Source organism: Chionomys nivalis, chromosome 2, assembly GCF_950005125.1.
Source record: "Chionomys nivalis chromosome 2, mChiNiv1.1, whole genome shotgun sequence".
NCBI classification, from domain to species: Eukaryota; Metazoa; Chordata; class Mammalia; order Rodentia; family Cricetidae; genus Chionomys; species Chionomys nivalis.
In genome coordinates this window covers 123,479,982-123,550,468 of record NC_080087.1, presented here as the reverse complement: position 1 = coordinate 123,550,468, position 70,487 = coordinate 123,479,982, and the positions used below count along the sequence as shown (strand labels likewise).

The window sequence follows — 70,487 nt, the reverse complement described above, 5'->3', positions numbered from 1 at the left end:
GTTGTTATTTTTTCTGCTGTGCAGTACTCCATTGTGTAAATGTACCACATTTTCCTTATCCATTCTTCAGTCGAGGGGCATTTAGGTTGTCTCCAGGTTCTGGATATGACAAACAATGCTGTTATGAACATAGGTGAACATATGTCCTTGTGGCACAATTGAGCATCCTTTGGATATATACCCAAAAGTGGTATTACTGGGTCTTGAGAAAGGTTGTTTCCTAATTTTCTCAAAAATCGCCACACTGACATCCAAAGGGGCTGTACCAGCTTACACTCCCACTAGCAATGCAGGAGTCTTCCATTTACCCCACAACCTTTCCAGCATAAGTTGTCATTAGTGTTTTTGATCTTGGCCATACTTTTTTTTTTAAATTTCTTTATTGATTGATTGATTGATTGATTGCCTCTTCCCCACCACCGCCTCCCATTTCCCTCCCCCTCTCCCGATCAAGTCTCCCTCCCTCGTCAGCCCAAAGAGCAATCAGGGTTCCCTGTCCTGTGGGAAGTCCAAGGACCACCCACCTCCATCCAGGTCTAGTAAGGTGAGCATCCAAACTGCCTAGGCTCCCACAAAGCCAGTACGTGCAGTGGGATCAAAAACCCATTGCCATTGTTCTTGAGTTCTCAGTAGTCCTCATTGTCCATTATGTTCAGCAAGTCCGGTTTTATCCCATGCTTTTTCAGACCCAGGCCAGCTGACCTTGGTGAGTTCCCGATAGAACATCCCCATTGTCTCAGTGTGTGGGTGCACCCCTCGCAGTCCTGAGAGACCCACATTGGAGCACCGGACTGAAATCTCAAGGTCCAAATCAGGAGCAGAAGGAGAGAGATCTTGGTCATACTTACAGGTGCAAGATGGAATCTCAGAGTTGTTTTGATTTGCATTTCTCTGATGGCTAAGAAAGTTGAACATTTCCTTAAGTGTCTTTCAGCCATTTTAGATTCCTCTGTTGAGAGTTCTCTGTTTAGGTCTGTATTCCATTTTTTTTATTGGAATATTTGTTCTTTTGGTGTCCAATTTCTTGAGCTCTTTGTATATTTTGGAGATCAGACCTCTGTCTGATGTGGGGTTAGTGAAGATATTTTCCCATTCTGTAGGCTGCCATTTGTCCTATTGACTGTGTCCTTTGCTTTACAGAAGCTTTTCAGTTTCAGGAGGTCCCATTTATTAATTGTTTCTCTCAGTGTCTGTGCTGCTGGGGTTATATTTAGGAAGTGGCCTCCTGTGCCAGTGTGTTCAAGTGTACTTCCCACTTTCTCTTCTATAAGGTTCAGTGTGGCTGGCTTTATGTTGAGGTCTTTGATCCATTTGGATTTGAGTTTTGTGCATGGTGATAGATATGGGCCTATTTTCATTTTTCTACATGTTGATATCCAGTTATGCCAGCACCACTTGTTAAATATGTTTTCTTTTTTCCATTTGATATTTTTTGCTTCTTTGTCAAAAATCAGGTGTTTGAAGGTGTGTGGATTAATATCCAGGTCTTTGATTTGGTTCCATTGGTCCTGCTGTCTGTTTTTATGCCAATACCAGGCTGTTTTCAGTACTGTAGCTCTGTAGTAGAGTTTGAAGTCAGGGATTGTGATGCCTCCAGAAGTTCCTTTATTGTACAAGATTGTTTTGGCTCTCCTGGGATTTTTGCTTTTCCATATGATGTTGAGTACTGTTCTTTCGAGGTCTGTAAGGAATTTTTCTGGGATTTTGATGGGCATTGCATTAAATCTGTAGATTGCTTTTAGTAAGATTGTCATTTTTACTATGTTAATTCTGCCTACCCAAGGGCATGGGAGATCTTTCCACTTTCTGATGTCTTCAATTTCTTTCTTGAAAGCTTTAAAGTTCTTGTCATACAGGTCTTGCACTTGTTTGGTTAGAGTTACTCCAAGATATTTTGTGTTATTTGTGGCTATTGTAAAGGGTGATGTTTCACTGATTTCGTTCTCAGTCCATTTATCATCTGTGTACAGGAGGGCTATTGATTTTTTTTGAGTTAATCTCGTATCCTGCTAACATTGCTGAAAGTGTTTATGAGTTGTAGAAGTTCTTTGGTAGAATTTTTGGGATCACTTATGTAAACTATCATGTCATCAGCACATAGCAAGAGTTGACTTCTTTTCTGATTTGTATCTTCTTGATCTCCCTTTGTTGTCTTATTGCTCTAGCTAGAGCCTCAAGAACTATATTGAATAGATATGGAGAGAGTGGACAACCTTGTCTTGTTCCTGATTTCCTTGGGATTTCTGGGAGTTTCTCTCCATTTAGTTTGATGTTGGCTGTCGGCTTGCTGCATATTGCCTTTATTTTATTTAGGTATGTTCCTTGTATCCCTGCTTTCTCCAAGACCTTTATCATGAAGGGATGATGTATTTTGTCGAAAACTCTTTTGGCATCTAATGAGATGATCATGTGGTTTTTATTTTTCAGTTTGTTTATATGGTGGATTACGTTGACAGATTTTAGTATGTTGAACCATCCCTACATCTGTGGATGAAGCCGACTTGATCATGGTGGATGATGGTTCTGATGTGAAAGAACCTGTGTCTTGTCCCCATGAGGCCCCTCCTTCCTGTGCCACATTCTTGTCACATGTCCTCTGGCTTGTGCAAAGCTAATACTTTCTGCTGTGCTTTCCCCTCCTTTTGTTCTGCATGCTTGACTTTTGTTGCCTATTATAATTGCTACTGAACAAATATAACATTATTCTTGTCAAAGCCTGCTGGTGGGCTGCAACTCAGACTGACAAGCCACCACTTGAATGTTGATGATTGGGAGTGAATTTATTTTTCTTCTCTAAATCTAAGGATGATCATTGATGGATAGTGATAGGGTCCAGCACAAACGGGCTAAGCACTTTGACATCCAGTGTTTGGAACTCACGCATCTATGAGGTACTGTTACTATGTGCATTTTCCAGAGGAAGCAAAGGAAACTATCAGCCTTTGCACGTGTCTGCTGAAGCTGCCGTGTATGCGGTAGGACTAGGAAGCAGCACCGGCCATCATGTCCTGGTAGTTGGACACTTCTTCACAAGATCACCCATACTTTTCTACTCAGTCATGTGTTCAGAACCCTGAATTTAGTACCCCTGGGCTAGATGACTAGATGACTCTCCCAGCCCTTCTTGGATGGCTGGCAGAGGTGACAACAGAGAAGCTGTGGATCAGAGAATTACAACCCTGCCAGGTCCTGAGGAATCTCAGAGTGGGGTGGAGGTTGCTGAAGCTGGCCTGCACTTTCTGACAGGGTGCTGAGGCCCCCATGCCCACAGGGCTAGAGGCCAAGCCTGGCAGAAACCCAAGCACTCTGGGCAATTAAGTCTATTTTGTTCCCCAAGGGTCTCTATGGGATTATGAGAAGCTACGTTGGCTGGACAAATATTTGCTATTGTTTCCTCGAGGTTCTCTTGAGTGGTATTGTGTGCTCCTGGTAAGAGAAGGGACCACATGCCCAGCTCCTGTCCACTAGTATGTGGTACCAGCAGGGCACATAGAAGCTGTCGGCATCACTTGCCCTGGCCATTTCCTTTTCCTTATCATCTGTCTTGGCCATTTCTCTGTTCATTTTTTCTCCTATTTGTTATCTATTTCTCGCATTTGAGATAAATCTCATAACATTCAATACCTTCCCAACCAATTAGTGCCACAGGCATGTGGATGAAGTATGGAGACTGTGGAGTGCCTATTGTATCAATTATGATGCATGCCATTGCCATTGGCCGGGCTCATTTAGTAAACAGACATTGAATAAATGAAGGACCAGACTTGGAGACCGTGGCCTGAAGCACCCAGCAGACACTCCTCTGGCCTGCCTAGCTCTGGAAGCTTTGTGAACAGATTCTGTCCTCAAATGTGTTTGTCTGCTTCCTTAGCAGCAGGCAGTAACTCCCTGCCCTGGATTGAAACAGAGAGCACAGACTTCAAAGACTTCCTGGATCATAAGCCACGACTGCCGTGGGACTCACAGGCCCTTTTCCTGCTCCTGCATTTCTGGGGTTCCCTGGCCCTCTGGCTTCTAGGTAATACTAGCCCACTGGGTAGACTATTGGGGAGCCTCCACAGGAAAGAAGCTACAGGAGACTCCTCCCCAATTCCTTTTTCTTCCTACTGTCTATGACAACAGATGGGACACCTTTGGGGCCCCAGCTTATTCCCAGCAACCCCAGCTTTTCTGCTGGATGGAGGGTGGCTGGATTCAACAACTCCAGCCAGGACAGGACATAAGTTAAATTTGAACTACAGATAAGCTACATATTTTTATTCATTAAAGTTTGATCATGGTAAGACAACATAACTTAATGTAAATTTGGCCACCTAACTACTTTGAGGAATAAAATTCTGTGGCATTTAATACATTTTGTCCTGCTTTTTTATTCTGTGTTGTCAGGCATTGCGCATGCTAAGTGAGCACTTTCCCGCCTGGTCAGTCCGTGTGTTCTGGAGATTGCTATGCAGCTGAGATTCCTACCCAGCCAGCTCACTCTTCATAAGCCCGCAGCCCCACTGGAAAGCCCCAGCTCTGCAGCTGTGGCCAAGAGGACGGACACTCTGCTAACACCTCTAATCCTTAATGTGAAGGCCAAATTCCTTCATATTAATCTCTGAATAAGAGATGTGGGGCCAGGGGTGCAGCTCAGTGGGAAAAGTGCTTATGTATTGGGTGGTGTGTGTGAAGAAGCCCTGGGATCGATACCCGGGGTTCTTGGACCCCTCCCTGCCAGAAGAGGCGTACAGGGCTGCGAGTGACTTCCCAGGCTGGACTTTGACTGAGGACTAATATAGACAATGGAAAGTATCCACTCTTCAATTCTGAGGCCAGGAATCAAAGCCCCAGTGCTGGCTCCCTGCCTGTCATCAGTCCTTAATCCTCCCTGTTCCAAAAAGCAGGCCAGGTGTCTCTTTTATTCTCAGGTGCAGTTCCCCTCCTCCCCAACTTTGCCCTGGGATTGGTTCCACATGTCAGTCCGCCGGTCTGGTCATAGGTCCCCTCCCCTCACGCCACCCCTCCCCTCCGCCCACCTGCTTTCCCTCCTCGCAACCCCTCCTCTCGCAGAGCCCTTCCTGTGGCACGTCTGGCACGTCCCCTACGTCTGGGGCTCTCCTGCCCCCTCCCTGCCCCTTTCAGACAAGACAAAGGAAAGAAAGCGGTGGCTCTTGCCACATTCAGTATTTTTATTAATGAATGCATGAACTAAAACAGCTGGCCCTGCAAACATTCCTGCTGAGCTGGGCCACATTAAGATGAGGCCGGGAGATGCTTGGCTTGTTGGGGGTAGGGCAAGAGTGGCGGCGGCGGGGATGAGGGAGCGGTAGAGCAGACTAACCCGTGTCCCGATACAGTGCTAGGGTAGATGGGTATCTTGTCTCCCTAAATCAACCAAACCAGGAACAGTGCAAGAGGCTGTCAGGAACCCTTAAGGCTGCTGACGAGGTGAGGCTAACGGTTCAGCTGGCAGAACCCAGACCAGAGAGTTCCTTTAAAAGCGGGAAACTCACAATTCCATTCTGTCCTCAGAGCCAGAATCTGATTTTACGAATTCGGGCCCCACCAGGTAAGTATGGAAGGGGAATATGCACACCTGCTGCTCGGCCAGTTCGACATTCCTGTACCGTTCCAAGCCCTACAATCTAAGCCATTTGTTTTAGCGCTGTATTTTACAAACACTGGGGCCTGTGATGAGTTAGGGGCAAGTCAGCCCTTCACCAGGAGTTCTTTTAAAAGCAGTGTTTTAGAACCCAGATCCTCCAGCTGGTTTGAAAAAAGACATGTCCTGAGGCCTGAGAAATGTCCTCTTTAAAATGGGTGTGATTGTGGCTCCTGTCTACACTGGAAGCTGCCAAGTCCCTGTACCAGGCACGGGGCATGTGGAGCAGCAGTTACCAATCGTGGATACTTCTCGATTCAAGTTGACTAAACCTCTGAGGTCACTGCTCACCGACTGCGGGCTGGCCTCCGCTGGACCTCACCTTATTAAGGAGGATTTCTGAGGACACAGCTTCTCTCCATAGTCCTTGTCTCTAGCACAGCAACGGATCTTATAGTTCCCTCCCTTGGCACAGTGGAGTGCACTGAGTTAGGGTGAAAGGGAGGCCATTGTTTGGAGTTGCGCTCCCAAATGAGGCTCCAACAGACCACATCCAATTAGAAACGAGTCACTTCTGCCCCACCCCCAAAAGTCAAGATTGGCAGCAGTCAATCAAAACGGCATAGTCCAGCTGAGTCAGCATAAGGAAGTCTAGGACTTTAACCTTATGAAGAGTCGCTTAGGGGCTTGGGGGCGTGTATCTCAGTGGCACAGTGTTTGGCTAGCCTTGTGCAAGGCCCTGAATTCAGTTCCTATAATTGCATATAAAATAATATTTTTAAAAGGTTAAAAAAAGAAGAAGAAGCAGGCTAGATGGCCTAGAAGGGCAGTGGAGGTGGGGGTGGCACCATGCCTGAGGGCAAATGCAAGAGCAGAACTGTATCATGGTGGGCCATCATGTGACCAGCCAAACAGTAAGGATGCAAGACCATCCAAATCTGAACCAGTACGCTTCACCAAAAGAGTCACTAGCTATCCTTTGTTTCATCCTAATGTTCTGTCCACATCATCAGCCCCGCAGAATGGGTTTCCCCTCATGTGTCTAAAGCCCCCACTTGGCAGGGGTCAGCACTCGGCAGGCTGGAAGTTGGGGTCCTGACCAACGCAACTCCCAGGCCGGGGGCTGGGGTGACGCTCCCAACTTAATATCACATTGACATACGAAAACTCCATTCACGAACAAAAAATGGGGAGTAAACCCCATCTGGAAACCCTATCTGGAAAAATGCCTACCCATCCCTGCAGCTCCTGCCTCCCTCTGATTTAGAAGCATCCTCAATTCCTTTCAAGCTTGCTTCTCACATGCTCACCAGAATTTTGGGTGGTGTGTCACTCCTGAGGAGCCTACACCCACCATTTCAATGTCTACTTTTTGCTCTGAAACAAACTTCCTTCCAATTCTTCGTCTCATCTCTGAGCCCTTTCTTGGATAGTACAGACATCTGAGAACACTGGGCAGACGTTTCCATCCATGCTTCCTGACTAGACACTTCCTCGGTGTTGACTGTCTGGCGACAAAAGACCAATCTGGATTTTGTTCCTCAGTGGGGCTTTCTTCAGATTCTTTCTCCTTAGACATCACTGTCCCTCTGTGCACTGTATCGGGTCCTTCCTTCCTGATGGAGGGGGGTCACTGGGGGCATGTCTTTGAGGCTTATAGACAGGCCCTGGCTCTGGTTCCATTTTCTCTTTTTCCTGTTCTATGAGAATGGGAGGAATCCCCACTACATGTTCCCAACATTGTAAACTTCATTATAACTCCCCTCCCACAAGATGGGCTGAAATTGGGAGCCAAAACAAATCCTTCCTTCCTGGGCTGAAAAGATGACTATCCGTTAAAAGCTCATACTGTTCTTGCAGAGGACCAGAGTTTAATTCCCAGCACCAATGATGCACAACTCCCAAACTGTAGGAGGAGGACCCGCTTGTTTGTTCTGGCAGCCCAGAACAGAAATAATCACATAGAAACTGTATTAATTAAATCACTGCTTGGCCCATTAGCTCTAGCTTCTTATTGGATAACTCTTACATCTCAATTTAACCCATTTCTATTCATCGGTATATCACCACGAGGTCATGGCCTACCAGCAAAGTTTCAGCACTCTATCTCCGGGGGTGGCGGCTCCATGGCGTCTCTTAGCCCCGTTCTTCTTTTTCCTAGCATTCATTTCCATCTTCCCCGCCTACCTAAGTTCTGCCCTATCAACAGGCCAAGGCAGTTTCTTTATTCATTAACTAAGAAAAGCAACATATAGACAGAAGGACCTCCCATACCACCAAACTCCTGTAACTTTAGCTCCAGGGGTATAACACCCTTTTCCAAACACACACACAGACACACACACACACACACACACCACATACACATTCACACACATACACACCAAACAACATAATTAAAGCAATCAAAACAAATCTTAGAAAAGAAAAAAAAAATCCTTACTTCCTTAAGCTGCTTCTGTTACTGCGACAAGAAAAGTAATATAAGTCATGTTGGTTCATTTGGCCAGCTAGGACCCATAACATGCTGACGTGGGAGCACACAGAATGTGTCCATGTCTCAAAGCAGAAGCAACAGCAACCTAACACCAGCAAAACCAGTAAGGGCTCAACGGTCTGCAACATAGGATGGCAAGGTTTATGAAGAAATTGTCTTTTTGTTTTGTTTTGTTTTTCAAGACAGGGTTTCTCTTTGTAACAGTCATGACTGTCCTGGGACTCACTCTGTAGACCAGGGTGGCCTTGAACTCACAGAGATCCACCTACCTTTACCCCCCTGAGTGCTGGGATTAAAGGTGTGCACCATCAGCACCTGGCATAAATTAATCTTTCGAGTGTCAGGGACACAGGGACATGCATGTATGTAGTCTCAATTTTTTGGAAGGCTGAGGCAAGAAGATCCATTGAGACCAGAAGTTTGAGATCAGCCTGAGCAACATAATGAGACCTAGTCTTAATAATTAATTAATTAATTTTAAAAACATCACCCTCTGACTGGGGAGATGGCTCAATAGTTACTGCTCTTCCAGAGGTCCTGAGTTCCTTTGTCTCCAGCCATGCTGCGTGGCTCACATGTGCCTGTCACTCCAGCTCCAAGGACCCGACACTCTCTTCTGGTCTCCAAAGGCCCCTGCATTCATATACATGCATCCCTTCTCCCCATTGTCCTGACTCATCTCAGGGCCACCCCACCTTCCCCTACGGGCCTGAGCCCTTTTGAGCTGCTTTATGGCATGCCCTTTCTCCTTAACCATCACCTCCCGGCTCAAACTCCTCCACTGGCTGGGTACCTACCCTACCTCTCCCTTTTAAGGTCCCTTCTCTGTTCACACGCTGACAGTTGTCTTCCTGCCGCCACACCAGTGGACCCTGTTGCCCCTAAACCTGCCCTGCTCTCCCCAGGGGACTCCTCAAACAGTTAACTCCTAGGTCTCTTGAACCTCGATGGACAGGACCTCACACGGTAATATTCCACACCCTCGGCTGCCAAGCTCTTGGGACACCATCTCTCTCCAGGCTCAAGTGGTCACCTACTCAGACACTTGGTCTGCCCAGCAGACAGGACCTTCGGGTTTTCCAGGATGCCGCAATGAAGTGCCTACCTGCTCCTCATTTTGGCACACTCATCTTTATCAATAACAAGTTTTCTTTTTTTTCCTAGATACCTCCCTTCTCATCTCCCCCAAGGAAGAGATGCCTGCCTTCTCCGGGATGACAGTTCATGGGATGCCTTTCCAGCCACACCTCTCACTAAATGTGGACACCTGGCTCTCCCCTTCCCCATGCCGCCCAGTGCCTGCAGGAAGTAGCCAGATTTGAGTCTACACTCTTTGTTTCCGAAGAGAGCCTAAGTGTTTGTTAAAATTACCATTCCAAAAAAAAAAAAAAGGGCGGGGGGGGCACAAGATGGCTCAGAGGTACATAAGTGCTTGCCTGACAAGCTTGCTGACCGAGTTCAATCCCTGGAGCTCATGGGAAGGTGGAAGGAGAGATCCGAGTCTGCAAAGTCGTCCTCTGGCCTCCACGCTCGTGCGATGGTACATGGACCCTCGCACGTAGAGTGCACACACAACACAATAAGCTCTTATCAGAAGTAGACGTAGTAGGAGATTTTTAAGATCACTGGAGAAACATCCTAAAAAGTAATTGAAGGAGCCCCACCCCTCCTGTCTCTTTTTGCCTTCTGAACACAAGGAGGTTTGTTTTGCTCCGCCACCTGAAGTCCTATCTCCCTACAGGCCCAAAACAATGGGACTAGTTGGTCAAGGACTAGACCACCCAGAATCACGAGCCCAAACAAGCCATTTTGCCTCATGAGTTAATTATATCAGGCATTTGCTATATGACGGAAAACTGGGAACACAACTCCCCCTTGAGTACAGAGTTGCCCATGTAGGAAATAGCCCAGGAGCAGCTTTGGATTGTGCGTCCTTGTGGCTCTCAGTCTGGGGCTTCTATACGAAGGACTTTTTTTAAAAAAAAAAAAAATTGAATGAATGAATGAATTGTTTACATACCAATCCCAGTTCCCTCTCCATCCTCTCCTCCTGCTTCCCCCTTCTCTCCACCCCATTTCCCATCTGCTCCTCAGAGAGATTAAGGCCTCCCCTGGGAAATCAATTAGGACTGCCCTGTCCCTTCCTTGAGATAGGACCAAGGTCCTCCCCTTGCCCCTCTCCCCTATGCCTAGGCTGAGCAAGGTATCTCAACTAACCGCTGGGCCAAGTTCCAGTGAAGAGAGAGACAAGCGATAACCTGGGGTCAAATCCATGATGGGGAATTTGAAAGAGCTGGCCCAAGCTAGTGGAAGATCCCTGACTCCTGACTGACAACTGGGGAACGCACAGGGTCAAACCAGGCCACTTGAATACAGGTGACAACGGTGTGGCTTGAGCAGTATATGGGGCCACTGGCAGTGGGACCAGGATCTAACGCTGTAGAGCCCGTTCTCTATGTAGAGAAGGTCTTCTTTACAAGTTTATTTTTTTGTCTTTCACAGCTCAGGAAATACAAGAGTCTCTCCTAATTAGATTCCATTCTGGCCTTCTCGTGGATTCTATGGGTAGCTGATGGAGAGAAAAAAATCTATGTATTTTCACGTGAAATGGAACAGGAAGTTTAGTATTGTTGTTGTTGTTAAATATAGGAAGACCTTGCTGGGCCATTGCTATCTAAGAGAGAAGACTAAGTGGGAAGGCTTAGAAGTGGAGTCCAGGTTGCTGGTTCTTTGGGAAGGCCATGGTAACTTTCTGCCTGGCATTTAGAGTGACATTAAGAACATAGCCCCAGAAGTCAGGAGGGAGCTGACGCAGCCCTTTGTCACAGTGCTCCAAGGCAGGTCGGATGAGTAGCAGGACCTTCTGTTAAAACATACCCACTCACCTCACTCTGTGGCCTGAAAGGCACCGGATGGCAATGGATGGAGTCAGACTCATAAACAAACCCCAGTGTGTGACTTCATCACACTGTGCTTATCTCTGCAAATGTTGACACCAATGGATCAAACAAGTAGCAAGGAAAACAACAATATTTTCCCCAAGAGAAAGTCCTGTTCTAGGCAGCTGGGACCAAGCTGGATGGCAGGCAGTGGTGGAATGCACACCTGTAAGGACCAAGCTGGAGGACAGGCAGTGGTGGACGTACACCTGCAAGGACCAAGCTGGATGGCAGGCAGTGATGGAATGTATACCTACAAGATAAAGTCACTGGTGCTACTCTGGCTTGGCACACTCCCGAGAATTTGTTAGTGAGAATGGTATTAAGGCACCATGAAGAAGTCTTGGAGAATGCCAAACACCCTCATATTCTGGCCTCTAGTTTTCGAAGTCAGGGGATTGCTCCCAGAGAACAGTGGCCCACAGCAAAGGGCCATCACCAGGTGTAACATACACCAAAGAGATCCCTTGTTTGGACTAGACACTTCCAAACGTCTGACAAAAGCTTTTGGAGTCAGTCAGGAATTTTGTAGACAAGGAAATTGGGGATCCAAGCTGTTTAGTGACTTGTAAAATTATTTCATGTCTAAGTTACCTAAGACAGTTGGGGTTGGGACCCTCCAACAGCTGCCTCGGAGGAGGGTTGCTTCAAGCCTGGTGTTCTTTTGGGTTTCCACTCAAATGGCCCATTACACACTGAAAGTTCAGAGAGCAGGATTCTGGACAAAGGCTGAGTCCATTGACTTGGTTGAGCCTTGGGCTGGCTATTATTTTGTAAAAGGTATGGATGGAAATAATGATTGGTTCTCTATTCTGTACCTTGGGTAGGAAGCACAATTTGAAAAGTGCTAACAAGGTGCCTAATACTTCACCCTAGCCCTGCAGAGTGGGGGTGGAGTGGGGTGGAAGGTGAGGGTAATGGTGGTAGATTTTCTTTCTGCCCACGATGACACCTTCCCAGGAGTCTCTCCGTCATGACAAGCATTACGATATGGCAGAGTTAAGCCTCTCCTTTACTGATAACAATGGCGGGGGCACAGAAAGTCTTTGGTCTTTAGTAAGGAAGACAGGCTGGGAGGTGGAGGAAGGGGCAAAAATCATTTTTAAAGGAGTCTGCTGAGGGACAATGATCTTGTACCCTGCAAAGATTTGTTACTTGTGTTTTAATAAAACGCCGATTTTCCAATAGCCAGGCAGGAAGTATAGGCAGGGCAACAAGAACAGGAGAATTCTGGGAAGAGGAAGAGTCAGTCTGCAGTCCACACAGAGAAAGCCAGACGCCATAGGGGAAGCAAGATGAGAACATCTCCCTGATAAAAGGTACCGAGCCACATGGCTAACACAAACAAGAATTATGGGTTAATGTAAGACATAAGAGTTAATAAGAAGCCTGAGCTAATAGGCCAACCAGTTTATAATTAATGTAGACCTCTGTGTGTTTCTTTGAGGATGAACAAATGGCTGCAGGACCAGGTGAGACAGAAACTTCTGTCAGCAGGAGTTATCAGTGGTGGTGGAAAAGGCAAAAACTGAAAAAGTAAGACAGCTTTCTTAGTGAGCACAGTGTGTCAAAGATCAACAAATTAAGCTTGCTGTGGTGGTGCAGACTGTAATCTCAAGAGTCAGGAAAGAAAAAGGCTTGGGGATCGCTGTGACTTTAAGGCCAGCTTGGACAATCCAGGAAAACCTTGTCACAAAAACAATGCCAAATGAAGTAAGATAGATATTAATAGACGTGCCATGAGCAGGCATAGAGAGAACAATCTACACAGAGGAGGAAAAGGTTTTAGGGAGGTGACATCAGAAAGGACTAAAGGGTGAGGATGGCATACATCCAGAGACTGTAGGTGAAAGTGGGCAGGTGCTCTATTGCTGAAGATATATCACATTTTGGTTTCCGGAAATAAGGAAAAAAATCAAACTGGAATTAACTTGAAAATGTCCTTCCTGCTGGCTATCTCCCATAGTGTCAGAGATGCTGGGCAGGATACTAGGGGAGATTCACCTCCCTTCAAGAAGATGTTCTGCCTGGCGGTGGTGGTGCACATTTGGGAGGCAGAGGCAGATGGATCTCTAAGTTTGAAGTCAGCCTGGTCTACAGAGCGGGTTCCAGGACAGCCAGGACTACACAGCCCCTTCCCTGTCTTGAAAAACAAAAACAAAACACAAAACAAACAAAAGATTTCCTGCTAAGGGCTGAATCAAATGCTGCCAATGCCCCGTGGAGAGCATCTCTGAATCTTAAGGTGACCTAGAAGGAGTCTCAAAATCGAGCATCTTTCTTTTCTTCTTGGGGCCAATTCGTTGTTACCTCCACTCCCACTTACCCACGCCCCACCTCCATGGCCTAATTTCCAGACTGGGCTATTTCATCATTTCCTTCCATCACTCAAATCTCCTTCCCTTCCTGCTCAGTCCTGGCGGATGCAGCAACAGCAGCCTCATTGCTGACTCCTGATTGGAGAAAAGGGTCTCTAGGTTAATCACTGAGCAGCTGGGGAGCAAAACTGTATCGCGTACTCGACACATCCTTCCAGACAGGACTGTGGCAATATGTTTTCAAACTTCATTTTCACCATCACCAAGTAGAGATGATGTTAGAAACCACATAATTGTGCCTTCCTAGCTTCTTGCTTCCTGTGGCTCTCGACTGAGATTCTCTATGATTTTCTGGGAAGGGGCCTTAGGGCAAAGAGTACCTGCCATGCTGAGTGAGGAAAGAGGAGGGGTGCACTGTGTGCATGCGCAGCTGAACACACAGCTGCCTGCCGTGTCTGTCCTGTGGCATGCCTCTGTAGGGGCTTAGGTTTCAGTTGTGGAGCTGTGGAGGGGCTCAGCTGTGTGTGTGTGTGTGTGTGTGTGTGTGTGTGTGTGAGAGAGAGAGAGAGAGAGAGAGAGAGAGAGAGAGAGAGAGAGAGAGAGAGAGGGGGAAGGAGGCAGTGCCTGTGGAGGACAAGGCCAGCTCAGCTGCAAGCTTGCAATTTCCCATTGCCAGGGCCTTGGAAACGCCTGGGTTGCCTGGGTTGCTTCCCGTTCTTTATTTGTTTAGCTTTGCCTTCTAGTGGCCTCATGAGGGTGAGAACGTGGTGGTGGGGTGGGGGATAACAGGGAGATGAGATAGTTGTGGGGGCCTGAACAAGTTTGCTCAGACAGTATTGTGTGGCTGAGACTCATTGAGCAAGGCAGGAAGAAGAGACAGAGAAGCCCCCTTACCACCACTCCCCCCTCCCCGAGAAAGAAAGAGACAGGGAATGAAAAGAAGGACAATGCTGAACGCAAGTATGAAGCTGAAACCAAGGGTCTTTTGGGTGCAGAACAGCCCTCAAGTGATGCTGTCTGTCTCTGGGTTGAGGGCCAGGATTCGGGGAGCAGAAAGAAGAGGAGGCTCAGCAGACAGAATTCGGATTAAGAAATCCCCGGTTCCAGGAGCTCCCCCACTGGATTAAGATTAGCTTTTGTTTGTATGGTCTGATAGAGTGTCCCCAAGCAGCTGTAGACTTGTTTCTTTAAGGAAGGGCTTGATGGCTGGGAGGAGATGGCAGGCCCTGTTCTGCACAGGCAGCACCCTGCTGTGTTTCTTTACAGAGGCTCCCTGCTAGAAACCTGCAGGAAACTGGTTCTCTTTGGCTCTGACTTAGGCATCTGCCTAGCCTCTTTCTCTCCTCAATGTTACAGGGGGTGTTTTTTGTTGCACTTTCATCCTGTGCTAGATGACTATTCAGGATCATCCAGGGCCTGGCCAATAGTCTGAATGGGTTAAGATTCTGCTGTTGGGACGGTGGGGACTCAGAACCCCTCACCATGGACTTCTGGGAGGGAGGAAGGATGGAGAGTGGGAACCCCTGTAAAAAAGTGGTTATTGATGGAGTTGCCTTTCCCACCTGCATTATCTTGCTATTTTGGGCTTAATGCAAGACACCAAGAGGGTAGGTTGGTTGCAGGTTGGGAAGCAATGCTTCAGAATTTGCGTTGTCTCCCAGACATGGGAGCCTTTGAAAGTCAGCTCTGTAGCTGAGGAGGCCCCAGAGCAGGGGTCGGCACACTGCAGTCCACGGGCCAATTCTGGCCTCCATCTGTTCTTGTAAAGAGGATTTTATTGGAGCACTGCCATCCTCCTTTGTTGGAATATTGTCCTCGGCTGCTTCTGCAGTGCAGTGGCAGAGTTGAGGGGCTGCAGCAGGGACCTCATGAAGCCCTGTGAAGCTTGAAATAGTTATCACAGGGCCCATCGCAGAAAGCGTTTGCCAGCTCCTCGTCTAGAGAATTCTGTCTGAGAGATGCTTTGTTCAAACACTCTTACCTTTAATGCAATGGGCCCTATAGCCCCAAAGCCACAGAGGATCTTCACATCTCTTTGATGGTAACAACCTTCCAAAAGGGGAGGGAAATCTGTAAATAGCTTCATGGGTTAGTACTACCCTAGGCCCGAAGGCTACACAGCTTTTTAAAGACTGTAGACCCTGGAGCTGGGAGTGGGAGGGGGCCTGAAGGGAGGCTGACTCACAGTTCAGAACAGCAGCTGCTCCTGGCTCCCGGAGTTTGAGAAGCAGAGACAGGACAGCTCTTCAGGACAAGACCCGGCCTGTGTACAGGTGTTTTCGACCGTGAGGAGAGTGTGGAAGCTGTGCCACTTACGCTATCCAAAGACACCCTCTATAGTATCTTCTGCGCCCCGAGCTACTTCTCCTCCTTCAACACAGGCTGCTCCTGTGCCTGAGCAGTAGAATGCGGAGGGAGGGGTGCAGTGTAACTCCTGGGTGCCAGGATGCCTTGGAACTTCCGTCTGGCCCCTCGCAGCCCTCACGTTTGACACACTGCCTCTCACCACCATCGTGCTCTGAGCTGCCCAAGAGTCCCAAAGCGTCAGTGGTTGTTCAAAATGTAAACTTGGATGTAGCTCAGTTGGAGAAATGCTTGTCTGGGATGAATGAAGTTCTGGGATTGGCCCTCAGAACGTGAAAAGGAGGCACGCCCACAATCTCAACACGCAACAGGCAGAGAGTGGCAGGAGGGTCAGGAGTTCAAGGTCATTTTTGGCTATATAGTGTGTTTGAGGCCAGCTTGATCTACATATTGAGTCCCAAACCAGCCAGAGCTACACAGTGAGATCTTGTCTCAAGAAAAAAAAAATGAGTTTGAGGTTTATTCATTGGCCCATCAGTCTACTTTGTCGTCAAGTGAGATGTGACCAGGACACGGGTTATGGCCATGAAGGGTAAGTGAATGGCTGTGGTCATTTGTTACTTCTGCGTTTCATTACCCTGGAATGTTACCTTTAGCAGGAGTTTGTAGGCTTTTCCCCTTCTGTGCTCTGGTTAGCTCATTTTGGGGGAAAACCATTGCCAACTCTCTACCTACAAAATGTCAGTCAAGAAAAGATCATTTCTGAGCCCCATACATTCCAGTGCTCAAAAATCCTCACGGCTGCCCTGTGAGACTGACAAGTGCTCACACTCAAAAAAGAAAGAGCAGGTGTGATGGCATTGGGATCCAAGGCTGTGTCAGCATCCTCCAAGAAGTAAGCGACAAGACCAGGCTGGAAGCTAAGACCTCTGGTGTGTGTGTATTTTACCTGAAATGGACAGTTCCTAAAGCTAGTGATGGAGGAAGGTCATTGGCTAATAAAGAAACTGCTTGGCCCTCATAGGTTAGAACATAGGTGGGTGGAGTAAACAGAACAGAATGCTGGGAGGAAGAGGAAGTGAGCTCAGATGCAGGGCAGCTCCTCTCAGAGGCAGATGTGATGAAGCTCCAACCCAGGATGGACGTAGGCTAGAATCTTCCCAGTAAGCGCACCTTGGGGTGCTACACACATTATTAGAAATGGGCTAGTCCAGGTGCGAGAGTTAGCCAAGAAGAGGCTAGATATAATGGGCCAAGCAGTGTTTAAAAAAATATAGTTTGTGTGTTGTTATTTTGGGTAAAGCTAGCCAGGCAGCCATGAGCTGGGCTTTGGGAAGAGGCCCACAGCTCTCACTTCAAGCTAGGAACATAATGCTTTAGAATTTGAGGACTAAGTAATTCATAGGATTCGCAATGTTTAGGTATAGTTTTTCATTTCGAAAGATTCTAATCTATCTATCTATCTATCTATCTATCTATCTATCTATCTATCTATCTAGTGTGTTTATGTGTTTGTCTGCATGCATGTATGTGTAACGTGTATGGCTGGTATCCATGAAGGACAGAAGACAATGTCTCATCCCTTGGAACTGATGTTCCAGATGGGTGTGAACTACTATGTGAGTTGTGGAAACCAAACCCAGCTCCTTTGTGAGAGCAGCAGGTGCTCTTAACCACTGCTGTTCTCTAGCCCCTGGCTTTTAACTTTCAAGTGCCCAAAATGTTAATAATTCATAATAACCCTATGAGATTGTATATTTCCATTCTATAGACGAGAAACTCGAGGCATGTCGAGGTTACATAGCTTGTCCAAAGTTCACACAGCTAGTAACTGGCTGTTAAAATCAGAATGTAAATGTCTGATATGTATATAGATTGAAAACAAACAACCCTTCCAAATCTCAGTGACTTATAATACAATGCGGTTCTATTTCATTCTCGTTATTTCTACAAGGCAAGAAGTTCAGTTCTCTGTTCCATAGCCTCCACCAGGAATTTTTGTTGGTGGAAATGCTGTCTTATTGCAGCTTCACCATGTATGTGGGCTTAGAATATCACATAAGGAGGACAGAGCCCAGAGGTCTGTCCTCTGTAATTATCTGTTCCTTTGTCTGGTGCCTGAAAACACCTAGAGCAAGCTCCTTTTTCTTCAGAAGGATTTTGGTGAACTCTTGAGACGGGAGTGCCACAGTGTGCTCATGGGCACACATCTTGAATCACTGTTCCTTGCATCCAATCACTGAGAGGGTGGAAATGCAAGGTTTTGATATGCTTCCATGGTGACCACAGGCAGGTCACGGATCCTCTCCGAGCCTCCTTTGATGCTTAAGAGACTATGTGCTTAGACAAGTGTCTGCACAGACACAGTGGTGGCACTTTGGTCTGGCCCCTCTTGTCCCTGCTCTCCACTCTGACTCTGGTGTGCCCATCAGCCAGCCAGGTCTTCAACTCAGAGCCGAGAGAAGTCTTTGGAGGTCCAGCTTCCTTGGACAAGAGAACAATTTCTACCCTACCTACCTTCTCTTCTGCTGCCCTCGCAAACCTCTTCCCAGCTTTATGAGAGGGAGTGACGGTAGTGTGTTCCCGGTCTCAACTGAGGAACTAGCAACCTCAGCTCCACTCTTGCGCAGTGTGACAGTCTGTGGTCATTCTGCACACACCTAGGGTGACAAAAGTTGAAGTGTCTTCATTCAGAGCAACGATTCCCAGCCCGTGGTTTGGAACCCCCTAGGATCACGTATCAGCTCTCCTACATATCAGACATTTACGTTCTGATTCCTAACAGTAGCAGAATTGCAGCTATGAAGTAGCAACAAAGTGATCTCATGGTTGGGGGTCCTCACAACACGAGGACCTGAAACAATGGGCCGCAGCTTCAGGAGGGCTGAGAAACACTAAGTTAGAGGCTGCATGCTTTGACTTGGTTGTTTCATTTATTCTTTGCAGTCAGTACTCCTTGGGAAAGGTACTAGAATCATCACCTTGATTACAGAGAAGGAAACTGAGGTTCAAAGTTTAACCTGAAGCCCTTTCTCCTAACTATAGGAGTTTGAACCTTCATAATGTGGCTTCAGAACCCAGGGCCCACATTCCCACTCTTCCTCCTTTTCTCTGTGTCTTCTCATCTTCTCCTCTCAGGGACACCTGCCCTCCTTCAGGAGCTCCTAGAGCCACAATAGAACCTGATGTAGCATCCAGGAAGAAGCACAGGTTAAGATTTCCCGAGAATGGTGAGGACAGTCACCAGATCAAGGTCTTGGTCTGGCACTTGAAGCTTGTAGCTTTGACCTTAGCAATTTTCCTCGTCAGACTTTCCCACCGTCATGTTCTTCATCCTTTATGGCATTCCCAACCGAATACCCGAGTTGTTTATTTGTTCCGGTGCTCACCAAAGGCGGTGGTGCTAGTCTGTGGCCCAGTCCTCAGGATGGTAGAGAGGTTACAGGACACCTCTCTGCTCATCCTTATTCCTGTGACTCTTCTCCTTGTGCCTGTTCTCCTATTCCACACTCAGAACAACTCCACATCTCCACTTAGTAAGAGAAAGTGTGTAACTTGCACGCAAAAGTAATTCCATGTGCTTGCAAAGAGCAATCTGTGGCACGCGGAGTGCAGCACCGTATGATGGATTCCTCTGACAATCCCTTCAATTCTAATTCCATCATATAAAAACACACACAGCCTTTCCATTCGTCATCAGAACAATTCTCTAAATGAGACACAAACATGTATTCACCAGAACGAGTGAGTGGAGACTGAAAATGCTGAACTGGTGGCAAGGATAGGAACCTTCACTTATTGCTGACAAGTGTATACACTCGTCACCTACTTGGCAAACCTTTTTGGCTATCCCTACCACACTGAACATATGCATTTGCCATGGCTCCGAAATTCCACATCCAGGTGTAGATCTATCTCAGCGACTTTTCTTACTGCCGTGACCAAATACCCACAGCAAGCAACTTAGGGAGGGAGGGCTGATCTTGGCTTACAGTTTGAGGAGGTATACTCCATCATGACAGAGAAGGCATGGTGTCAGGAGTATGAAGTAGCTGTCCTCGTTCCCTTCACAACAATGAAGCAGAGAGATTACAGGAAGTGGAACCGGCTGTAAACCTCCAAGCCTGCCCAAAGTGACGTATTTCCTCCATTAAATCAGTACCTCCTGAGGGTTCCACAGTCTTCCCAAACAGTGCCACCAGCTGGTGACCAAGTGTTCAGACACAGGAGCCTATAGGGGACATTTTACCTTTAAACCACAAGACCCATTAGAATAGATTCACATGTACAACAAATGTCGTATGACATGTTTTTGGAATATGACATGTTTTAGGAAGTGTGTACATTCTTGTTAAGTGTATGTGTACGAGTGTCTCTGTGTGCTGGTACCTGTGGAGGCCAGCAGAGGGTGTCAGTTCCCTTGGAGTTGGAGTTATAGGTGGACCCAATTCTGGTCCTCTGCAAAAGCAGCGAGCACTCTTAACTGCTGCTGGTTCTTGAGAGTAACAAGCTGAATGCTACTTATATACCTACCAATGACAGAATGGATAAGAACATTTTGGTGTTAGTAATGCCATGAAACATATCCACTAATGAGAAAGAATGCTATAACACTGGGTAAAGACAAAAAAAAAAAAAAAAAAAAAAAAAAAGCTGTACAATGTATTTTTTAAAATTTTATTTTAAGATTTATTGATTTATTATATATACAGTGTTCTGCCTGCATGTATGCCTGCAGACCAGAAGAGGACACCAAATCTCATTATAGGTGGTTGTGAGCCACCAAGTGGTTGTTGGGAATTGAACTCAGAACCTCTGGAAGAGCAGCCAGTGCTCTTAACCTCTGAGCCATCTCTCCAGCACCGTAGAATGTATGTTTTCACATATGAAGAAATAAAAAGCAGAATAGGCAAAATGCATCCAGGTTCATCAAAGTGCAGGTAATGTTTATCCTGGTGGATAATGGAGATATCACCTACAAAGTACATGGGGGATGCTAGTTAGTGCCTTTCTTGATGCGGTTGCTTGTTATATGGCTAGCACTTTGCAAATGTGTTTCATGTTTATGATATGTGTTTTCTGGCTTGCATATTATATCCCAGTAAAACATCTAGAAATATATCCCCCACCTTTCTGATCACTTGGTGAAAATAAAATCTCAGCGTGGGTCTGGCTGGCCCTTAGCACTCCTTATCCTGGCTCACCCAGAGGAGCTCGTTCCAGCATTGGAGGCTTCAACAAGTAACAGTATCCAGCCCGAATTGTTTTTATTGTGTTTATTTTTATGGTTACCATCTGTATATGGCTATCCTTACTGGGTTTCCATTTATGGTAATGATATAGAGTTTCCATTTAAAATAGCCTCAAGTCATGAAAAAGCGAACTAGCTTACATTAAAAATTACGTAAGTAATAGTACAGATGGTGCTTAGCGATGGGAAACTGTAAGAGGGTGGGGTTTGTACAGTATTGTTTAGTGGAAAGAAAGCAGGGATTAGAAGGGGGAAAGCCAGTCTCAGCTTGTCTCCATCTCTTCACCAGTGCACGCTGCCCTGCAGAGAAAGGCTCTGAAGCCCAAGAGCGTGTCATTTACAGAGGCTTTGTGAGAAATTTAAAGTAAGGAATATTCCAGGAGCAATGGTCAAAGCAAGAGACTAGTAGAGACTTTAGTATTAAAGCAGAAACAAACGCTAGTAGAAATGAAGGTAGAAACAATATTAGTAGACACACATATGATTATCGAGTCTCTGTGTGGCAGGCAATGGTATAGGCTCTGAGCTTTGGGCAAAGTTGTCAAGACTCAGAAGAGCCAGTAAGTTGATTTGAGGCCATGGTCAAGCCCCTCCACTCCTTTAGGTTTCAGTTGATTCAAACATAGCTTAATTCAAATACAGGAGTGATAAACATTTAAAGGCTTGGAACTGCAGGAAAAGTATCATACCCAAGTGGGACTGTGACCAAACCAACTCATGGCAACCATGACTCTGACAGAAGATCAGAAGGTAGTGTTATTTTTGTTTTTCCTCTCTCTCTCTCTCTCTCTCTCTCTCTCTCTCTCTCTCTCTCTCTCTCTCTCTCTCTCTCATCTTTTCCGAGACAGGGTTTCTCTGTAGCTTTGGAGCCTGGAGACTGTCCTGGAAGAACTCTCTCTGTAGACCAGGCTGGCTTGGAACTCTCAAACTCACTGAGATCCTCCTGTCTCTGTCTCCCGAGTGCTGGGATTAAAGGCATGCGCCACCACTGACCAGCATGACCACAAGACAATAAAGACAAGAATGTATACACTTAGTGCACACCTAACCCACAGATGTTTAGCTGCTCCTCACCTTAGCACACCCTTCCACAGGCCATCAGATGCAGGGTGAGGGTCACTGAAGTTCACTTTCCTAAGTAGCAGAAATCCTGTTTCCCAGCCCTTCCTCCTTCACTTCATTATCTTCTTCTTCTTCTTCTTCTTCTTCTTCTTCTTCTTCTTCTTCTTCTTCTTCTTCTTCTTCTTCTTCTTCTTCTTCTTCTTCTTCTTCTTCTTCTTCTTCTTCTTCTCCTTCTCCTTCTCCTTCTCCTTCTCCTTCTCCTTCTCCTTCTCCTTCTCCTTCTCCTTCTCCTTCTTCATTTATTTTTATTTTATGTGCATTGGTGTTCTGCCTGCATTCATGTCTGTGTGAGGGTGTCAGATCCCCTGGTCCCTTCGAACTGTACTTAAGGTAGTTGTGAGCTGCCATGTGGGTGCTGGGAATTGAACCCCGGTCCTCTAGAAGAGTAGTTGGTGCTCCTAACTGCTGAGCCATTTCTCCAGTCCTCTCCCCTTTTTTATTTTTTTCCATTGATAGGATTTTATTAGGCAGTGCTGGCTAACCTTGAACTTGGGATCTTTCTTCTTTAGCCTCCCAGGTCCTGAGCTTGCAAAGGTTCACCAGGATATCCCGTGTCTTGCTTCCACAATGGCTGCTGACTCCTAAAAAAAACAAAACAATCAAACAAACAAACAAAAACTCTGCTAATTCTGCTTCACGAATTTCCCTTATATTTTATAGATTGTGTGTTGTATAAGGAGTCTGTGATGGCAGGCTGGTCTAGAGCAGGACACTGAGGTTATGGGAGTCAGGAAAGATCTGAGACGAGGGTGCTCTTGGGGTGTCAGTATTTGGGGTTGTGCAGGGTAAAGCTATTAACATGGCAATTAGGAGAAAGGCATCAGCAGGGTGAGCCTTCTAGAAATTCACAGTAGCTCATGCTTGTGAACTCAGCACTCTGGAGACCAAGGCAGGAGGACTCACGTTCAAGGTTGTCTCTCGATGTGCTTGGATAATCTTGCCTTTATAATTTTTCATATTCATTTCTGATTAAATGATACTATTTGGAGTAAACAGAATTCAAGTATATTATTAAAATGGATGATATTTATCTTTTTTTTTCACATCCCCCCCCCTTTTTTCTGAGATAGGGTTTCTCTGTGTTATCCTGCCTGTTCTGGAACTTTCTCTGTAGTCCAGGATGGCTCAGACCCAGGAATCTGCCTGACTCTGCTTTCCAAGGGCTGGGATTAAAGGCGTGAGCTACCACACTGTTCTTACTGTGTTTTAATGTGGCTACTAGAAAATTTAGGTAACAATGTGGCTCCCCTAGCAGTTTGCATTAGATGTCTATGGCACATGAAGGTGCCCGGTACTATTTCTTCTCAAAGGGGATACCCCGTGGGTGAGGCCAACAGGAACATATACCAAGGCAGGCACAAGACACCAGGACACCTGGAGATGATGTGCAGGAGCCGCTGTCAGCTTTCGTCACTTTCCTACTGTAAGGTCTTCATTCTGTATAGATCCCGTTGTTGTAAGAGGTCCATCTCTCTGCTCAAACACTGAGGCTGTGTCCCTGCTACGCCCCAAATTAAGCCAAATCTCAACACAATTAACTGATTTTCCTGCCAGTTCCCCATCTCCCCAGGGGTTTTGATCTCTGGCCAAAGTGACTTTCTAGTCTCACTCTTCCATTTCTGCGTCCTCATTTTGGCTGGTCATTGAGTTGAGAGTGCCCCATTACCAACCCTCCATCTCCCTCTATGGAATCGCCAAGCTTCAACTTCACACACGCCAGCCCGCTTGGCTTCCTCTGAGCATCCTCTTCCACAAAGGTTCCTACGATGGCCAGATACTTACCTTGCCCAAACTCTCTCCCACAACTCTTTTGCTCCTCATTTCTTAAAATTAGAAATTTGCCTTCTAGCAGGCATTAAACTCATGCCCCTTTGGGGCCCGGCAGACTTAGGAGCAAATGCGTGCTGAATTGAACGAGAGAGGCTCTGAGCCTTAAAGTTAGACAGGATGGCTTGGAGAAATCTCCTGAGGGAATGGAGACACCCCACCCAGCGAAGGTCTTTGTTAAGGTCACAACCCTGGGACGTGAATGAATAATTAAGGTCCCGTCCAGGCTGGAATGATGGAGGTTGGGGGCAGCAAGGCTGGGTGACTCAGTCAATCGGAACAATGGAGGTAGCCACACTTTGTCATCAGTCCTACCTAAGTGAGGGCTTCGGCCCAGCGCTAGGGCTTTCGCTCATACCTGGGGGGTCTAATCTGACCTTTTCGAGACCCCTTTAGTGGGTGTGTCTTCAGACCTTCTTGGGGTGGGGGTGGGAGTGTGTGTGTGTAGGGGGTGGGGTGGGCAAATACAGCAGGGTTTGTGGATCGTGGCCTGGGTGTCTAAGAAATTAGAGGGCTTGGGGGTGGGGAGTGGGAAGGGAAGAGATTTGTCCGGTACTAGGAAATACTTCGGGTTTTTATTCGTAACCGCGAGCTCTGGTTTGGGAAACTGAAGTTGTTGCTAGGAGGTGCTAGGACGAGCCTGGTCTAAAAAGACCGAACTTCCTCGGGACTCACTCAAGGTCATTGTTCCTAGTAACACGAGGACTGTGGGGAGCCGGTGTGAGCGCTGAAATCTTAAGGTCAAGACTGCCTTTGTGTTTCCCCAGCAGTCAGTTCAGAGCGCCCACGTGGGAAGTGCGCAAACTAAGTCCTTCCAAATCGAACTAAACTAAAAGACAAGAGACAAAAGCACCGGCACTTTCCCACTCCACGCCGATTCTACCCACGCTTGCAAGTTATTCTTACTCTCTCGGAGCGGGCGAGCCAAGGCTGAAGGGTGTAAAGCCCTGGTCACGGAGCAGTGGGGGACCAGCTTAATGCGCTAGTAACGAAGGGTGGGCGAGTGGGCGTGTGCGCGAGCACGTGCCCGCACGCAGGAGTGCCTTGGGGGGAAGGGAGTGGTCTCCAAAAGGGGGAGGGGAGAAAGCAGGGGGGGCGGGGAGAAGCAGGCTTTTTAGGACCCGGCAGAGGCGGGGCAGGAGAAAGAAGGCAAGGAGGCGTCCCCCGCGCTCCCCAGGACCGTGCCACCTGCCCGCTAGCTCGCAGCACTAACGCTGCCCACAAGCCAACATGCTGCCGAGACTGGGCGGCCCCGCGCTGTCGCTGCTCCTGCCGTCGCTGCTGCTGTTGCTGCTGCTAGGCGCGGGCGGCTGCGGCCCCGGAGTGCGCGCCGAGGTGCTGTTCCGCTGCCCGCCCTGCACGCCCGAGCGCCTGGCTGCCTGCGGACCCCCGCCCGACGGGCCCTGCGCCGAGCTGGTGCGAGAGCCCGGCTGCGGTTGCTGCTCCGTGTGCGCACGGCTGGAGGGCGAGGCATGCGGCGTCTACACACCGCGCTGCGCGCAGTCGCTGCGTTGCTACCCCAATCCTGGCTCTGAGCTGCCCCTGAAGGCGCTGGTCACCGGCGCGGGTACCTGTGAAAAGAGTCGCGTGGGTGCTACCCCACAGCAGGTTGCAGGTAATGCGGACTAGTTTGGGAGCGGGGGAATCTCTCAGCGGGATCTCCTGGCTAGCAGCCCTCACGTGGGAAAGGAGAGTCTTGACTGGACCCTGGGACTGTTGTAGACGAGAAAGAGCCCAGTCCTTGATCTGATCCAGGGAAACTCTTGAGTGCCGGAACCCGAAAGACAGGAGGGAGACTGGAGGTTGAACAAGCGGATTTTGATGGAGTAAATGAGGAGGGAGAGGAGACACCGTGTCTCTACGGTCTTCCCTTGGTGAAAGTGACCCTCACCTCTACTCTGGCGGTACTTAGTGGTGAGGAGAGTGTTGGTCAGATCTAGGGGCGGTGGGATGGGGATGGGGGCTGTGGGAACTTGAAAGTTATTTAGAACACAAGTTGAGTCACCGACCACCGGTCGAATGTTCCCCGATGGGAAAACTACTGGGTGGCCGAGGCTACCGGGCGCAGGTGACACCGCAGACCTCGGGTGAGAAGGGATCGCTTGGAGGGACTCTTCCTTCTGGTATTGGGAGGTGAGAATAAAAAGACGTGTGTCTTTTAAAGGGTAAGGTTGCACGTGGAAAATGGAGGGGCTCCATCTGTGTAACTTTAGCCGGTTCGCCAGCTGCATTCCGGCACCCTGGCAGCCAAGCTGAGCATCTGGGTCTCAGGTCTGAATGCTGGAGCAGCTTGGGAACCTTGAAGCGACAACTCTCAACATGGGTGGGTGTCAACACCCTACCTCCTCCTGAATCTAGGGAACTCTTCCTATACCACAGAATGGGAAAGGTGGGGTTCTTTGTTAAGGAGCCCCTCTTTCCCAAAAAGTTTACTTGAGAGACACAATCCGGTTGCGAGGAGTTCACTTTTTTTCTTCTTTATAAAAGCCTCCTGCCTCTTCGGTCTGGAGAAAGTTGTAATTGTTTTATTTTGTCTTGGAGACAGTGCAAATTGTGCCCACTATTCGCTAATGTTTAAAAGGAGACTTTGACCAGTTTCTCAGAGGTGTTGCTTTAAAAGAGAGAAAGGGAGAAAGAAAGGAAGAAAAAAGAAAGGAAGGAAGGAAAAAGTACAAACACTGTCGCTGCTTTTCGATTTCTTTGTGCGCCCCACTCTTTCCCTTGGTCTGCTTATCGCTCCGCCCCTTAGAGTTAGAGGTCAGCTTAAGCCTTCTAGCTGTTGGGACATTTTTGACCTTGAGTACCGAGCAAGGTGGGGCTTCCTCTGATTGGAGTCCCAGGGTTTCTTTCTTCTTTCTTAGCTTGCCTTGGGAGTAATCCTTGCCTTTTGCTTCTAAGTAATAATAAAAAGGAAAAGAATTCCATTCTCCATGCCTCCCTACCTCATCATCTTCCTCAGCAGAGTAACCCAAAGGCTATGCAGAATCCTTCAGATTTTGACCATTTTATTAAATCGTGGTGTACTTTCCTCTCATGGTCTTAATGCCCCTCCCCCCAACTGCTTTCATTCTAAGCCTGAAATCCAGCCTTTCTGCTTCCCAAGACAAGGTTGGAGTCTCTCGCAGGCAACAGATGTGGCAGCTTCCCTGGGTCACTTTTCCTTCCTGGAGGCGGGGGAGGGGGTGGAGTGGGGTGAAGGGGGTTGTCAGGGGAGCTAGGGGACAATGAGGTGAGTTCATGGGAAGAATGTCACTCTGGATTTTCTGCCTGGTTATGGGCGTCTCTTCCACCACTCATCCCAGCTGCTGCCTCAGCCTTCGCCCAAGGGACAGAAGCCTTCCACGTTTCCCTCCCATGTTCCTGTCTGGAAGAGGGGGCATTAACCAAGGTAGGGGTTGGGCTGGGAACTGGAAGGTTAGATATACTTGAAAGCCCTGGTCAGCAGAACTGCAGGGCTGTTAAAGAAGTCGTCTGGGCAGGAGCCTGGTTTTGCAAGGGTGTCTGTGGGAGAGGCTTTTGAGTTGGGGCAGGGACCAGGGACTCCGTATGGAGAATGTTGAAGTCCCAGTTGTAGGGAGGGGATATCACACATGGTCCAGACAGATCTTAGCAATGAGGGCCGCTTCCCCCCCCCCCCCCCCCGGTCTTTCACCCATCTCTCTGCTCTGAAGGCTGAGCCCCCCCCTCCCCCGCATCACCAGCATTCCTCTTTGAGCAGGTTGCTTTTGAGAATTTTAAACATACCCTCTTATTTCCACGCTGCGCAGCCCAGCAGTTCCGGCTTTGCTCTTAGCTCTTTTGTCTTTGTTCCCAGGGACTCAGGGGCTGTATTGCTGGCTTCCTGGGGGATGGCAGGAAGGCAGGGGGTGGGGGTGGGCACGTCGGAGGGTAGAAGTGGCTGGTGGTGATCCTGCATCCCAAGAGGTGATGGGCTGGGCCTCTTTGGTTCATAGGAACAGAAATCAGGCTGGGAAAGCCTGAAAGAGGAATGAAAAGGGAACTCCGAGGACCGTTGCAAATCCATGCTTGCTTTCTAAGGGTCTTGGAGGGATTAAGGCCCTAGGCAGGAGAACCTAAAATAATCTCTGGGGGGGTCACAGACTAGGGGGTGTAGGCTTGGGCCAACCTAAGCCCTTTCAGAATTCAGGCCAAGCTGGTTCCTCAGCATCTCCCCTGTCTCCTGTCCCCCATCCCCCCCTCCCAGTTTCATACAATGCAGGGGATTATGCTGAGGGGCGGGGCCGCCCTAGTGGCCGTCTGGCCTTTAGCACATATAAAGGTGCTATAGAAATGTTCAGTCATTTAAAGTCCCAGAGCCACAAGGGCTGGCCTGCTGATCGGTGGTGAGTGGGGAGGCCTGAACCTTCAGCCATTGAGAGGGGACCCTGATTTACAGCGGCTCACTTGGGCTTCCAGATCAAGGGGGAGAAAGCCACAGCACTTCTGGCTAGGAGTACTGCTTTGCATCTCGTCTTGCATAAATTTGCATACCGAGTTCAAAATGGTAAAACAGACTCTGCAATGAGTGGGGCTCACTGTCTCCGCTGATTCCTAGCACTGCTTTCCTCCTCCCTGTCCCTAGACTGCACCTCGCTGAGGGCCACCAAAGGACGAGGCTGCACTAACGGGCTCCTGGAGTTGGGAACTGAGCTGGGTGTGGCTCTGTACCAAGGCAGCAGAGTCAAGGCAGTGGAGGGGACCAGGGAGGCACACAACTGTGGCCCTGGCCTGCCTTGGCCCAGGGGCTAGGATTGGAAGCAGCAGCGACGTCAAGTCTTTGTTCCGACTTCATTCCTCACCTTCTACCACTGTCAGAAATGTTCCTGCGTAGTTTCCTTCGTGTGACAGTGATGACCCAGTTCTTCAAGAGGTGGAAGGAAGCCTGAGCAAGGACAAATCCCGTGGACTGGCAGAGACGGTTTAGTGGGTAGTAAAGATGTCTACTACCATAGCAACCTGAACTTGACGCCTGGAACCCATGTAAAGGTGGAAGGAGAGCCTGCTCCATGGGTGCCCTTTGACCTTCACACATGTGCCATGACATGTGGTCCCGCCTTCCCACAAACACAGTAATAACAAATAATGAAAAAATTTAAAAACTAGAAATTGACTGGGCAATGGCAGCACATGCTTTTAATCCCGGAGGTAGAGAGGGAGGCAGAGGCAGGCAGATCTCTGAGTTCGAGGCCATCCTGGTCTACAGAGTGAGTTTGAGGATAGCCAGGGCTGCACAGTGAAACCCTGTCTTGAAAAAACCAAAACCGATCCGCTCCCCTCAAAGACACCCCCAAAACTTTGTGTAATAACTCTAAAAAGATGTTATAAACTTCCAAAGCTCTTTAGCCAAACAGGGTAAGGCTACTTGAAATTAGAACAGGTGGGAGAATTGGGAGAGGGAACTCACTGGCTGCATTTCTGAGAGGTTTCTCTGCAGGGTGGCTCACAGATGGTTGAATTTGCTAGCAAGCCAAAGGAAGAGGGAGGCTAGGATGGCTCTCACTGTCCGCCTACCTTGTGCTACCTATCCAGGCAAAGCATTTCCTGAAGACGGGGTGGGGTAGGGTGTGTGGGGGGCAGGTCAGTGAAAGTAAGCCTATAAAAGTATCCCAGGACTGGTGAGATGATTCAGCGGATAAAGACACTTGCTATGCGGGCCTGATGCCCTGAGCCCAGTCCCCAGAACCTAGAGTGCAAGGAGAGAACCAGTCCCTTCAAATTGTCCTCTAACTTCTAGAGCTGTGCAGTGGCACCCCGCCCCCAGAACAGTAGTCGTAGCCGTGGTTGTAGTTGTAATTATAACAAATGCCGCACGCCTTTAATCCCAGCACTCGGGAGGCAGAGGCAGGCGGATCTCTGTGAGTTCGAGACCAGCCTGGTCTACAAGAGCTAGTTCCAGGACAGGCTCCAAAACCACAGAGAAACCCTGTCTCGAAAAAACCAAAAAAAAAAAAAAAAAAAAAAAAAAAAAAAAAAAGAAGAAGAAGAAAAGAAAAGAAAAGAAAAACAAAAAACAAATGCCTCAGATTGCTCAGAAGCAGGAATCTATCCACTCAGCATCAGACATTTCGGGGCTGACTTGGAGAGGCCTCATGATCAGGTGAGCTTCTGGTTGGTTCTCTCCCTGGCTCTTCACTGTTCTAAAATGTCAGACAGGTTGCTATTAGAACTGCCAGGAAGCTCGGAGAACCCTTCCTGCTGACGGAGTGGAGGAGAGGGTAAATCACACGGAAGGTAGGGCCAGCACTGCTAAAGGGACCGGAGGAAGGCAGACACTTTTAGTTCATTGGTTGGCTCGCATGCCACAGCTGTCTACCACTGTGACTGCATTTATAGTGTTCGCCTTTTTTGTCTCCAGCTCTTTCTTGCTTTTATGCTGTCCTTGAAGTCTCTGTAGCTCCCCTTCCCCCACCTCCCGTGATTGTCTCTGCCTGTGCCTTCTTCACAGCTGGCCCAGCTGGAATGCTTGACTCCATGGTGAGTAGGTGGATACTGTTCAGAAAAAGTAGCATGGGTAATCCATTGGTCCCAGCCTTCAGCTCCAGTCTGAGGGAGGTGTAGAAGGTGACCTGAGACAGGAATGTTGAACAAAATGCAGATTCAGAATGAAAGGTGGGCAGGGGCTGGTTCAGAGATGGGACTTCCATGGACAGGGGACGTGGCACTTTGTTCCTAAGGGCAAGTAGTGCAGCTTTTTAAAAATGGAGCCAAAGAGGAGGAAGTTATAGATGCTTCACTAGGGAACCCGAGATCTGGCTGGCAGATGTTCCAGGCCCCTCAGCTTCTCTTTGTTATCTCTGGCTGGTGTTTTCCTGAGGTGGCAGGGAGCCATCAAAGATGGGTCAGCCCCTCTTGTGGCCTCATTCTTTGCGTCCAGTTTTCCTCCATCACCCTAGGGGGGGGAGTTGTGGATTTTTTTTTTTTTTGTTTTGTTTTGTTTTCAAGATAGGGTTTCTCTCTGTAGTCCTTGTTCTCCTGGATCTTGCTCTGCAGACCTGGCTGGCATCACACCCACCAAAATCCACCTGCCTCTGCCTCCTGAGTGCTGGGATTAACCACCAACCAGCTGGGGGGGGGGGGTTCTGTACTTTCATCCGAGGTGTCTTCATGGGCTCAGTGGAGGTACCAAGTTAAGAGCTAGGAGTTTTATTGGCTTCCTGCTGCTGAACCATCTACCCCTGTGGTCAAGCCAGGGTTGAGCTATTGGCAGAAAAATACTTCTGAGCCTCTGGGCCACAGGCTTTGTTCCTGGATGCCTGTTGCACATAGATGACTGGTAGGTCATAGGACACCATGACTGGCTTCGGTGAGGGAGAGGACATTTTTAAAACATAAGGGGCCAGCATGTGATGAGTGATAAGATAAAGAAGACAGAAGGGGCACACAGTATCTGGAGAGAGATGACTGTGTGACCAGCAGCTTCTGGGGGAAGTAAACTGGCTTTTGCTTTCAGACTAACCTGGTCCCAATGCAAACATCATGTCTATTGTCTGTGTGGTAGCTGGGTTGGATGGCACATGTCCGGAATCTCAGCACTTGGGAGACGGAGGCAGGGTCAGTCCAGAGTTAGAGGACCGTCTTGGCTACAATGTGAGTTCCATGACCGAAAACCAAAACCAAAGCCACAAAAAACTCATGATGAGCGTGAGCTTTTCTCAGAAAACAGGCTTTGTTAAGTAGGGATGATTTTGATTTCTTTCAGGGTGTGTATATTAGGTTAGTTGTAACCAGGGTGGGGTGTCACACACATTAGTTGTGTGCCTTACCCATAATTAATTGTTGTACGTATTAACTGACTTAATCTTGACCAGTGACATTTTTGCTGTTTTGTTAGCTGGCCCTTAAAATGAAGGCCAGACTGGACAAGTCAGGTGGGCTGCTCATTTCTTAAGGACCCAATCCCACATGTCAGCCAGGTATCTAGATGTAAGAGGTTTAATCTCTTTGAACCTCTGTTTTCTTATGTGTATATAAATCTGAAATTGGTGGTGCTTATGACCCTACTGGGTTACCTTGCATGGGTGTGTGTCAAAGTGGATAACACAGCTAGGCATAGTTTATGATGATTATCTTAAGGAGGCGGAAGCAGGAGGATTGTAATGAGTTTGGGGTTTCAAAACAAAATGTTTTAGTTCCTTTTCTAGTTGCTGTGATGAAATTCCCTGACAAAGGCAATTGAGGGAGGGCAGAGTTAATTCTGGGCAGGTTCAAGGGTACAATCCCTCACAGAGGGGAGGTCACAGAGGGGAGGTCAAGGCAGCAGCAGGAAGTAGAGGATAAATACTGTCCTCAACTCACTTCCTCCTGTTATACAGTTAAGGATCCCAGCCCAGGGAATGGTGCCGCCCACAATGCGCAGGTTTTTCCACATCAATTAAGTTGATTGAAATAACATCTTTCAGGCATGCCTAGAAGCCTGTCATCTCTCGTTTGATTCTAGAACTCATTGAGTTGACAGATGAAATCACACAAAACAAAACAAAAAAATCAACAACAACAAAAAAGTAGAGAATGCACGTCATGCCCAGTGTTTGCTGTCTCTGCAAGTGCCACTTAATTTTCCACCTCTTGGTGCGGGAGAATTGTCTGTATTCTGTCAATCATGTTTTAAATAAACGCTGATTGGCCAGGCAGGAAGTATAGGTGGGAAAACCAGAAAGGAAATAGAAATGATGTAATGAGAACAGGAGAATTCTGGGAAGGAGGAAGTTGATTCCTCCCACTCCTGCCCAGACCACCGAAGCAGCAGGATGTGACCTGCCCCACTGAAAAAAGGTACTGAGCCACATGGCTAACACAGATCAGAAAAATGGGTTAATCAAGATGTAAGAGTTAGCCAGTGAGAGGCTAGAGCTAATGGGTCAATCAGCTTATAATTTATGGAGACCTATGTGCGATTTTCTTTGGGGCTAAACAGTTGTGGGATACAGGGTGGGACAGAAACCCCAACAGGCAGACCCCCGATCGTGCTACAATTTCCTCACCTAGAGAAGGAGTAAGTCCAGCTCTCTCTGACCTATGTTCCGTGGGCTTTAGAGAATCCTTTCGTGGACGGGGTAATGAAACTGCACTTTAACTCAATATAAAACCAGCTGAGAAGAAATGGCTTGCATTTCTTCTGTGTGAGTTAAGCTTTTTGAGTGCATTTTGGGACCTGTGTCCAGATTTCTGAGACTGAGCGTTCCAGGACTATAGTTCACACTTGACAGTGCCCAGAGGGACAGAGGTGACCCTAGGGATTGGACTCTTGGGTTCTTACGCCAGCATTTCTGTTCATTTAGGGGTTGAGTCCTGCCTTCACACAGTCAACCTGGGTGCTTAGCCTTCCAGCTGGCAGAGTTTGGAAGACTGGAGAATAGCTGAGGTGTCACTGGGCAAGGATGGTCATAGTGGAACGCCCTTTCTCTGCAGGTGTTCCTCACGGGAAGCTGACTAGATAGAGCAGAGTCAGACACTAACACAAGTGCTGCACACACTTAGCACACATGGGTGTGCAGTGGTCAATCCCGGTAAAGAAGGCTGAGATCCCCCTTTTCGTTCCCGGGAAGTAGACACTTTCGGGTCTGGTGTCTCTGAGGCTAGGGTGCCAGGAGTTTGAACATGATCCTGGCAAAGAATTTGAATGTTCTCTCCAGGACAGTGTTTTCTTACTACATGGCCTCCAGAGCTGAGCTCACTGCTGATACCGACTGCTGCCTGTCAGCTTTCGGGGAAGAGTGATCCGCAGGGTGTGTTGGCCTGGACAGGACTTTCTGAGAACTGGGGCCTTGCCTAATGTTTGAAGGAATGGGAGCCTGTATGTTTTCAGACAACTGTTTTTAGGCATCTGACTGAGACAGGCCTCCAGGAAAGCAGGGGTGGTCAGCACATACTTAGGTTGGAATCCAGGACCCTGGGGAATCTGGGGTGGATTAGACCCTGAGGGCCTTCAAGGTGGGGATGGGTTGTGAGACCAAGGGTATGTGTGGGGCTCCGGTTTCTCCAGCATTCCTGCCACAATGAGCAGAATGAGGGACTTTTTTCTTTTCCCTTTTCTCTAGTGGAGAATAGACCATCCCCCATCCCCTCCTCCTCCTTGGCTCCTAGCCCCCTCCCCTTCTGTTCCTTCACAAAGCCAAGGAAGATCTGGGCTGGCTCAGCCTGAGTGTCAGTCAGGACTCAGAGGGAGACCTTGCTCAGACAACTGGCTTTCCGGGAGGGAGAGCAGTCTAGTCCACTACAGTTAGACATTTTTTTCCTTTTTTTTTTTTGAGGAGGGTAGGCAGTTGGAAGCCTTGAAGCCCTTCTGGCTGTCTGCCCCACATCCCTTCCTGGCTGTCGGGAAGCAGGGCAGAAGTGAAGATTGGGGAGAAGGGGACGGGTTGGCATACCTCCAGGTGCTGGGCAGAGAAATTAGCCCACAGACCCTGGTGGAGTTGGCTGGGAGCGAAGCCTGGGGGGGTTCTAATTAGTGGACGGGTGTAGGTGTGTTAGCCTATGTTCATTCAAGGAACTAAACAGAGCCAGGATGTCGAGGAGGGAAGGGGGCTGGGGGCCCTGAAAGCTTTGGCAGGTTGTTGGAGCTTGGAAGACTTGAGGAGCCTATTTAGTGTGTTCATCCCGGTGGGTTGAAAAGATGGGGGGGGGCTGGCTTCCAGCTGGCGGGGTCCGAGTTAGACTGGGGGTGGGAGAGAGCTGGTAGCCAAGGTGCCATCTCGGCGGGCAGACGCTAAGTCAGGGACAGTTGGGAATGACTTGCTGCAGACATTTCCTTCCACAGCTCAGAGTCAGATGAAGAAATCAAGGCTGCATTCTGGGTCGAGCGCCAAGGCAAACCCATGGCCCTGGCTTCTAGTCCCTGTGCTCTCTTCCACCAGCGTTAATACATGCACAAAGTCAGTGGGGTATATACTGCTTCCTGGAAAAGTTCGTTTTCCCTGGGCAGCAGTAATTAAGGGATAACTTCTCAAAAATGTTCCTTTATGCAGCTCCCCAGGGAGTTTCTTCAGGGACTATTGTCTCTACTTCTGGATGGAGATACCCAGTCTCCCCTGGGAGCTGAACTTGCTTTCTGAAGCGCCCAAAGCCAAGAAAAGATAGAATAGCAGTTCCCCCGGTGTCCCGAGACTGTCCCCTGTCACTGGTAATGCTGACTGACTGTACCAGCAGCCAACTGTAGGAGGTGTGCCAGACAGGGTAAAGGGTCAAGTGGGTTGGGCTTCCTGAATCGGAAAGGCTTTTGTGGTTGAGTGAGACCACCTGGCATATTAACTGATAACCCTCTTCCCCAGGGATTGAAATGTCATGGTTGTCTTTCCTTTCCTTAACAATTAGAAGGCTTCTCTAGGATCACGAATTATAGGCTCAGTGTCCTTTATTTATGGCTAGAAACCAAATATGAGTGAGTACATCCTCCGATCCCTTCCTTCTTGCCCTACCTCAGCAGAGGTCAGGAGGGAGTCAGTGCCTGTTTAGACCAAGTCTGATTGGTCATCTCAAGAACTCTGATGAGGTGTAGCAGGGGGTAGAGGTCGGGGTGGGAGGTGGGGTGGGACTGGGCTCAGTAGGTAAATGCACTTGCTATGAAAACTCTAGGATCTAAGTTTGGATTCCCAACACCCACGTGTTAAAAAAAAAAGCTGAAAGCAGTCACAAGTGCTTATAGTGGAGGTGTGGATGGGGAGTAGGGGTGGGAGGGCAGAGACAGGAGGATCACTGGGGCTTGTTGGCCAGCCATTCTAGTTGAAGCCCACCAAGCTCCAGGTTCAGTGAAGAAGCCTGTCTCCTCAATAAGAAGACAAAGGAGGGTGTCTGGGGTAGCGTGTTGTTTGGCAAAGCTTTAAGGGAATCCAGAGCTTGGAGACTCTGAGGATTTCCAGTGGGCAATCATAGCCGTTGACATCTTCCCAAACTATGATTCTTCTGGTAGCTTGATGGCCCATTTATGTCCCAGAAATGAGGATTCTTTTTAAAATTACTATTATTAGTAGTACAAGTGTACGTGTGTGCATGCATGTGTGTGTGTATGTGTGCACGCATGTACATGTGTGTGCATGCGTGTGTACATGTGTGCGTCAGGTAAAGGAGTTTGCATATGTCATAGAGCACATGTGGAGGCCAGAGGACAACTCCGTTGAGTTGATTCTCTCCTTCTACCTTTATGTGGCTTCTGGGAATCAAATTTAGGACAGCATGCATGCAGAGCGAGTGTCTTTACCCACCGAGTCATCTCATGGGCTCAGATGTGAGAATTCCTGCTTATGGTTCCATCCCTTGTCTCTAGTTTGGATTGCTGCTCCTTCACCCAAGAGAGCACGTCAAGGGGGGTGATGGATGTGATGTAGTGTTCGATGAGTCACGGATCGTGAACGTTGAGCTGAAGCACGAGGAAAGTACGGTGACCTATTTAAAGACGCTCATTTATATTCAGGACACTGGCGTGCTGGTTTGAGAGTGTGGCTGGCAAGCCTGGACACCCTTGCAGGTCTTACAGTTCTTTCTGCTTCCTCCGGGTTCAGTGTGTCAGTGCGGAGTACCAGGGAGGAGGTCCTCAGGAGGGGAAGGAGGTGGAAGAGTGGTCGGAAAGGTCAGTAGGTATCACTTTCCTGGATCAGGACTGTGGGGGTCACGTCGTCAGAATCAAGTGTAGGGGACAGTGGTTTAGATATAGGCCCTAGAAGAAACACGTGTCCCCCCAGTCTCACGCTGTTATGGCTAACTGCTTTTAGTTTACCACTAACCACGCTTGCTGCGGTAGAGGCCTAGACGGTGTGGTGTTAAAGAGAACAATGAAGTAGGAAGGTACTCCAGGGAAGGACATGGGATGTTGTCACCATAATTAGCTTTTCTAATGTTTAGGTGACAATTGAGTACACACTGCACCGGCTAGCAGCCTACTGCCATCCCACCTATAACACAAGAAAAATACTTTAGAAGTTAAATATTGTCCAAGTGCTGAAGTCAGAAGAGATGTATATGTATCTAATGCAGTTATGAGCAGGAACCCAGCCTTTGATCAAAACTCTAGGAAGATGTCCTCAAACGGTGAGGTCCCTTACAGAGGCAGAATTCACCATAGTCAAGTTCGGTAGGAATTGCTTCTGGAGGAAGAAAGCACACGATCTTCCAGAAAATCAAACTTCTGTTCTTCCTGCGGTGATGTATAACTTTTAGAATTTTATTTATTTATTTAGCGGGGTTATAATTACATCACTTCTGCCTTTCCTCTCATCCTTCAGAACCCTTCCGCTTAGCCACCTACCCTCTCTGCTCTTACATGTTCATGGCCTCTCTTGTGTACAGGTGCACGCACAGGTATGTGCACTCCTAAATATATAAATAAAGCCTGCTCGGTCCCTATCATGTTCCTCGTGTGCTTTTCAGGACTGACCATTTGGTATTGGCTAGCCGGTTGGTGCATTTGGTATAGGATAGCCGATTGATGCTTGCCTCCCTGGGGAAACCATTTCTCCCCTCTCTGTGTTCCTTACTTACCCGCGGTTCTTTCTCTAGGTTTGAATCCTCATAAACTTTAGCTCTCTTCCGTGCTAGCCCAGATGTGAGACTTTCATTTCAACAATAAATGTATATTTATGCCGGTTGTGGTGGCGCACGCCGGTAGGATTTGCTGAAGGAGGCAGAGGCAGGAGGATCACGAGTTCGAGGCCAGCCTGGGCTACACATTTAAGCCGGGCGGTGGTGGCGCACGCCTTTAATCCCAGCACTTGGGAGGCAGAGGCAGGCGGATCTCTGTGAGTTCGAGGCCAGCCTGGTCTACAAGAGCTAGTTCCAGGATAGGAACCAAAAAACTACAGAGAAACCCTGTCTCAAAAATCGAAAAAAAAAATGTATATTTACCTACCGATTTTTGTGTATTGCAGATATTTTTGGGTCGTTAATGACATGATTCCTTAGGACTTTCCCACAAATCCTTGCTGCTGTTTCCCCCTCCTTCATCTGCCTTATCCCCTCCATCCCCAATTGCCTCGGTGTTTTCCCATTTCCTCCTTCAGATCGCCTGAGCCCTGCTGGTCCCCTCTCAATTGCTCACCTCCCACCATGGTCCCTTTTTATGAAGTATACTTTTTAAGCCCTGGGGAAGCCGAGACCAAGTCGGTGTCTTTGAGGCTTCCATCCTTGAGGGGGAAGTTGAGTCCACGGACTCACTAATTTTTGTCTTTCGTATGCATTGCGTTCACGCGCGTGTGCCACGGTGGCCGTGTCAGAGTTCTCGTGTGAATTACCTTGCTATTGCTGTGATGAAACACCATCCAGAGGGATGAGTGTCATCATGGCAGCGAAGAGACAGGCCTGGCAGCTGAGTTGAAAGCCGAGAATCCCACTTTTAACTGCAAGCACGAAGCAAGGAAACTCAGTGGTTGGAGTCTTTTTACTCTCAAAGTCCACCTCCAGTGACGTTTTCCTCTGACAAGGGCAAAACTCCTGAACAGGTCCAACAGCTAAGGACCAAACATTCAGAAGCCAGAGACCCTGGGCGGCATAGCATTTAAACCTCCACAGGCCAGTCCTCCTCTACCACATGGGTCCTGTGAATTGAACCCAGGTTGTCAGGCCTGGTGGCGGGCCCCTTATCCATTGAGACCCGTATTCCTCCCCGCCCCTACTCCATTTTTGTCAATAGAGTAGACCTAAAGCACTAGGAAGGAAGTAGAGTTGAATTGCTAGGATGCTTTGCCCAGTGATGTCAAGTGGGTTTGCACCGTCAGTGGCCACACTACCCATTCTTCTTGGTTCTTCAAAGGCCCCTCCTAAGTTACCTCAGAGATCGTGTACCTCCCTCCCCGCTATTTGTCACTTGTTTTTAGTCTTTCTCGTGAATTTCCAAGTTAGGTGATTATCTGGATCTCTCCTCTTGTTTTTGGGGGGAGCAGAACCGCTCTCTTCCCACTGCCCCTTGGACATCTCTACCTCTTTGCATCTGCCGAGCCCCATACCACTGACACTTTGAGCTGCACCAGGATACACTTGACTCTCTTCTGTGGGCTGAACCATCTTCATTTTGTTCTTCTTGGGTCATTGACCCTCTGCCACCCTTTCTGCATCTTCCCCGACACATTCCTTCATGCCTCTGTGTCACAGAGAAATGGTGAGGGGCCCGTGTAGAGACTTATTGGTGGGCAAACCTTACCAGCGACATCGCGCCAGCCAGTGAAAGTGGTGTTGATGCCTGCTGTGTCAGTGAAGGCCTTGTCTAGTCAGTAGTGCTCTAGGGCTCCCCAAGTTTGTCCCTACCCTATTTAAGATAGGGGAGGAGCGGCTGGTGGCTGTCGTAGGGTTACTATTGCTGTGATATAACACCATGACCAAAAGCAGCTTGAGGAGGAAGGGATTTATTTGGCTTCCACATCCTGAGACACAGTCCATTGTGGGAATCCAAGGCAGGAACTCAAATCAGGTGGGAACTGGAGGCAGGAGCTGATGCAGAGGCCACGGAGGAGTGCTGCTTACTGGCTTGGCCCTCGTGGCTTGCTTAGTCTGCTTTCTTACAGAACACCCAGGACCACCAGCCCAGAGGCAGCCCCCCTCACAGTAGGCTAGATCCTCCCCCATCAATCACTAATTATGAAAATGCACTGTGGGGCTGGGCGGTGGTGCTGCACGCCTTTAATCCCAGCACTCGGGAGGCAGAGGCAGGCGGATCTCTGTGAGTTCGAGACCAGCCTGGTCTACAAGAGCTAGTTCCAGGACAGGCTCCAAAACCACAGAGAAACCCTGTCTCGAAACCCCCCCCCCCCCAAAAAAAAAAAAGAAAATGCACTGTGGGCTGGCCCACAGCCTGATCTTTTGGACGCATTTTCTCAGTTGAGGTTCCCTCTTTTCAGATGACTCCAGCTGTGTCAAGGTGACAGAAGACAAGTGAGTCCAGAGGGTGAAATGACTTATGAATATTTATCTTTGCAGTGCTGGGACTGGAACTCAGGGCCTTGTATATGCTAGCAAGCACTCTACTACTGAACTATGTATAACTCTGGCCCAGAGAAATGACATTTTTTTTAAATCTAAAAATAATAAGAAACAAAAACACCCAGTCTACTTCCCAGAATTGTGAATGCTGAATTTTGTCTGCTAGTATGTAGTACTTAAATAGTATCCCCCCCCCCCCAAGATAGGGTCTCAATATGTAGCCCTGGTTGTTCTGGAACTCAGTATGATGTAAACCAGGCTGTTCTCAAACTTGAAGATCCACCTGCCTCTGCTTCCTGGGTGCTGGGATTAAGATGTGCACCACTACAGCTGGCTCAGTAGCACTTTTTTTTTTAATCTAAAGAGATTTTCACAATATGATGAGTGGGGTGAACGGCTAATATCCGTATGCAGGTGTGTGTGTGTGATGGATGATCAATATTGTTCAGGTTCTTGACAGTAAATTGGAAAAGCTTGCTGTGTTGGCACACGCCTTTAATCCCAGCACGTGGGAGGCAGAGGCAGAAAGATCTCTGAGTTCTAGGCCAGCCTGGTCTACAGAGTGAGTTCTAGGACACCCAGAGCTATACAGAGAAACCTTGTCTTGAAAAACAAAATGGAACAAAACAAAACAAAAAACAACAACAGAGAGAGAGAGAGAGAGAGAGAGAGAGAGAGAGAGAGAGAGCGAGCTGTGGTTAATTTCTTCTGTCAGTGTTAGGTTTTGAATCTGTTGGTGTTCACACAGGTGAAAGCTCATCTTCACGGCTGCTGTGTGTTACTTCTTTATGTCACCCTATCCATTTGCCAACTGTAGCACTTTCTGGTCAGGATGTTACTAATTTACTAATGCAGATAGTTGAACAGTTTTTATGCATATACTCTGTGCACAAGTAGAATTTGGGAGTCAGGCACTTTCTTTCCGTCCCTGTGGCTTCTGGTCCAAGTGTACGCTAAGGCACACACTCCTTGCTCAGGCCTTTGGTCACTGAGTCACTTCGCCAGGTTCCTGGATGACGTGAGTGACCTGGAGGAGAAGTGTTCAAGGCTCATGGGAAGAAGTGTAAACTGATAGTGCTGTTTGACATCTTGATGTCGGTTTCTCTGGCTCTTCAAGGGCAACTCGGCTTGCTGAGCCCCAGAGGACCTGGGTTGAATTTGAGTATGTTTTGTTTTCTCAAACTGTCTGCCTCAGCTCTGACCCTCCGCAGGTCTTTGCGATTCCAGGAATGAACCCGGTGTTTATAAAGCAGCTCTTTTGAGTGTGTACAGGCAGGGAGGCTCCTGGGAGACTGTGCTTGCTCAGGGGGAGCCTGCGATGACACAGCAGTATGAAGGCATGCTCTAGAAAGCTCTGTGGTGCCTGGCCAAGGAGGGCAGCCCCTCTGCGTGCGTGCAAGCATTCATGTGTCTCGCCACAAACCCGGGAGCCAATGGCGAGAAAGCTTGAGTATTTATTTACCCGAGGCTTTCTTGCTCCAATAGAAGAGGTTTCTTTTTCTTCTCATTAAGCACTTCAAGAAAGTCCAGCAGAAGAATCACAGAAAGATGGAACCTTGGAAATGCCAGTGTTTGAGGGTTCTTATTTTAACAGGTTTTGGTCTTAGCCCCGGCTTGCTGCTTCTGGATCTCCAGGGCTTGGGTTCAAAACTATTTTTAGAGGTTTCATATGATCCCTCTGTGTAGTTGCGTTTGGAAACCATGACCTGGTCTAACTTCCTGTCTTACACTGATGCCAAATCCGGCTCAGCACCCCACCTGGCCTCCCTCACAGCACCAAGGGTAGCAAACTCAGGGTCAGAACCGTGACCCTCTGACTTTGAAGCCAGCACTGCTTATCCAACCGTGCTAGAGCTGAGTCAGGTTCTGGAGCTCAAAGACTGGTGATAAAGAATGTAGAGATGGGTGGGACCCCTCAGCCAAGCGGTCAGTGCTCTGCCCTCCTCTTTGCATTGCTCTCCCGTACAAGGAGAATGGTGTGCGCCTCCTTAGCTTTCCGCTTGACAGTATCTCCAGCTGGGCAATAACAGGCAGTACCTGTAGGATGCGTCCTGAGGCTTGTGGACCAAAACCCTGGCCCAGCCATTTCCTTCCACAAGCATGCTTCTGAGAGAAGGGCCGTCTGTTGTGGTCTGCTGGACAAGGAGACATCTTCCAAAGTATGGTGGTGGTGCCCAGGAGATGCCAGGCTTTGCTTGATTGGCTTCCATTCTGGGAGCAAAGGGGGACAAGAATGAGAGGTAGGACAGAAGCCGGATGTCAGCAGAGGGTAGGTGGACCTACCAACCCAGAGAGAGGGTCACTCACTGCTTAAACTAGTCTGTGTTCTGGGGACAAACGTATACCATGACAAACATTGCTCTACATCATTAAGATTCAGACACCTCATATATCATTTAGAATTTAGGAACACTTGATACTGTTCAGAATTCAGGCATCCCTGTGCACCGTTCTGTATCCAGGCATCTCTGTGCACTGTTCAGAATTCAGGCACCCCTGTGCACCATTCTGTATCCAGGCATCTCTGTGCACTGTTCAGAATTCAGGCATCCCTGTGCACCATTCTGTATCCAGTCATCTCTGTGCACTGTTCAGAATTCAGGCACCCCTGTGCACCATTCTGTATCCAGGCATCCCTGTGCACTGTTCAGAATTCAGGTACCCCTGTGCACCGTTCAGAATTCAGGCACCCCTGTGCACCGTTCAGAATTCAGGCATCCCTGTGTGCTGTTCTGGATTCCAGAGCTAGAAGCCACTGCTGCCTGCTGTCCCAGACCTATTGAAGAAATGAAGGGGGAAATACAATGTCACTTCAGAAGACTAAGGTCTTCAGGTTAGATATTAACCAAATGAACAAACGGGACTCCCTTTCTTCTAGGGAACAGTTGCTATGAAATGAAGGTGAGTGTAGTGGTAGTGATCAGCTGTTCAAAGGGAGGGACTACAGTTTTCACTGACACAGTCTGTTTCCTGTGTGTACTAGACATTTACCCACATAAGCTGGGTGCTTCTGAATCCCCCACCGTCGTCTTCCTTCCCTTTTTGCATAAATTCTGTAAATAAAATAAATTTAGACAAGTCCTATCTTACCCAGAGACTTCTGTTTAGCCGCAGAGAGCTTTGCTATTTAGCCACATACCGGATTTAAGTAACTAGCCAAGACATATAGTTCTTTAGTAGAGTGTGCAGCCAGACTGGGGGTACCATAGCCAGAACTACAAACGAAGAACGAAACCAAATCATTTACTTTAAACTTCCGCCCCATGCAAGAGTCTCCTTGAAAACAAACAAACGTATGTATATAAAGCAAACAATCAGGCCCCTCTTTCTCTCTTCCTGCAGTGTGTGCTGGCTCCCAGAACTGCAAAAAGTGAAAAGTGAAAAACAGGAAACAGAATATTACCCTCCCCCACCCCCAACAAACTGATGAGGCTAGAGAATTAAGAGTGTTTGCTGCTCTCGCAGAGGACCCAGGTTGTATTCCAGGCACCCACATAATGGCTCACAACAATCTGTGACTCCAGTTCCAGGGACATATGAAACCCTCTTCTGGCATCTGCAGATACTACACGAACATGGTGTACTCACATACACACGGGCAGAAAATCCGTGTACATAAAATGAAATGAATAATAACATCTTAAAAATAAAAATGGAGAAACATTACAGCGAGAATAATGGGAACTGTCTTCTAATTAGTTTTTTCCATGCATTTGATTATTCTGTTATTAGATATAAGCTACTTTCGCCCTACAGGGCAGACAATCTTATATTTTTGCATTCAAGAAACAGATTGTCAGTCTATCTTGTATAAAGCTTGATTTTTTTTCCCATGATGAAAGTTTGAATGAGGAGAGTAATAAAATGGTATTATGTTAGATCATAGCCTTATTCCCACTGCCCTGATGTAAGAGTCGTGAGGTCAAAAAAATGAAAGGGTTTAGCCCAAACAATGGAAGAATGAGGCCTCATGAGTCCGGAATTCAATTGGCTGGTTCTTGGGGTGCTTTGTCCATTTGAGTCTGATAATGAATTGTCTGTTGCCATGACTATTAGTAGAGAAGTTGTCTGAGGAGGAAGAAGAGGAAGAGCGCTAGCGTATGTCCGGGTTAAGTGCATTGTGGGAGAGACTGACAGCTAATGGGCCATGCGGATTTTGTGTCCAGCCAGGGCAGAGTTAGAGTTAGGAAAGCAACCAGCGCTCAATTCTTTGTGCTCTGATGTGCAGAAGCAGTTCTTGAATTGGGTCTGGAAGGCCTGCACCCGCTGAAGACTGGGAGTCTTCACCTCAGTGGTGCCTAAGCTTCCAGAGCTTGAGATCATCATGAGGCAGAAGGCTGGGAGGTTGTTTAGAATAAATACAAGGCAGGAAAGCAGAAGACTGATTGGTCTCCTAGGAAGACAGTGACGGCTTGAAGGCAAGGACTTGTTTTTTTGATCAAATCTAGGTAAGGACCAGGGCAACTATTCAGAATAAGAACCCTGGAGGGATTGCTTTTGGGTTCTTGGGATTTGTTTTTGCTAATAACAGTTTAGAATTTCCCACAGATCATGAACCATGGATTTCCAAGGGGAGCAGTGGGACCCCCCCCCATCCAGGGCTCTGACTTTCTTTATTCCATTGCCTACTTCTCGTCTTTCTGGAAAAGTTTTACTTCTTGTATATTATTATAACTGAAATTCCATACTTCTGTGTTGACCTGTTTCCTCAGTTGCTGTGTTGCAGAGAACAGCCGATGTTTACCAACCAGTAGGGAGACGTCTCAAGTCCCTACTGGTTACCTCAAAGCCTGAAGCCTTTTCCACCTAGATCTTGGGGGGCGATTAAGAAATGTTTCCTGTAGTGGCCTCTGTACATAGCCTGCTTAGCTGCACGTATAAGTGGTCGCTTAATAAAAACTGCTTGGGATCTAACTCTCTTAGGCAGAAAAGAATGCAACTTGGTATTTTTGTTCTGAGACAACATTCCATCTCTAGCCGAAATTCCCTATTTGGAATGTTTTTCCCGTGTGTCACTTCTGTAGCCATACATAAGAAAATGTATGGGTGGGGGATGCTTGTTCAGGTGAGGTAGGGGCCAATCTGGAAATAGCATCTATGAGTTCACCCAGATATTCCCATCATGCTTCACTCTGCACCACATGAACGGCTCTTGGGGATCATTCTAGCAAGATTGAGAAGCTGGAAGCCAATTGCTTTCTTTTTACAGATTATCAGTGGTGGCACAGAGAGCCTACGTTATTTTTTCAGGGCGTCGGTGCTGAGTGGAAAAGATGGACTTAGTCAATCAGACTTTGGCCTTGAACCCTTGAACCTCTTTGGCCAAGGATGATAAGAAGGCACAAGGCCTTTCTCAGCCTACCGTTATTTTGCTTTCTACTTGGCCAGCCTTTCATTCCTCTTCCCTAGGCTCCTACTTCCTGATGTATTTACTTGGGTCCGGCAAACTCTTCCAGAGAAAGAAATGGATGTCCTGCTGCCTCTAAAGGGGCCTGTGTCAACAAGCCATGCCTGTGGGTTTCTCCATCTTATTGGCATGTTTGCTGGTTGTGGTGAGATCAATGAAGGGAGAGTATGAAACATACCCTTGAATCCAGATGGCCTCTGTGAGGAGGGGCAAACTGGCTTTCACCTTGGGGAGGCTGGGGACCTCTCAGGACAGGAAGCCAGCTAGCCTCCCGGGAGAGAACTGCCCAGCTGACCCCGCTCTTCTGGGGCCTGGATCCAGCAAGGATTACATTAGGATGCTGCACGAATCTTAGGCCTTTTCACCTTTGGGGGCCCTTCCATAAAAACATTTTAAGCTGATAGCATCTGACCTTATAATTGCAAGTATATCAGTATTTTATCTTAAGACTTTTTGACTTAAAAAGTAATTTTTTTCTTCTGATTTTAATATGAACAAAAACATTTTCTAGGCATCTGTCTCCTGTCTCTACTGTGTCTAACGGACAAGTTTTCCCTGCTTGACTCTAGACCCGAGTACCTAGCATTTGAGAGTACCCCTCTCTTTGCAAATTTGTCCCCAGGGGATATTCTGGGCATTCAGTGTTGGCCTGACCTTGGAGACTCAGTCAAGGGATTCTTCAGCTACTATCTGTGGTTTAAATGCCCAGGAGGGCGTGGACACAATAGGCTGAGTGCCCCAGATGCCCTGGGGAGACCCTGTGCTCTGTTCTGGGGAGCTGTGGCCTGGTGTGGCTGTGGGTGGAGGTGGTGTGGCTGGAGAGGGTTGGCTGCTGCAGGAGAGCTAGCTCTGCCCGTGTGAAGGGATGGTGTGGAACAAACCCCTACTGATTGCACCTCAGCAGCAGGTGCAGCTTTGAGCACTGGTACCCAGTGACTGTCCCTGGCAGGGAAGAGCTGCATCCTCCCTTACTGAGTGCCATCTAGTTTCTGATGACTCAAATATGGCAGTATGCCTTGGCTTTTGCAGTCAGTTCTATCTCTTTCCAATTTGTAGTACTGCCTTGGAGGGGGAACGCTATACTGGTTCTCTGGGAACTATGTACCCTGCCTCAGTGTTTCTATAGAAGTACTTTTAAGAGTGATCTCATTTGGGGATAGAGAATTAAAAGCTGGGCAGAGTGATGCAAACACCCATTGTGCATACACCTAGATTTTACTGGGACTCGCGGGCTGTGGCTGGACTGACGGTGCATCCCCCTGGTTGCAGACCTGACCCCACAATTCCCATTCTGTCGTTCTATCCTGGAAAGACATGAATCACCCGTCCAGGAGCTGCTTCTAGAGTCCCCTGCATGCAGTAGGTTCTAAGACAGCCTGAGGAGACCAAACAGCCACTCCACAGCAGGCAGCTTGATTAGGTCCCATGCCTTGTGAGATGGTACCTCTACAGAGTCAAAGCTGTCATGCATGGGTCCTGTACTGGGGCCTCTTAGTGTGATGGGGTGCAACACACAGGTAGATGTCCAAACAGAGTAACAGCCAGTGGGATTAGTACCATAGCAGTGTAGGAGCCTAGGAGCCAAAGGAGACTTCCCATCAGGGAGGGATGAGCAAACAAAGAGCGATGGGCCTGGTTCTCACTGGCAGGTGGCTGTCTGTTTTATACCTACTCCCTTGCTAGCTCTGCCATGGCCCAGGGTGCTTATGGGAGGAATTTTTAAAACCTCACCCCTGTTCAGACTGTTGTGTTTAGACCACAAATGAAGGAGAACTTAAACTTGGGGTGGTTGTGGGTGAGTCCGGTAGATTCTAATGGACCCAGGGATGGCCTGTGTCCATTCTGTGTTGAGTTCTGTGGCTGTCTTCATCCTTCTGTGCACCTATGTCCCAGCTTAGGAGGATGAGGGCAGAACTGAAGATGGCTCTCCCATTTCTCTGGCGTCACACAGCCTGAGTTCGATCGTGGCCAGTCACGTGGCCTCTGGGCTCCGTGTTGTGTGTGAAGGGTGGGGGGTACCACTGGAACCTGCATCTATTTATCACTGCGCTCAGATGCCCCGCAGAAGCAGCGTCCAGGGAGAAATGCATTAGTTGGGGTGATAGTTTCAGTGGATTTCATCCACCGTCAAGAGGCAAGCAGTGCAAGTGGGGGTGGTGGCGGCTTGGCACATCCCAATCTGAACCAGAAAGCAGACTGGACCTGGAAGCAGGGTGGACCATAACCCTCAAAGGTCCACCCTCAACTCCCCTCTCCCAGCCTGGCTGCACAACCTCCCTCAACACTGCCACCACCTGGGGACCGACAGTTCAAACACAAGTCTGTGGGGGGGAGCATTTTGTATCTAGCCCATGATATAAAGAGTTACTGTGAGATGGAAATGGATAATCTAGCTAAGTTGTGGAGGGAGCACGGGCCCTGGACAGTGTTGTTAAGTCTTCTCCCTCATTGGTACCGCCACCCTCCTAGAGGTTAGGGTTCCGCAAACCCCCTCTCTTTGGGAAGCTGAATCTGGAAGTGCCTCCTCTCTTCTCCGCAGATAACGGTGATGACCACCCTGAGAGAGGTCTGGTGGAGAATCACGTGGATGGGACCATGAACATGCTGGGAGGCGGAAGCAGTGCTGGCCGGAAGCCCCTCAAGTCAGGCATGAAGGAGCTAGCCGTGTTCCGGGAGAAGGTTACCGAACAGCACCGGCAGATGGGTAAAGGCGGCAAACACCACCTCAGCCTGGAAGAGCCCAAGAAGCTGCGGCCACCTCCTGCCAGGGTCAGTGGAAGACTGGGATCTGCTGGAGGGAAGAGGGTGTGGAAAAGGGGAATCTGTCACGCTTGGGGAGGCTATCACACCATGTCCCATACGCTCCATCACAAATGAATAAACAAAAACCTAACAATATCACCGTATTTGATGACCTCTGAGCCACATGGCATGTCTGTCTCTAAAATGGTATCTGGAAATCTCTCCTAAAACCTTCTTCACGTGTCCGTTTGACTTTGGGACACTGGCAGGGAAATATCCAGGAGCGCAGACAAAGCCTGCTTCTCCTGGGTTGTGACGAGCTTCTTCCCAGCCCAGCTTTACTATCTGGGCAAATGACCCTGGTTAGGTCATGTTAGGAATGGAGCTTGGACCGGTGGTTAGTCTCGACATCAGGGACAGTAATTGAATTGGGTTGGGGTATAAATTGTCTGGGGACAATGTCTGAGCTGGACTGGTCTATGACTTGAGATGTAAATTCTAATCTTTCAATGAGAGCCCACTTTGACTCATTGAAGCTGTTACTGGAGTTATAAGACTCAGACGTCCACAGCCATAGGACTTCCTGGATGGGAAGGATGGCACAGTGGGCTTGGCCGCCACAGATGCTGCCCTACTAGCCGCTTGGTGTTGAGGGAGTCTGTAGACCTTGTCTAGTGTTAGTGTTTCGTGGGTTCCTTCTTCTCACCTCAGGTGTCCACTTTGCCTTTAGACCCCTTGCCAGCAGGAGCTGGACCAGGTCCTAGAACGCATCTCCACCATGCGCCTTCCAGATGATCGGGGCCCCCTGGAGCACCTCTACTCCCTGCACATCCCCAACTGTGACAAGCACGGCCTGTACAACCTTAAACAGGTGAGTGTGGGTGCCAGCCTTGGCTGGGAGGCCCTTGCTCAGCTCTGTGCTCTTGCTCTGCCTGCTTGTGATCTCGGAGGCTGAGCGTTGAGCCAGGATCAGGCTTCTTTAACCAAAGGAGGCTTCCGTCCTTGGCCTCGGGCAGGTCAGGGCCCTCTCCACTCTCTCAGCTGTTTTCTGTCAGCATGTGGTGTCTGTTGGGAAGGAGTACCCTAGAGAAGCGAGGGAAGTAGGTTCCAGGCCTTGCGCTTCAGCTTTTCCTGAGATCTGACCCCTGGGTCCTTCAGAGGCTGTCACTTAATAGGTTGGGTAGGAATCTAGGGCTTGCATTTTTAAGATGCTGCTGTGTGTTGTTAATGGAACATGAGCCGTATTCTTGGAATCCCCAATTTAGCCATTGGCCAGGTAACCTCTCTGATACCTGGTTATCTCAAGAGGTAGGAAATTGGGGATCAAGTACTGAGAATCTCCTAAACACAGCAGTCTGTTTATTAGCAAGGGCTAAGGAAGTTGAAGTAAACTCCCAGGATCCTTTGCCCTCCTGCTTCTCCGTATGTATATGTCCTTTTAGGTGGCCCACCCCTCACTTTCTCCTCCGCCTCACAACCTCTTATCCGGGAAGAAGAACCCATGCCTGCCCTTTAAGAAGGAGGAGAAGGGATGGGGTAGGGATGTGGTTGGCAGGAGTTGGGATGGGGAATGGAGACTGAACTGTTAGTGAGCAGACAACGATAGACTTGAGTGCATGTGTGATTTTCCAGGCAGCTTGGAAAAATTTAGATGCCAGGGTATAGAGACAGAACTCTCCTGGTCATCCTAATGGCCAGTCAGGGTTCACTGAAGGGATGGAGGTGTGGAGCCGGCAGCTGGGATACAAGACTCTGCTCTTCTGTTTTGGGTCTTGCTCCCTCAACTCCCCCTCCCTATGCCCCATGTGATACCAGCATTAGGAGCTGTTTGTATGCCTTTCCCACCAAGTGTAAGCTAATTGCATCAGTTGGAATGTGTGGAAGAAATAATGAACACTTCTAACGAGCAACAGATGTTCTGCTGTACCCCATGAGCCCCTACACACATTTACAACAGTGATTACTAAAGTTTATATGACAAGATCAGACACCCTGGATCAGAACACCCCAAGTTCAGGTCTCAGCTCTCTCCTTAGGAGCTGTGAACAAGTCACTGAACTAATCTTCGCTTCAGTTTCACGGCTGCAAAGTGGGGACATTAATGGCGCCCGATACACCAAGTGGTCGTGAGGATTATGTGACCGTAGATGTCACTCTAGATGTGAGACTGTCGGTGGGTGGAATATCTTGCTCGTGCAGCGCCCGGCACACACTCCACCATGATGTGAGGGTTTTCCTCTCACCATGGCTACACTCTCTCTATTCTGGGTCTCCACTGGAGCTGAGCCATTTCTTGATCTTAGTGTCTCCAACAGCCCTGGTGATGGGCGCAGCCTGTGGGCCTACAGGATCCACGTCCTTCCACTGTTGGCCATGGAGCATTTTCGGGTCACCTGTACAGGAATCTGCATTGTGACAAGCTTGCTGGTGCTCACTTAGAGCAGGGAAAGATTCCCGTTCAGTAGCCCCGCACCTGGGAACTGGCCAGCTCTGGGCCGGGTAAAGGGAAAGGGGAGGTGGTAACCTTCACATTTTACTCTTCTCACCTTGCAGTGCAAGATGTCTCTGAATGGACAACGTGGGGAGTGCTGGTGTGTGAACCCCAATACCGGGAAGCTGATCCAGGGAGCCCCCACCATTCGGGGAGACCCTGAGTGCCATCTCTTCTACAATGAGCAGCAGGAGGCCGGCGGGGCTCACGCCCAGAGGGTGCAGTAAAACCGCAGCTAGTCGGTGCCTGGCTCCCCTACCCCAAACACCAGCAGAAACGGAGGGTGCTTGGGTTATGGGTAGGGAGGATTTCTCACTTTTGACACATGTATTTATATTTGGAAAGAGACCAACACTGAGCTCAGAAGCCTCCCAGCCCCCCCTCCAGCTGCAAATAACCTGGGCCTCCATTCCTGCTTCTCTTGGGGAGGGGAAGGGTGGCACTGGGGGTGCTGGGTACAGCCTTGGGAATGGGGAAAGAAATTTTTATTTTTGAACCCCCGTGTCTCTTTTACTTAAGATTAAAGGAAGGAAAAATAAAGTGTGTGTCTTGCGTGGATCTTTTGGGTGTTCCGGGGAAGCAGCCTTAGAAGCAGACTGAGCCTCTTGTCCAACTTGGCCCTAACACCTGAAAGCACAGGAAAGTCACTTTCCCACCAAACCCAGGGACAGGAAAAATGCCTCTGTACCCAGATTCAGGTCTGTGATGGGACCCAGGATTCTGCTTCCCACCCCCTGGACTGCTCTTGCCGATTGTTTATAGGAAGATGAGTGGTGTAGGAGAGCATAGTATCTTCTGTAAGTGGAGACTGCTCATTCATTTTCCGGCTGCCCAGACCCAAATCATCACATAGAAACTATTAATTGTGACCAAAGAATGGGTAAGGAAAATGTGGTACATTTACACAATGGAGTACTACATAGCAGAAAAAAATGACATCTTGAAATTTGCAGGCAAATGGATGGAGATAGAAAACATCATTTTGAATGAGGTAACCTAGACCCAGAAGACAATTATCATATGTACTCACTCATAAGTGGATTTTAAACATAAAGCAAAGAAAACCAGCCTACAAATCACAATCCCAGAGAACCTAGACAACAATGCAGACACTAAGAGAGACTTAAATAGATCTAATCTACATGGGAAGTAGAAAAAAACAAGATCTCCTGAGTAAATTGGGAGTATGGGGACCTTGGGAGAGGGTTGAAGGCGGTGGGCCGGGAGGGGAGCAGAGAAAAATGTAGAGCTCAATAAAAATAAGAAAAAGAAACTATTAATTGCACTACTCTTTGGGCAACGGCTCAAGTATATTTCTAGCTAGCTCTTATATCTTAATCCATTTCTATTCATCTGTGTATCACCACAAGACTGTGGCTTACTGGGTAAAGTTCTAGGCATCTTTCTCCTTTGGCAGGTACATGGCATCTCTCAGACTCTGCCTACTCTCTATATCTCTGTTAGGATTTGCCACCTGGCTTTATTCTGCTCTGCCGTAGGTCAAAGCAGCTTCTTTATGAATCGATGGTAGAAAAATATACTCATAACATATAGAGGGAAATCTCACATCATCTCCCCTTTTCTGTCTAAATTAAAAGGAAGGTACTAACTAACTAACAGTAAAATTGCATATAACAAGACATCAAGCAAGAATTATAGTTACAATATTTTGTTGTGAGCCTAAAGTTTCATATCTAATTTATCTTTTATCATAACCAAGGAAAACTATATCTGTCTTTAACTCCAGCAAAGACCCCAGAAGCATACAAACAGGAAGTGCATCGTAAGCAACTTCGAAAACTCTAAAATTGACAGAGACATCTTGCTGCCTGGACAGTGTCCCAAAGTTCTTCTGTAATGTTGGGGCATCCATCTTTAACCTACAGGCCTGTAGTAGTGGGCAGACTTTCCCATGAAGCAGGAATTTGAAAGACTGTTTTGCCAGTATTGGCAGTTTGTCAGTTACTATCTTCTGTGTCCTGTAGAATGTCTGGCAGACTTTCATGAAGCAGGAATCCTGAAGGACTGTCTCACTTTTAGACAAGTTCAGCAGTCATTTTTCTGTGGGTCCTGCATGTCCAGTGTATACAGAATACCATCAAGCAGTTCAGGCAAGAGCCATTTCTTGCCCAGATGGCCAGCCTTGTCACATTGAAGGCAAATTCCATATGAGTTTCTTCAATGCCCATCATCCTCTTGGAATTGGTGCTGCCAGAAGCAGACATGTCTCACTGTTGAGAAAAATTCTTAAGACGTTTTATATGCCATATGTGTAGATCTTCGAAAGGTTTGAAAAATATCTAGGTGAAATACATCTATGTATCTAGAAATTTTAATATGACTTCAAGTTTGACTATTGTAGACGATTATTAATCTGTATTTTTAGCTATACATTTTAAATGAGTTGTACAAACATAATACCTTAAAAGCAGAAATACATATGCACAGTGTAACAAAATCAACCTTAAATTTGTATCAGTAAACCAAAGTCCATGCTAATGTGTTTATCTCTATATCATATCCCCCTTTAAAGGAAAACGAACATTTATAAACAACCATTTTGGGAATTTGGGCATTGTTTTCTCCAAACTGCTTCCTGTTGTTTGTTGGGCAAACTGTTTTTAGGGTTCATGGAGACCTTTTGGAGGGGTCTTGTTCTGTCAAACCACATTAGCCTGGAAGGAATCTCAGGTTCCCATCCTCTGTGGAAACAAAAACAGAACCTCTTTTCCAAAGTAACATATCCTTAGACTCAAATTTTGAAGTCAAGATACTTTTAAAATATATATGTTGGTTTAGCTTAGCAGCCCATACAATGAAATGTCTTTCTGTACTTAGCTCATTCACAGTCAAGAAATTCAAAGAAAATACAATAGTATACATAATCCAGACTCTGTATTTTATGTGGCTTATTTTTACTCCTTTAATCTATGACTGTACTCTTCTCTCTCTCTCTCTTTCTTAAGCCCATGCACATTGATGCAACACTGACCCATTTAGAGGTTTTTTTTTGTCTGAATCTGTCTTATTGTGTATCTGTAATCATTTTCTGACCAGGAGTGCTTCTTGAAATTCTAAGCAGTGTGGCTAGGATCAACGCCGTGGCCCTGCCTGTTGGCTCTGCCACATCTAACATCATGGAGGCATGTTCACTGCCTCTGAGCCATACACATGGCCCCAGCTCCAGGGACACAGCAGGTCTATGTCACTATTAAGCAATTAGTAGCATGCTGCTCACAAAACCCATTTAGGTGCAGGACTTCCTACAAGAGCCAGAGTTAGTGCTGCCAGCACGAGGCAGGAAGTTATCTCTTGAAGAAGCCTGCAGTTCTTGCTGCTAATGCTGAGTCAAGAAACCTTCTTTTAAAGGAGCCACACCTCTGCTTGCTGTCAGCAAACACAGCCTATTTGAAAAAAATGTGGCTACTAAGAAGCTCCAATTGACTCTCATTTTTTTTGCTTGTCTAAAAGTATATTTTTTTCTTAAGCTTTTTTTTTCTTTTTAAAGTCTTTTATGGATCCATGCCCCAGATATCGGACACTGTTTTTTAAACAGAGACTGCTCTTTTTTTCACTGGCCACCCAGACCCTAACAATCACACAGACACTATATTAATTATAACACTACTTGGCCTATTAGCTCAGGCTTCTTATTAACTTACTCTTACCTCTTAAATTAACCTATTTCTATTGATCTGTGTATTGCCACAAGGCTGTGGTTTACAGGGTAAAGTTCTGGTATTGGTCTCCTTTGGCAGCTACATGGCATCTCTCTGACTCTGCCTACTCTATATATCTCTTACAGCCTGACCATATTCTGCCCTGCTGTAGGCTAAAGCAGCTTCTTCATTAACCAGCAGTAATGAAACATATTCATTGCATATACTACATCGGTCTTCCTCTTTTCAGCACCCAGAAGACACTAGACACTGGATGCATGGTCTGCAATCCTAGCATTTGGGAGGCTCAGACAGGAAGATTGGAAATCAAATATAGCCTTTGTTACACAGCCTACAAAGACCCAATGAAAGCAATGCCAATATAAAAACATTGCAGATGACATTGCGATGGGAGATGGGGTATGGGAAACATTGGAACTGGAATTCTCTTACTACAGAAAGAAATTTCGAGCCAGGACAAGGAACTTCACTTGGGACCCCAAGGAAAATGCTGATGACCCTGTTGTTACTGGGCTGGAGTTTTCAGAAGCAGCTCCTGGAGGGGCCGAATGACAGCTTCCAGATCAGCTAGTCACCACAAAGAGATCTAGATGGGTAAAGAACGCGGACAGAGGCTGGACGGTGGTGGGGGACACGCCTCAGGCAAACCTCTGAGTTAGAAGCCAGCCTGGGCTACAGAGCGAGTTCCAGGACAGCCAGGGCTACACAGAGAAATCCTGTCTTGAAAAACAGAAGAACTTGGGCAGAGAGACTGGAAACGGAGTCAGAGAGCACAGCACTGGGAAAGGTTTTAAAGCAATGAATGTCCTGTGTCAGCCCTCCACTCGCTCTCACACGGTTCTGATTGCACCGGAAGCCCCAGGCCCCAGGCAAGTACAGGGACTCTCCTTAACCCTTTGACAGAGGGCCGCGGGGGGTGGGGGGTGGTGGGAGGGGAGGGGAGGCAGGCCATCTTCCTTCCTAGTGCAAGGCTGAGCTGGACTTTCAGTCTGCATCTGACCCCTCTGGGCATGGAGGGGCCTAGTTAATGGCTTTGCCTAGTCTTCTACCTGACTTACCTAGCACATCTGAAGGGGTCAAGGGACACCTGGGACTTTTGGCAGGTGCCAGAAAACTAGATTCCTGGAGCAGACCCCTGCCAGGAGAAAGGGCTACTTCAGGGTGGAACAGAGGGTGTCCTGCTTCCCTCATGAGTTCACGTACAAAAAGCATGACTACTTGCGTTATTTTCCTGAGGCCCTTTTCACTCAGCATCAAGGTTGCTTCTCATCCCTGGGTTATGCGTTCCCGTGTGGGTGCGTTTTAAACCTGGCCCTAGTGGGGGTGCTTTAAACTTCAAGGCACACGGCCATCTCCTGAGGAGACTGCTGCCAAGCAGGGTACCAGATGGGAGGGCTTCTGGGAAGTCCCCCGGGTCACCCTTCTGCTTACAGGCCCTCAGTCACCTTGCCTAGGGTTTTTGCAGAACATTTTGCGAAAGGCTCTTGATGTTCCCCATCCACAGCCTGCTCTATCCGGTGCTAGTCCCCTGTAGAAGGGGCTGTTTGGGTCTGTCTATTGAATGTGTCCCCTGATCTCTTGCTAGAAGGCTTAATCATTTCAAGTTTAAGCCTGGTCCTTGGTAAACGCTGAGGCAATACTGCCACCGTGTGTCAATATGGGAGACTGCAGCTAAGAGCGCTTGGCGCTTATCCAAGAACCCAGAGTAAGTCAAACGGAGGTGCTGTCTCATAGGATGTAGTCCTGAGCCCTCCCACGGACTTTCTGAGTTAGCCGCTGTGGCGGGGCATGAGAAACTGTGTGCGATTTCTACTGGAAGACTGATGGCTTAATTTGCAGGGCCTGGGACAAATGAATATATGAGCCCTCTCGCTCCAACATTGCTAGGAACTTTAAGGCAGTAATAGGAAAGCAGTCCACCAAAGCTTGGTGCTCTGGGTGATGTCACAAGTACATGACCATGAGTCTGGCCCTTTTCTATGTCCTCTGGACATGCGGACACCCTGCTGTAGCTGCTGCATTTGCTAAATGTATCTTCAGCATTAGCTACCTCCAATGTGCTAGTTAGGAACATGGACTGCTATGGAGAAGAATTTGTTTTGCCCTGATTATGAATGGTATGACGTCGTGCATATTTATAACTTCCCACACCTTTTCAAACCTCATCTTTAAGTTCTGGGATAATGTCTATAGCAAAGAACAGCTCGCAGAATAGAGAGCCACCCCCTTTGTGTGTGTGTGTTGTGCATGCATGTGTGTTTTCTAAGGAATGGGATGGGGTTCAGAAAAAGGGAACACTGCATTTTAACCCGGCTGAGGTTAACACTGCACATGGCTGAGGACCTGTGTGGCATTGGCAGGGTGCAGGCAGAGGGGCGGCTGAAGAAGAAGCCTGTGGGGGAACTTAACAGGAGGGGTGTGGGTATCTTGCTGGGGGATGTGAATTTTGGGCCGGAATCTGGGAGATAAGGATGCCAAGGACGGGCAAGATGTGTTTAGAACGTGCACTGTGCCTGGGAAGGTCACCCAGGAGAATGAGACGTGGAGAGGAGGGGTGGGGTGGGGTCCAGCAGGCAGGCAGACATGAACAGGACCCAAACCAGGACTAGGGAAGATAGCGAGAGCGGCTGAGTTTAGAGTTACCAGGGAGCCGCTGATTGCTGGGATCCCCGCATGAGGAGCTAAGTGAGGAGCTGGGACTAATACCTGGGGGTCTGGCGTGGACATCTGGGTGGATGTGATGACATCATTGGAGACAAGGACGTTCCAAGACTCAGAGTGTGGCGTTAGTGGATGGAGGCAGAAGGAGGAGATGAATAGGGTAGCAGAGCCACGTAGTCTTGAACCCGATGCCATACCCTGTGGCTGAGTATGGGAGACGGTGGCGCCCAGGTTCGGGTTAAGACTGTAAGTGTGCGGGTAAGTTGCGTGGTCTGAATGTGCCGTGTGATTGTGTCTCCTGATCCTGAGTTAGGTAGAATAGCCAAGAGGCAGATTGCTAAATGTCCACAGGCTGTGAGCGGGGAGGTAGAAGATGAGGGTTATAAGGGTCGAATAAGGCCCTGGGGGCACAGGAGGAATGTGGAGTGGGTTAGGGTCCTGAGTACTCAGGGAGACGAGCCCCAAGGAGGAACAGCTGGGTGGGAAATACAGGTTCCTGTTTCCTTCAGACATTGCATGGGCAATGGGCATTGGTGAGCAGTTTCTGATGGAGAAGCTTGAAGACTGTCCCACAGGCAAGTCACACACCGCATCCTCTGCCTGTGGCCCCTTCAAAGCTCCCGGCACCTCCCTGCGGCACTGCCTGCGCCGTTCATAGTTCACTTTTACCTCAAATGCAGTGTTTGGGTCTCTGGCTCCGTGACGAGGATGGCTGAGAGCCCCAGGGAGACTGTTGATGGCCTCCAAAGGTCCAGCGTGCAGTGAGAAACAAGGCCCCACTTACCACGTGACTGCAAGAGCTGGCCACTAGCGCTCCTGAGAGCCTCAGCATTGAGCTGGCACAGAATGGACAGCCCATCACCTTCATTTCCCTAGCGGTGTGGTTCCTGCAGTATACGGTTAATGGCGCACTTAAGGGACCGTGAACTGCACTAATATGAATGACCACGGGCCATGGAGAACCCGGCAAAGAGCTCAAGGGCTGAAAGATCCTAGAAAGGAAAAGCCACAGGGAAGCCGCTGTTAAACCTGAGCGGTCAATTCCTGATTTACGTTTCCCCTGGGCATAAACATAAGTAGGGGTGCCTGGGAGGAGCTGAAAGTACAGTTCACCTGGGCCAGAGGTTTCTGTGCCTTGAGAACTTGTAAGAGACTGGAATAAGCGACTGAGGAACATTCTGGAAATGTCTTCCTTAGCATCTTCTCCAAGGAGAAGAGAATGGTGATTTGTCTAAAGGTGGGTTAGAATACTGCATTTGCTGACAGTGATGGAGATTAAATTATAGCGACAATCGTAGAACACGTGTGCTCATGGTTCCGCGTGTTCTGGAGCCTCTCAACAGCTCTGTAGGGTTTAACCCGTGGTTCCGGAGTACAGAGTTCATGGAAGTGGCAACTTAGAATGGGCGCTATCTATGAGGACCGGCTTTCCGCCACTTAGGGACCCTCTGGAGGACACACAGGTCCGGATCCTTTGTCCCTCCTCTCCTGTTGGCAGCCTGGGTTCTCACAGAGCCCTCTGCCCCAGGAGGAAGGCGACGAAGCTAACTGAATGCATAACTTTATTAAATAAATGCTTTGTCAAGACAAAAGACAAAGATCAAGGAGTAACATAAATTATAAGTTGAATAAATAGAATACAGCGATCTTCACTTCGCAATAAAATGTGAGATCTTCCGAGTTTTTCTCTTTTTATTTCCTTAAGTACAATACGCTAGACAGGAGACGAGCCCTCCCACATGGGGGATTTCTCTCCATGTTCTGCTTGTCACAAACTGGTTTGTTGCTTTATTATTTTTTTTCATCCGTTTCACCAGTAAAAAGTATAAGCATTTTTTTTTTAAAGTTGAAAACAAAAAGGAAGAGAGATCAGAGCTATGGTGTCTGAACAGAATACTACAAAGACCTATATGTGCTGTGGTTATTGCTGTTGTAAAAAAAAAAAATGAAAACAAAAAAAACCCCAAAACAACCTGTAGACGTCTCGGAATCTGAAGGAGTCTTGTCTGAACTGTGCTATCCGGTGACAGGCTACTACTGTGTGACGGTGATGGTGCTGGAGATGGGGCCCAGGCTGGCGCCTAGGGACCAGAGAAGTGGGGTGGATGGATGCAGGGCGGCTAGGGACCCCTCCCCCTCCAACCCTCCACCCTTCTTTCCCCCATTCAGAAAGACTTAAAAGAGGAGGCCAGAGTCTGGGAAGTGGCTGACGCCTATACTCCATTAGAAAACCAAGAAAGTATGTTGAAAGAGACAAAAACCTAAAAGGGAAAAGGAGGCGGAGTAGGAACGGTGCAAGAATCCTTGCACTTTAGTGGTTTGAAAACAAAGACAGTTCAACCCCCTAGGCTGCGGGTGCTAAAAGCCTTGCTCTCTTCTCCTGCCATCTTTCTCTTGAAAGCCAGAAGGCTAGAAGGGTCTCTTCTCCTTGGCTCACTCCTCTCAAGCTGTGGTAGCCATCAAAGCCCTCTAGGGGTCTAAGTGAGCGGAAGGACTGCTATTCCTGCCTGGGAGGGGCAGGAGGTTTGGAGGTTGCCATAGCAACCTGATCTTCTAAGGAGCTTGGTGGTAAGGGTGTTACCATGGAGATAGATGGTGGGAGGAAGAGGATCTTGGAGGGAGAGGAGGAGTGACCACAGAAGGTCTCCTCTCCTCCTGTGGGGTAGATGTTCCCAGGCCTTGTCTGTCTAGGCCTGGCTGTCAGAGAAACATAGCGTCTTCTCTTCCCCAGGTTCCCTGCTTTGTTCTGGATGGGCAAGATGGTCTGGGGTGGAGAGTCGATCTTGGCTAGGCCTCTTTCACCTAACCTGGCAGGAGTTGGGGGAAGAGAGCTATCTTTCTCGCTGCTTGAGTGAGGCATTTGTCAAAAGAGAGGGGAAGAAGCCTTCCAAGGGAGAGCAGGGGTAGAGACGGCAACACTTAGACCTGTGACTGTGGACAACCCAAATTAGAGGCTCTGAGTGGAGCCACGGGCTAGCCTGGAGCCAAGGAGCTTCTTTCTCAGGGCATGGTGGGATTATTGCAGGCCTGCCTTCTCTCCTCTCCCTGTGGTGTGGAGAAGGTCGACGCTCCTCTCTCCGTGGCCCCATTTCTTTCTCTCCTGGGTTCAGCCAGTCCTCCCATTTGGAAAGTTTAGTTCCATCTGTCTGTTAAAGGCAAGCTTCCACTGGGAGTGATTAATTGTGTACACATGGCTCTCCCTATAAGCAGTATAGAGACTCCCAAGACTGGCAAGGCTGAACTGGGGAAGGCCAAAGTGTCTGTACATCGTCCTCCATCCGCTTCTCACTGCGAAGAGCCCATGGAAAGGGCAGAGGCTCATACAAGGTCCAGCAAGTAGTGGGGTGAAGAGAACACCCCCCTCTCAGGGAGGGGAAGGTGAGTAGGCAGTTCCTGGCTCAGTCTTTTCTTAGGGGCAGGGGTACCCCAGTATTTGCTTTGCAAGTCCCAGTCATATGACTGCTCAAGATCCGGAGAATAAAGGCAGAAAGAAGAGCATCATGGAGAAGGGTTAGGATACTGGCCTAGGACATACTCAAGTGTGAAATAGGGGCTGGGGACATTGTGCGGGGAGATGGGTTCACTGGCCCTGAAGGTCTGATAAGTCCTTGTATTGCCATCCCCATCAGGCCCTTTGTCTTATGAAGATCAACTACCTCTTCCATTCCCAGCCAACCGTCCTGTCCAGGCGATAGGAGACAACCCCAAGCTCCGTAGCCGTCTGTTTCCCATGAGACGACGTCGTTTTATTTCTTTGCTGCCCCTTTTTGTTGCTCCAAGTTCGGCACTAGAGGGGGCCTCTGCTGTGCCATGCTATCAAGAAAGAGCAAAGAGTTGTGTCCACAGCAAAAATAGGGGCCTCCTGTACCAATGTCCTTGTCCCCTCTCCTGGCAGTCTGTCTTCAGTCTTCGAGGACAATCCTAAGAAGTCAGCGGACAATGGAATCTTTCTTGGATCACAATCTGGCGGGCAAATGACAACAGCCATGAGTGAAGATCTATGCCCGACGGCTTTATGCCACCCTCCACCTCAGAGAGGATGTGTTGCCGGGGCAGAGTCGACGGGGTGCTCAGAAGATTCTTCAGTCTCAGTCCCTTCCTGTGGGCTGAAGTTGACCTGAAGTTGTGGTGTTGGAGGCACATCCTTTTGCCCTTCAAGTCTCAGTCAGGCTATTGATCCTCATCTCCATCCGTGCTTCTCAAGTCTAGAGCCTGCCTCAACTCCCCACCGTCTGGGCTCTGTGATTCAGCTGAGTTCTCTTCTGCCTCAGAACCCAAACCCTCTTCCCCCATTTTCATCTCAAATTCCGGAAGGTTTATTAGGCGGGAGAAGCCAAGAGAAAGTCCATTGGTAGTTCCCTCTTTCCATCACTTTCCTGTTCCTCCAGTCTCTGCTCCATCTTCTAGCTCTCTGTGGACGCCCCAACCCCACCCCATTGCCTCATCCTCGGCCACCTCTCAGGTCAGTTTCTTTCTGATCTGTCAGCCTGGCATCTGAGGGGGGCTTTCAAAATATAGTTCTGAGCAGGTAGAAGGAAAGGCCTGGGCAGGCCAGTGCGGGAAAGGGGGATCTGGTGGCTTTATGTATCATGGTGCCTGTCAGTTACTTCCTGAGGGTGGCAAGGTTGAGACGGGATGACTCGGGATGCATATTTGATGCACCATTGGGTGCCGGCAGCTCTCCAGCTTGGTGGATCCATTTAAACACTGGTTGGGAATCATGAGAAGATCTGACACAGTGTCCCATAAAAGAGCCAAATTTGTAGCTCATGGGGACCCAGAAGCAGGCAAAGCTACAGTTCTGGCTTGTGTTAGTTGAATATGGATTTTCCCAGAATGAGGAAGATCTCCAGTGCCCTAAAGAAACTACTTTGAAGAGGTAATGCAAAACTTTGAAAGAAAAGAAGAGGGAGAAAAACATAAAGAAAATAGATTTATATGCCTATATATGTCTACATGGAGCCTTGCAGGGAAGCACAAGCCCCCTTGTTTTCTCCGCCTATCATCCTCCTCCACAGAGGCTGCTGGGCCAGCTTTGAGTTTAGTGAAGTCAAGGGCTGAAGCCACAAGTTTCTGAATGCTTGCTGTCACCCTGGGAAATCAAGTCTTTCCAGTGTCAGAGGCAGGTACTGACTTCTAAAAAAATATCTCCATCAAGAGTAAAATTTGTACACATATTGAGTTCACTCATCCGCTTGGGGAAAGACCTGTCGGCAATCACTCAATTTCCTTTGTTGTCAGATTGATGGAATGCATTTCAGTGCTTATGAATTTGGGGGTGAAACCACCTTGCACTGGTAAGAGAAGAGGAGGGACAGGGTCTACCCATCCCCATAGCTGGCTGGAGGAAGCCATAGACCCGAGAGAGAGGCACTGATATATTTTGTTGTTCCTTTTCTCCCTCATACCAATCAATCCTGGGTGTCACTGAATGCCACACTTTTGAGTGTCCCTGCCTCTCTCTGACTTCTTCTGAGTAGGTCTGGAAGTGAAGGGCAGATCCAGCCTGATTGTAGTGCCCTTTCTCTCTCACTGTTTCTCGTTTTCTCTCTGTAACCCTATCTGTCACTCGCTCTTTTCTACACCAATGCATTCTTTCCAACTCTCGATCCCTCCTGCTTTTTTCTCGTCTTCCCTTCTCTGACAATCAACTTGTTTCAAAAAGAAATACATTTTTGGAGTTGGTGTGTGGAGTGTCTCCTTAGCCCTTGCTAGAGATTCCGAGGTCCTCAGTTTCCTCAAATATATATGAGTATATATTTCCCCTAAATGAGATGAAATGAGTGGCGTCCTGGGGTGGAGGGAGGCGCTGGCTGGAGCTGGGGCTGGGGGGTAGGAAAGGGGGAGGACGGGAGGGGACGCGTCACTCAACGTTACTGCTGTCGAAGGAGTGGCACTGGAAGTCCCCATCCACGTACTCCATGCCCGGCAGCTTCATCCCGTACTTGTCCACGCACCAGCAGATGCCACGTTTGCGGCCACGGGAAGGCTTGCACTGGGGAGAGAGGCAGCCGGCAGTGAGCTAGCTGTACCCTGAGGCCCCCTTCTTGTCTAACTGTGTTCCTACACTTGAGAATTGAAAGGGGTACACGCTTAGCCAACTCTTGAGGTTTTGGTGTACCCACCGCGTGGGAGAACCCCGAGAAATTGTTACTTCGCGCACTCTGCCCTGGAGTTGGTCCTGCCATCTCCTGTTTGTCATCTACTTGGGGACCACCAACCTCACACTCTCCAGGTATCATCAAGAGAGGACCCTAGCCGTTCAAACAGGAAACATTGCTCTGTGGCTCTATTGCATACCAGACGCAGTTTAAGAAGGGTCACGTGACAGGAATTCTTCTAAGAACTTTGTCAGGATGTATCCCTTCTTCCTCCCCATCACGGTGATGGGCACTGGTAGTCTGCACAGCTAAATAAATGAGGCAAGGGGTCACAGCTAGAAGTGACAGGACCAAGATACGCCCAAGGAGAGCTAGCTTGTAACTTCACTTAGATTAGGGGTCCCCTTCCCCTCTAGGTTTGTCAAGGTCATCCAATCAGAAATGGAAAGGGCTTGGCGTTCACTTCAGACTGGCCAATCAGAAACGCCAGAGGTGAGGTCTGGAAGCCTGGTACAGGGGCACCTACCTGCTTTCTCTTGTAGAATCCTTTGCGGTCACAGTTGGGCAGGTACACAGCACGGGGCACCATGCGTGGACTGGCTTTGAGCTCCTGCAGGGAAGCTTCCATGTGTCTGCGGCAGGGCCCCTGCGAAGACAGGAGGGATGACTCGAGTGGAAACCACTCAGGTGTGCAGACCTATGGATCACGGGTGGCATCCAAAGGGACTCCGGGAGAAAAGCTATCACCTCCACCAGAAGCTATTAAAGCTATTTCTTCTTCCTCACCTGCTGGTGACTTGGTTGTACAGTAAGCCTGTGTGTAGCCCAGCACAGGGCTCTTCTTTCCCGTTTATCTTGCAGGTCACTCACCTTCAACTTCTTTACCCTTCCAAGTAATGAAGACACAGGCTGTACTCTGCAGACATGCTAGGATAGTGTTCAGTCTCTATCTGGGACTGGCCATAGCTCTAGGGGTCGTTACTCTGTGTGTATTCACTGTTATACTAGGTACTTTCTTTGAAGAGTTGTTTCTGTTTCCGCTGACTTGGATCAGCCCTCAGTCTGGATAAATAAACTCAAGTTCTCAAAAGCATCCTCCCAAACCCTCAGTTGAGCCACCATGACCACATTATGTTTTTTGATTGGTCTAGCCTGTGTACCCTCTGTGGCCATATATGTTCAAGTAAGGTGCAGGCGTGACCAGCTTGTGGTGGTGGCCAGGGCAGGGAGGAGAGAATCCCTAAGACTCACTTGCTCAGATTCCTGTCTCATCTCAGGCGCAGGGACGACTCTGGAGTGGGCAGTGTTCTCTGCGCCTCCCACAAACTTGGACTGGGTCAGCTTCTTCCTGCGGTCCTTCTTCACAGCCTCGGCCTTCAGCTCGGATATGCGAGTGTGTTTGGGCCGGAAGACCTTGGAGGAGTAGGTCTCTTCAGCCATCTCGGAGGTGGTTGGTTCCTCATGCTCTCGAGAGTCTCTCACTGTAGGGGGATGGAGTGAAAGAATCAGTTTCTGAGGCCAGAGAGCAGAGTCTAGAAGCCAGGACGTTTGGACGTTTGAGAGCAGCAGAGGGTGGAGACCATGCTGAGAACTGGGAGACAGGAGAGGCAGAAATATGGGCCCTGGAGAGGTACAAAGTATGTGGAACTCAGAAGCCTCCTCCCTCCACACTAGCTCCCAGCTGGCTCCGTGCCCTGCTCTGGGCCCCGGGAGGCTGGGCATTACTCAGCTCACTGTGAGGGGCCGACAGCTGGCTGGGGCCACACCAGCTATATATAGGAGCGACTTGGTGACAGAGTCTATACTTAGCTGACTTATGACCTTTAGAAAAAAGAAGTAGGACTTTGCTCACGTGTTTGTTATTCTGTGAATGTTGCCTGCCTGGGCCATCTCAGTACATATTTCCAGTAAGTTCTTTCCTCATTGGTGCCCACCATTTCCCTCTGAGCTCCCTGACCTTGCAACCTCAATAGGTTATGAGTGGGAAGACCTTAGATTGCAGTCCCCAGGTGGTGTGTTTAGGGTGACCCACAAGACCAGATGTAGGATCAGAAAGGGATGGGGGCTCAGATTCCATCACCTTTGCTATTTAGATACTCAGAAGGAAGGGAAAAAAAAGTCTTCAGGATAGCCCCCAAAATAAAATAGGGTGAAGGAAAACCCATAACTCTCTCTCCCTCAGATACCCAGAAATGGTTACAGCTAGGTATCTCGGATATGAAAGAGAAGGGGGAAAGAATCCAAGGAATTTGGGATGAGGGGAAATTTGTAAGAAAAGAAGAGTTTTGGGTTTTGGAGAAGACACTGTTGGATGTCTCCAATTCCCAGCCCAAAGGAAGCTCTGGTGTGAGCAAGGGGAGGCATCTGGAGACTGTCAGAGAGCAGGTGACCCCAAACTCCCAAGACTAGGTTCCTCTTGGGTTCGTCAAGCCTAACGAACCAGGCATCGATTTCTGCTAGGAAATCACTAGGAGGAAGCCGCTAGAATTTTTTTTTTCCCATTGATCTAGAGGATTTCATTGGGTTGGGAGAGGAAGAGAAACCGCTACTGGAAAGGAAGATGAAGGGCCGGGAGTACACGACAGTGCAGGGCAGGCTCTCCCCAATCAGGTTCAGCGTGGGGATTTCAGACCCTCCCCTTCTCAGCCCGCCCCCCTTCCTCAGTGTCTGACCCTACTGTATGAGGACCTGTTGGGATCGCTAATCCCAGGCGGACTGCCCAAGGTGGAGTTTAGCATTCTGGGGATTAAAAGAGGATATTTTGGGATGAAGTCAATTTTCTTGTGGAACTTGGGGACAGGAGGAGGTGTGTCCAGTCTGTAGTCTCTGAGCAGATGGAAAAATAGAAGGGGAGATCTTTCCTTAAGGGCTTTAAAGGACTTTTGCAAACTCTGGGCCTCATTAACTCTGGGCTCCTGAGGGTGCTTACACTCCTCCAATTTTCAGGCTTCTGGCTTTTGAAGAGCAGGCTTAAATTTGGATGTGTCTCCCACGTTTTGGTGCCACTTCACCACACGAAAGCTGGAAACCTATTACTTAGGTAGTGAGAGAATCGAGTAGCAAAGATGTTAATCAGAGTCTTGTGGTCACCTGTAGACTCCAGAGAGACAGCGGGAACTTGGAGGCAGACCAGGGCAGAGTCAGAAAGATTAAAGGGCTGGCAAGCAGGCGTTGAAGTTGAACGGGAATGCCAGCACCTGGCTCAGTTGCCTTGTGGCCGAATAATAAAGAGGATTTTATTTTGGGAAGGTTTGGATTTTAAATTAAAAAAAAAGAAAGAGAGGCCATGGGTCGCTTCACTGAGAGAAAATAGACTGAGGTTGCTGAAGGGATTGAGGTGGGGTACAAGAGAAAGTTTCCAGGAAACTACCATGGCTTTCAGAAACAAGCAGGGTTATATTTCCAAATGGCCAGTAGGTGGCGCAGGAGACCGAGAACCCCTCCCACTTGTGCGTATTTGCATGAACTGCGCATTTGCATGGACTATGCAATTTGAAAATTTAGCCCTCGGGTGTCTCTCCTTCCTGCTTGTTTGAGACTCATCAATCCCTTCTCCCTCTTTGTGTGTCCCCAGCATGCACTGAAAAGGTCGGGGCATAGACAAGGGAGAACTGTGCCGGAGTGGAGGACAGCGGGGGCAAGACTCGTTTGTGTGTCCCACAGTTTCTCAATCTGACTGGAAGGTGATGCAGAGAAGAGAAGCACAGTCCAGCTCCTCCCCCCCCCCCCACGCCACTAGAAAAGGTTTCTGCAGAGAATGAGAAGTGTGGGGTGCTCAGGGTCCCCTTCCCAGAAGTCACAGAAGCAGAACTTTTAATTTCACGATCTGTTCCAACAATTAAGAAAGGGTTTGTGCTGGCCAGTTTTTATGCTATCCCAGTGTTTACCCTGGGGTCTGTTCTGAGTCTGCTGTGGCTCTAGCCCTATGTCCTTCTGGCCAGCTTTGTCACACTGAGTTCACCTCTTCAGCCTCCCCTTCCCATCACTGTGGTACCCCGGGGAGGGGCTGGGTGGTGGGTACATCAGCCTCTCCCTCTGGCAACACATGCACGCATGCACGAACGCACGCACACCCAGACACTCTGCTGTTCACCACATCCCAGCAAACACAGAGTATCTCTCTGGGAGCAGGCCTGGTTTTAAGGTTGCAGAGGTATACCAGGAAGGGCAGAATTTCACAGAGCACTGTCATGAACACACCCAACTTTTCTAAGACCACACCCCAGCAGCGGATGCTTTCTTGCAGGCATCTGACACTTCACCAATATATGGAGACACGTTCTGGGCTTCCTGGGACTCTCACGCTAGCTCCCTGTGTGGGCCGTAAAACCTGGCGTCTTAAGGGAGCACGCTTTGACTTTAGCTCTCTCTTTCCTTGGATACTAGTCAACAAAGGAGTGAATGAATCTGCCTCCAAGGCAAAGAGATTTGGAGGCTAGAGGCACTTCTGTAATAGAACTGGGGCAATCTATAGTTTAAGATTGCCGTGGGAGGCCATGGCAGTCATGCCCCTGCCTCAGAGCATGATTACCTTGCTGCTGGGCAGTGTGAGGAGCCGGGCAGTGTGACTGAGGCTTCTGTTTGACCCAGACTGTGCAATCCGGGAGCCAGAGTGGCTATTTAAAGGAACAAATACCCAGAGGGCCTCGGTTGTTCTCTTCACATTTCCAGTGCCCCACAGCCGCCCGCCGGCTGCTACTGTGCTGGACCGTGCAGATACAGAACACTTTCATCATCGAGGTGAGTTCTACTAGATAGCACTGGCCCAGGACACTGAGCAGTGAGTGCCTGGATAGTGACAAAAATAGGCTACACGCTCTGCCCTCCTCCCCCTCTTGCCTCGTCTTGTTTCTCAGCCAATAGGCAGCCTCCTGCTCTCTGCGGCAACGCGAGGCTTGTGGGAGAGCCAGAAACCGGCGGCACATTGTCCCCCAAAATGTTAGACGTGTTTTGGTCTCCCCAAGTCTGACTGCTTCCCAGCTGCAGGTGGAGGCTAATTAGCTCAGTTGCACCGTGTGAGCGCATTTGCATACAGAGAAGGGGAGGGGGGATTCTGGACAGAGTTCTGGCCCATGGCAGCAGCTGCCTGGCCCCAAGCTCTCTCTGGAAGATCCCCGAAGACACCGTTTTCTTTTCCACTGTGGTCAGTAATACAGGCTGTGTCCAGAGATTTTAACAATCAGAATAAGAAACTGAACTTCCAAGAGGAAAACAAATGCAGACAACTGTATCCTAAGGGGGAGGAGGGCCTGCAGGGTTCATTTAATTTCAAACAGCTTAACCTTAAATTCTGAAACAGTTTGCTCACTGGAAATGTTTTAAGTATATTTGGAATGACATACCATAAACCTTATGACCCAAATAAATACATCTTTGTATATATATCTACATATATGTGTATAGTATATATATATTATACACATTAACACATTATATATACACACACATATATAATGACACTGAAACAGTGTCTAAATTGAGGTTTTATATTCTAAATATAAAAAGATGCCATGGATTTCAGTGATAGTATATAAAAAGGTATTGATGATTTCCTTATCATTATTTGGGTACATGTTGAGATGATAATATTTGGGTATGCTCTGCTGAAATATTAATTTCCTCTGTTTCATTTTAACCTTTAAAAATTTTGGATGCTAGGCTTTTTTTCCCTCCCCTTCCTCTCTTTCTCTCTCTCCTCCTTTACCTTTCACTCAATAAATTCCACTCTTAAAAAAAATAATAAAAAGTGTGGCCACTGGAAAATTAAACATTACGTATGTGGCTTGTATTGGATTTCAGTTGGATGTGCTATTCTAAAGACTCCTGAAGATGACACACCTGTAGAGGGGAATAGAGAGCTGCCACAGCCCTAATGCTACAATTTAGAGTTCAAGTAACTGTAGCCTGTATAAATTCACAAACGGGCAGAGATCATACAAGGCCCTGTTCCGAGTGACATTCCCCCAGGGCCTAGGATTTGTCAGGGAAAGGCTGTCTATCTGACAGTTTAGGCTGAGGACTAAGTGTAAGATAACCTATTTGGTGGAGCCTAAAGGCTCAGCGGGTGAGTCCTACTGGGAAGATAGGCTAGTGTCATTTGCCTGCCTCCCCAGCAACCCCAAAGCCTCAGCCTTTGGACAGGTGGGGATGCATCTTGGCATAGCCTCAGATTAACCTCAACCCCCAGCTGTAACCTCTCAGCCAAAGGCTGGCCTGCTGAGCCACCTGGACATACCTGGCTTGTGAGTTTTTCTTTATCAGCGTCTTTGGTGGATGATCCTTTCTCTTTCTGATGTAGAAATCCTATAGTAACTTCTGTTACCACCACCCCCTGCCCCGCTGGCATCCTACCTCGGATCCTGCTTGCCAGTCCCAGAAAGACCTGTGCCATGGTTACCACGGGCCTGTTTATCACAGCCCAGGTTACCATGGGCAGTAGACCACTGAGGTGCTGTGTTCTCCAGAGAGACAGGCAGCTCAGGCAGCCACAGGGCGGCAAGGACCTGCCTGCCACATCAGAAGAGCTCCTTGTATTCAGGAAATGAGGTTTGGCCCACAGACCTGGAGGCTGTGCCGAATACCATTCCTTCAAAACCCGACTTACTCACTTCCTCTGACCAAACCTGGCCTGAAAAAGGGGCAGAAGAAACCCTGAGAGCAAGAAGGTATTAGAGACCCTACTTTTGGGTCACTCCACTGCTTCTCCAGCCCACAAAATAGAGCGCCCCCAAGTGGAGGGGTTTTCTTTTACTTTCAGAACACCTACCATTGGAGGGTAGTATTCGCCAATGCTGGCCTAAGGTCTGGGCTGCAGGTTAGACCAGGCCTAGGCAAGAGCCCTAGTGATGACTGAACAAGCCAGAAATAGTAAGAGTGCCACAACTCCTAGGGAGGAGCCGAGTTCAAGTCCTGGCCACCAAAGATCTTGTCTTGGGCAAGGGGCTTCCTGTTTCGGGTCCCAGAGTCCTTATTTATAAAGTGAGGGCCTTGGCCAAGATGGTAGCTGTGGGCTTCTTCCAGTGTTAATGTTCTTTGGCCAATATCCAGATAATTCCTGGAGAGATGCTAGGAGACAGGATACATGGCCGGGCAGGAAAGCATAGAAATCATGGCTGGGGAGGGAAGCAGACATCTCTATTGGCTTCTTTGGTTAGCTGCTGCTTTCCTTCTGCAGACATGTGGCCAGTCTTACGGCCCTGAACAGCCTGCCTGGCTTGGAATTTAAGGACAGCCCTTGAGAATTGCTGCTTTTGCCTAACTGGTGAAAGTGCAAACCACAGCTGAATAAAACCCCTTCTACTCGCCTGTTTGTGGCTCCTGGTAACCATCCCCCCGTCTGGAGGGGGTGTCCCTTGTTCATACTTGGTCATATACAGCTTTTCCAGCTTCTGAGTATGGTGGCTCTGGAGGGTCATAATGCCTTCTTTCAATTTTGCTTTTTCTCCCCATTAACTACCTTAAGGTTATCGGCGCCGACTGTACAAAGTGAAAATCCTTTGGTAAATCCCCCTTCCATCTTTCTCCTCTTCCCTTAATTAAGAGACCAGGACGGAGAACACAAGGGATTCTTGCTTCCATGTCCTCCGCTCTAACCCTCCAGTGACCTCTGGCTGGAGGGTGCAGCTGCAGGCCTATCTGCTTGCTTAAAGGCTGAGAACCACAA

At 48.4% G+C, this 70,487-nt stretch overlaps 2 protein-coding genes across 5 annotated transcripts in view; one reads left to right on the top strand and one right to left on the bottom strand.

The window, feature by feature from the left end:
• The first annotated feature begins 24,999 nt into the window (after nt 1–24,999).
• On the top strand, nt 25,000–50,913 carry Igfbp2 (insulin like growth factor binding protein 2). Of its 4 annotated transcripts, none has more exons than XM_057762252.1 (4): nt 25,000–25,457; nt 47,689–47,918; nt 48,622–48,762; nt 50,445–50,913. In XM_057762252.1, exons 1-4 carry the CDS (start codon nt 25,073–25,075, stop codon nt 50,607–50,609), a joined length of 921 nt encoding a protein of 306 aa, XP_057618235.1. In that variant the 5' UTR covers nt 25,000–25,072; the 3' UTR covers nt 50,610–50,913. The 4 variants fall into 4 exon arrangements, with proteins under 4 accessions (XP_057618235.1, XP_057618236.1, XP_057618237.1 ...); XM_057762253.1 differs by lacking the exon at nt 25,000–25,457 and adding an exon at nt 27,114–27,230; XM_057762254.1 differs by lacking the exon at nt 25,000–25,457 and adding an exon at nt 32,567–32,614.
• Nucleotides 50,914–58,275: 7,362 nt separating this feature from the next.
• The window catches only part of Igfbp5 (insulin like growth factor binding protein 5), a 16,640-nt gene continuing 4,428 nt past the window's right edge, over nt 58,276–70,487 (bottom strand). The window contains exons 2-4 of the mRNA XM_057761912.1: nt 64,076–64,305; nt 63,351–63,470; nt 58,276–62,718 (exon numbers count right to left, since the gene is read on the bottom strand). Of these exons, the coding sequence (XP_057617895.1) occupies nt 62,587–62,718; nt 63,351–63,470; nt 64,076–64,305 (482 nt within the window). The 3' untranslated portion in view covers nt 58,276–62,586. The remainder of the gene's footprint in view (nt 62,719–63,350; nt 63,471–64,075; nt 64,306–70,487) is intronic.

Bases quoted from the DNA above. Each gene is read 5' to 3' on its own strand.
- Igfbp2 (XM_057762252.1), top strand. From the start codon at position 25,073: ATGCTGCCGAGACTGGGCGGCCCCGCGCTGTCGCTGCTCCTGCCGTCG. The intron at 25,458-47,688 runs GTAATGCGGACT...TCTTCTCCGCAG, and splicing joins TACCCCACAGCAGGTTGCAG to ATAACGGTGATGACCACCCT. The intron at 47,919-48,621 runs GTCAGTGGAAGA...CTTTGCCTTTAG, and splicing joins TGCGGCCACCTCCTGCCAGG to ACCCCTTGCCAGCAGGAGCT.